General features: G+C 32.6%; 7 protein-coding genes across 12 annotated transcripts; 3 read left to right on the forward strand and 4 right to left on the reverse strand.

The window, feature by feature from the left end:
- LOC109333315 lies at positions 15,949-20,980 on the reverse strand. 3 transcript variants are annotated; one of them, XM_019568734.1, is made up of 7 exons: positions 20,681-20,980; positions 19,401-20,412; positions 19,114-19,289; positions 17,230-17,266; positions 16,941-17,008; positions 16,299-16,849; positions 15,949-16,246 (listed from the first exon to the last, which is right to left on the reverse strand). In XM_019568734.1, exons 1-6 carry the CDS (start codon positions 20,776-20,778, stop codon positions 16,381-16,383), a joined length of 1,860 nt encoding a protein of 619 aa, XP_019424279.1. In that variant the 5' UTR covers positions 20,779-20,980; the 3' UTR covers positions 15,949-16,246; positions 16,299-16,380. The 3 variants fall into 3 exon arrangements, with proteins under 3 accessions (XP_019424279.1, XP_019424278.1, XP_019424280.1); XM_019568735.1 differs by having other exon boundaries at positions 15,965-16,246; positions 19,114-19,253; positions 20,681-20,979; XM_019568733.1 differs by having other exon boundaries at positions 15,949-16,849; positions 19,114-19,301.
- Positions 21,589-26,604, reverse strand: LOC109333314. Of its 3 annotated transcripts, none has more exons than XM_019568731.1 (7): positions 26,305-26,604; positions 25,025-26,036; positions 24,738-24,913; positions 22,854-22,890; positions 22,565-22,632; positions 21,923-22,473; positions 21,589-21,870 (listed from the first exon to the last, which is right to left on the reverse strand). In XM_019568731.1, the coding sequence occupies exons 1-6, from the start codon at positions 26,400-26,402 to the stop codon at positions 22,005-22,007; spliced, it is 1,860 nt and encodes a 619-aa protein (XP_019424276.1). In that variant the 5' UTR covers positions 26,403-26,604; the 3' UTR covers positions 21,589-21,870; positions 21,923-22,004. The 3 variants fall into 3 exon arrangements, with proteins under 3 accessions (XP_019424276.1, XP_019424277.1, XP_019424274.1); XM_019568732.1 differs by having other exon boundaries at positions 24,738-24,877; positions 26,305-26,603; XM_019568729.1 differs by having other exon boundaries at positions 21,589-22,473; positions 24,738-24,925.
- LOC109332283 (calcium/calmodulin-regulated receptor-like kinase 1) lies at positions 32,940-38,216 on the forward strand. 2 transcript variants are annotated; one of them, XM_019567219.1, is made up of 9 exons: positions 32,940-33,056; positions 33,379-33,476; positions 34,122-34,489; positions 35,102-35,255; positions 36,162-36,288; positions 36,752-36,837; positions 36,930-37,001; positions 37,361-37,564; positions 37,700-38,216. In XM_019567219.1, exons 3-9 carry the CDS (start codon positions 34,173-34,175, stop codon positions 38,069-38,071), a joined length of 1,332 nt encoding a protein of 443 aa, XP_019422764.1. In that variant the 5' UTR covers positions 32,940-33,056; positions 33,379-33,476; positions 34,122-34,172; the 3' UTR covers positions 38,072-38,216. The 2 variants fall into 2 exon arrangements, with proteins under 2 accessions (XP_019422764.1, XP_019422765.1); XM_019567220.1 differs by lacking the exon at positions 33,379-33,476.
- LOC109332284 (uncharacterized protein C227.17c-like) lies at positions 39,091-40,697 on the reverse strand. Its single transcript, XM_019567222.1, is given in 4 exon segments — positions 39,091-39,371; positions 39,373-39,429; positions 40,276-40,394; positions 40,505-40,697. Coding segments are annotated over 4 exon segments (327 nt in total). The 5' UTR covers positions 40,596-40,697; the 3' UTR covers positions 39,091-39,311.
- LOC109332640 lies at positions 44,658-45,798 on the forward strand. The gene is made up of 3 exons (XM_019567651.1): positions 44,658-44,865; positions 44,974-45,179; positions 45,483-45,798. The coding sequence occupies exons 1-3, from the start codon at positions 44,767-44,769 to the stop codon at positions 45,685-45,687; spliced, it is 510 nt and encodes a 169-aa protein (XP_019423196.1). The 5' UTR covers positions 44,658-44,766; the 3' UTR covers positions 45,688-45,798.
- Positions 46,741-52,938, forward strand: LOC109332163 (kinesin-like protein KIN-14C). Its single transcript, XM_019567023.1, has 17 exons — positions 46,741-46,966; positions 47,084-47,338; positions 47,471-47,615; positions 48,033-48,142; positions 48,232-48,351; positions 48,548-48,751; positions 49,072-49,281; positions 49,386-49,460; positions 49,619-49,765; positions 49,855-49,990; positions 50,103-50,212; positions 51,019-51,180; positions 51,247-51,467; positions 51,797-51,878; positions 51,973-52,077; positions 52,175-52,279; positions 52,712-52,938. Exons 1-17 carry the CDS (start codon positions 46,922-46,924, stop codon positions 52,865-52,867), a joined length of 2,388 nt encoding a protein of 795 aa, XP_019422568.1. The 5' UTR covers positions 46,741-46,921; the 3' UTR covers positions 52,868-52,938.
- LOC109332655 lies at positions 57,017-60,613 on the reverse strand. The gene is made up of 4 exons (XM_019567669.1): positions 59,733-60,613; positions 59,274-59,405; positions 59,036-59,167; positions 57,017-57,377 (listed from the first exon to the last, which is right to left on the reverse strand). The coding sequence occupies exons 1-4, from the start codon at positions 60,540-60,542 to the stop codon at positions 57,069-57,071; spliced, it is 1,383 nt and encodes a 460-aa protein (XP_019423214.1). The 5' UTR covers positions 60,543-60,613; the 3' UTR covers positions 57,017-57,068.

The raw sequence follows: 70,997 nt of genomic DNA on the forward strand, positions 1-70,997 counted from the left end.
TATATGATAATAAATCAAACCTAACAATATTACTTTTTTTATATTGATCTTTTAGTCTCTACTATTAATATACTATTTTCTGTATTTGAATTATATTACTCTTTCTCATTTTAAATTGAGTATGATTGTAAGTTGCTTTAGTGAATTTGGTTGATTCTAAAATTGTCTTTTATGTATCCAACAATATGACTCTTTACAATGGTCCTTCTTCTAAAAGATTAATTTATAATAAGTTGCAAATCTTATCTTATATAAGAAATTCTGTAATACTATAATCCTTCATGTAAAAACAAGACATAATGAGAGAGAAAAATATATATTAAGTGTCAAAAAAACAAATATATTACCAATATTCATAATACTAAATTGACTTTGTTAAGAATATCTATATTTTGATTAATAATATATATTTTTCTATTTTCATAAAAATTTAATTTCATATATAACCGAATGCAATAATATTTCTATTGTTCCACATGATCACCATCATTATAATTTATATATATATATTACACATGTTTAATGCCAGCTCAAATACACGTAATATTTCAAAAAAGCAAAGGATGCATGGTGCCGTAACGAGGCAGCCAACCTCAACTGACACTATACATGTCACTGTCCACACCTAATCACATGATAATACTTTTATAACCTCATTCATTAACTTTCATTCATTAATTTTCCATTCAGTTTAATTCTTTAATTCACGTTAAAAAAATGTTTGTAAGGATAGCCGCAACACTCGCTAACACAAAGATGTTCTTAAAATGCTAACAACAATTGTTACAGTTGTTAATGAAGTAAAAAAAACAATCATTCGCGGTAAAAGAGAAGCCAGAGGAATGAAAAAAAAAAGTTGAATTAATGAAGTGGAGACCATAATTTAATGACATATCACTATTTAACTAAGTATCTTTGAAGATAATGTGTTACGGTTGTCTCTAGGCAAGTTTTTCTCGATAAAAGGTAATAGGATCAAGAGCAAAACATGGAAATGATGGGCAAATCACTGCTTCCCTTGGATTTTTAATTATAAAAAATTATATTTGTATTAAATAAGAGGGATTCTATACTATATCATGTATAAAGGTTTCAACATTTAAGTTTGAATTCATTTGTTGCAATAAAAGAATGACCTCAACCTAAATAATTTCAATTTTATGGGGATTAGTTCTTTATCTAAAAAAGTAAAGGAATATCTTTTATAATACCAAAAAAATTCTCTCTATTTAATTTGGTGGAACAAATTGTACGGTTATGATGAATATATTTAAGAGATTAATTTATTATTCTTTAAGATTATACTTCATTAATATTTGATGAACACCATTTTCCAACTTTATTCTTTAATATTATTTATGACAGCCATGTATTGTTTCACGGTAAAGAAAAACAAAGCATTTTTTAAACCTTTGCCTTGTTTTACAATAACTTCATTACTTTTTAAATCTTCAGTGTCAAAAGTTTTTCAACAAATTATCATCTATTTTAAATTATCTTAACTATCATGTTCTATGTCATGCAAATATTTTAGGGCAGTTTCAAAACACATTCTGATAAACTACAAAGTACCTATAAAGTACAAAGTATCTATAAAGTACAAAGTATCCATCCCATTTTTATTCTTCATCCTCGTTTTCTTCAAAATTTCAAATATTTCTCTTCTCTGTCCTATTTTTCTATCTTTTATCATGTTTTCTATTCTTCCCAGTTTTACTACTTAATAATATATAATTTGATGGTCATGGTGCATTCTGTATAGTTTTTATTGTGGTTATTGATTTTGTCAAAAAAAAAGTTTTTAGATTCTCATATCACTATTTGTCCATGCCGTTTTTTCACTTTCTTTAAAATACTGGTACAAACAAATGCAATATATCTTATTGCTCCAATTAAAACTCACCAATTAAACATATTCTATTAAAGATTCTTTATGTGGATTGATTTTCAACATGGGTATCCGGTTTTTAAATCCTCTTCCAACTTTTGTCTTATGATTAGTAATCAGATTTTTGTTTAAATAGTTAAATATATTCTATCAAAAGGTTTTTTTTAATAGTGTTTTAGTTACAAAGTTGTTTCTTCATAAGATATAGTATCAAAAATATTTTCATCCTTAACCAACATGAATGATTCAACATTATTCTTTTCTTCTCTACAATTCCATTTTTATTTGGGTTTCACACACTATTTTATAATTTATTACAACTTTCCATAAAACAAGAACAACATATATGTTTTCTCACAATGACAAACATCATTCTTATTCTTATTTGGATCCTACAACATCTACTTTTTCCTCACAATATTTACATTTCTCCTCACTTTTTTTTGTTAAGAACAACCAACAATTGTTCTTATTTAATAACAAAAAGCAGAAAATAAGAACAACACAACGAAGAACAAAGTAAAAATATTCTTATTCCATTAAAAACAACCTTACAAACAACAACCATTATGATTGCTCTTACAAATCAGTTACATATTGCATATTTAATATAAAAAACATTACACGGGACAATTAGCTTCTTATATTTTCACCTTAATGATATAAGAATTTCAACGTCTACTACAATATGACATTACAACTTTAATATTCAATAATAATAACACAATAAAAATATAATTGTTTCTCAATTTCATTATATCAAAGAAAAATTATTACTTGGTTTATCATAACTATTAATTTGTACAATCATTATAAAAATAATAATGCAGTTGACAAGTATTTCATAATGATCTTACATATATCATTTTAAACATGATAAGTTTCTTTCATTGATTATGCCCTAATTATATATATTACCTACAAAGACAATTGCGAATAATTCAATTATTTGAATATTCATTTTTAAAAATAAGATTAAACAATTAACCCAATCAAATATATTCACTTTCAAATTACAATATGTAAAAAATAAGATTAAGCAATTAACCCAATCAAATATATTCAATTTCAAATTACAATATGTAACATAACTTACTATATATTTCACATTTATAGTATGCTTATTCAAGGTTTAAATATTGAAATCAGAACACTCGTTCTTAGATTCAAATCATTCAATGAATGAATAACAATAAACTGATCAATCAATTAATTGTTGTTGAAATGACAGATTGTCGTCAGGATGATTGTTGAGTTATGTAGTTGGACATGAAATGGAAAATAAAATAAAGATGAGATGTAATAAATGGGTCACATAAATGAAAGTTATAAGATCTAGATTTGTCCATTTCATTTTGTCATTATTAAAACTAGCGTGGAGTATTTAAGTTTTATATATTTATTTTGGTGAATCAGACATGTATTAAAGATACTTTATATTATATTTATTTTGATGAATTGCATGAAGAGAAGGAATTTAGGGATTTTTAACTTTTTTTAATTAAAAATTAATTATTTTCACTGAACAATCATAACCATTGATCTTTTGTCATGTCACGTGTCACGATCTTAAAATGTACTGGCCTCTCCATTACTAGAGAGGATCCAAACTCATAGCACAAGGGGTAATAACCCAATACACTAAGTCAAAAGGCAAGAGTTAAGACGAACGAATGATATAAAACCAAGGGTTAATACACCAATTAGTAAACACACAAGTTATTTTTATCTACATAACTATTGATAGCATATTAGGTTTTTATCTACATCATTTCCTCTCTTAGTGATGTCTCACATAAGTTTTTCTCTTAGAAAGTAAGAGATTCTTTAATTCACCGTGAAAATTATTTTTATGACATTTAATTTTAAGTTTGTGAGGGAAGTGAGAAAGTAGTGAAAATTACTTCTCCCATCAATTCTTTATGGTTATGTATACAGATTAAGAAATCAATAAATGGTGTAAAAGTTGAATATATTTTGATTAAAATAACTTTATTTAATGCACATTGGAAATTAAATTAAAAAATAAAGAAATATGTGGTGTAAAAAGGAGTAATAAGTAAGAACATATTTTGAAAGTAAAGTATAAATATCTACAACATTAAGAAATATGAAATACCATGAAAAAAAAATCAAAACATCAAAAATCTTGAAACAATTGTGATGATGATGAATTGATATTTGACAATCACACAAATTCCTAAAAAATGTATTTACTAAATCATCTATGGTACTATCAATGGTATCTCTCATCCTTTGGGTAAGAACTAATCTCTTTTCGAGGTTTGTGATTGTCTCTTCCAACAAGTGTTGCTTCCAACAATCGAACCCTTGATTGGACTAAGTCATCTAGTTGTTAATACTTTTCGGGGTTCCTGAGGATTTAGTGAGGTCTTACATCACTAGACCAACACCTTGTTGATACTAAGTCATCTAGTTGCTAATACTTTACACTTTTCCTTCTTAATAAGTTATTATTTTCAGGAATTTTTGTTCTCAAAATTCAAAATAACATTAATTATTCTTTTATCAAGTATATTTTTATCCTTATTATTGTGAAGATATAACAAATAATTAATAAGAGAATAATTGAAAGGGGTACGATAACTAATAATAACAATTTTGTTCAAATAAAAAACAATGATTTTCTCAAATTTGTGTAAAACAACCTAGAAAACACTTGTAAATAAACTAACGAGTAGTATACTATATATACATGTCAAGAGATTAGCACACACTGCTTTTGGGTCTTTTGACCTTTCTGATGAAAATAATAATAAGAAATCGGAGAGAAAACTTATTTTTTAATATCAGTGTTCAATGCTACTAATACATTTACTATTCTAAGTATAATAAACTAAAATTAACATAGAATTTGAGCTTATTGCACCATCTATATCATTAACTAGAACACAATTTGGTATTCATTGTGCCCAACTAGCCATTTTCTCCCAATTCAATGTAGTGTCCCAACTCTGAAAGCAACCTTGGAAAATGTAATATTTCATGTAGTGTTACTTATAAGATATTTTCAACTAAAATGTGTATAAAAGCATTCTAAACTTTATGTTTTTTTACATAACTATTTTTATTTCCAAAATTTTTATTTGTAGGTAAAGTTGGTCTATGCATAAAGGTAGTTTTAAACTACCAATAGGCCAATACAAAAATTATTCTCATCAGACTCGCAACATTAAAAACGTAATAATACATGTTAGCCGACTTTGATAGCTCGATGAAACTGCTTTCAAAATACAAATTATTTGATAAGGAATAAAAAAATAATTAATTATACTTAATTGTGAAAAGGAGTTTTTATTGACTTTTCCCTTTAAATAAACAGTACACACCAATAAAAGTTGTTACTTTTTTTTATTTTTTAAATGTTATAAAATTACCATCTTATCATAATTTAATATTTTTCCTTAATTAATACTCTTTGAAAAGCAACAAATATAGAGATGGTAGAAACTTTTAATATCGACAAATGAAAAAATGGAGGAAGTATATTATTTTAGGAAATCTAGAAATATTAATTATTTTTCCTCTTTCACTGTGGGAAAACATTTGTGTGCATTACCTTAGACCACAATTAAAGTGGAACAATTTGAGAAAAAATGGAAATGTAGGAAATAAATTACCACATTTGATCATTTTATAAGACCTTTTTTATTTGTGAAATTCAGCATTCCATGGCTAAAACAAACAGATCGATATCCAGAAATGAATTGCAGCTAATTAGCCAAGTATAAAGGCTTCACAAAATGACGAGCATTGAATTCAATGTATAACCTCTATGAATTAGATTCTTATTGATTGCTTTGATTACAAAGGGAGCAGAACATATATATTGCGAGGCTCTTATGCAGAAAATCAAGAAGACGAAAAGAAAAGAAAAAGTTGCCAAAACTGGAAAATAACAAACTTTACAGAAAACAGATTTTAAAAGGTTTCTAAAAAAGGAAAGTTTTGTTGCTGAGTTGTGTAAATGCTGATTTGCCTTGTGCTTATTCTTGGACTTGTTCTTGTGCTGATTATATCATTGTTAATTTCAACACACCCCCTCAAACTTGGCATGTGAATATCAAGAATGCCAAGTTTAGAAACAATGTATCGAAAAGGTGAAGGGGAGAGGGATTTTGTAAAAATGTCAGCCAATTGTAGTGATGTGTGAATAGGAAGAAGGTGGATGGTGTTATTGTTTAATCTTTCACGAACAACATGACAATCTACATCGATATGTTTTGTTCTTTCGTGAAAGATTGGGTTAACAGCTATGTGTAAGGCTGAGTTATTATCACAAAAGATGGTAACTGGTTTGGGATGAGGAATTCCTAAGTCTCTAAACAGAAGCCATTGAGCTTCACATGCAGCCATGGCAAGAGCCATGTACTCTACTTCTGAAGAGGAACGAGACACAGTGTTTTGCTTCTTGCTTTTCCATAAAATGAGGGCAGATCCTAGGAAGAAGCACCAACCAGTTACTGATCGTCTTGTGTCCAAACAGGTGTCCCAATCTGAGTCTCAGTAACCTTGAATGATTGTAGTGTTTTGACTTGGGAAGAAAATGCCCTGAGCAGGGGATGCCTTGAGGTATCGAAGAATATGAGTAGCAAGTTTGTAGTGTTGATCAGTTGGAGATGCCAAGAACTGACTCAGGCATCCAACTGAGAAAGAAATGTCGGGGCGAGTGTGAGTTAAGTAAAATAATTTGCCCATTAATCTTCTGTAAGAAGTAACATCATGAAGGGGAGTGTCTAGCTGAGAATGAATGGGCGTATTGTAAACCACAGGTGTAGAAGCTGGTTTTGCTGCAAGGAATCATGTTTCTTGAAGAAGTTCCAAAGTATACTTTCTTTGATAAAGGGTGATGCCTTGTTTGGATCTTGCTACCTCCATTCCTAAAAAGAATTTCAAGTCTCCAAGGTCTTTAATGCTGCATTTGTTGTGCAAAACATATTTAGTGTGATTGATCTGATTTAGATCATTGCCTGTTAAAATTAAGTCATCAACATAAACCAAGATGGTTGTAAAGCCAGTGTTAGTATTCTTAATAAAGAGAGAATGATCAGAGAAGGACTTAGAGAAACCAGTTTGGATCAATGTGTTGGTGAGTTTGTCATGTCATTGCCTACTTGCTTGCTTCAATCCATAGATGGATTTCTGAAGTTTGCAAACGAGATGTTGATCTGGAATGTTGAGACCTGGTGGAGGCTTCATGTAGGCAATTTCTTTTAAGTCACCATGAAGAAATTTTGTGTTGATGTCCAACTGTTGCAGATGCCAGTTATTTAAGGCAGCAAGACATATGAGGACCCTTATAGTGGTTGTTTTCACAACTGGACTAAAGGTGTCTATGTAGTCCACTCCTTCGGTTTGAGTGAAGCCTTTGGCAACCAATCTTGCTTTGTATCTTTCAATAGAACCATATGCATGATGTTTAATTTTGAATATCCATATACACCCTATAGCCTTTTTGTGAGGTGGTAGAGGTGTCAGGATCCAAGTATTATTCTTGGCTAAGGCATTTAGTTCAGTGTTGATAGCATCTCTCTAACACTCAGACTTAATAGCTTCAGAGTAATTGGTAGGAGTTTGGTTGATGGTTATTGACATGGAAAATTGTTTGTGGTTGAGGGAGAGATGGTCATATGAGAGAGAGTCACTAATAGGGTATTGGCTTTTGGGGTCAATGTGGTTGGTTTGGTTTAAAAGAGAGCAATGATAGTCTCTTAGGTACACAGGAGGATTCTTGATCCTTTGGGATTGTCTAATTCCTGCAGTTTGTGTTTGTGGTGTACTCATGGCTTGGTTGGATTTAGGGTCAGTGGTAATGCTAATAGGTGAATCATTGTACTCAGGCATTGAGTATGAGAATATGTATGTCTGGCTGATGGGCAAAATTGGTGCATCATTGTTACTGATGATTCAGTACTAGGTTTATTGTGAAAGGGGAAAATGTGCTCAAAGAATGCTACATTTCTATATATGAATACCTCATTGGTCTTGATGTCCAGTAGAATAAATCCTTTTGTTCCCTGCTTGTAACCTATGAAGATGCATTGTTTGGACCTAGGAGCAAACTTAGTCCTATGAGATACTAAGGTTGAGGCATAACACATGCTACCAAAGACCCTTAAATTTCGAATATCAGGTAAAGTTTGATGCAGTTCTTCAAAGGGTGATTTGTTGGACAGAAACTTGGTGGGTTGCCTATTAATTAAATGTGTTGCATGGGCTACAACATAATTCCAAAAACAGGTTGGTATGTTGGACTGAAAAAGTAAGGCTCTAGTTACCCCAAGTATATGTTGGTGTTTTCTTTCCACAATGCCATTTTGTTGGGGTGTTTCAACACAAGATGTTTGGTGCTCTATTCCCTTGTCAAGGTAGAAATCCTTAATCAAAAACTCTCTTCCATTGTCACTTCTAATGGTCTTTATCTTATGACTAAATTGGTTTTCAGCATAGGATACAAATCCTTTAACAAGGGGAGTGGCCTCAGCTTTCTGTTTCATAAAGAAGATCCAAGTGAACCTAGTCTTATCATCTACTACTGTCAAAAAATATTTATGTCCAAAAATAGATGGGGTAGATATAGGTCCCCATATGTCTATGTGAATTAAGTTAAAAGCAGAAGTAGATTTAGTTGTGCTAATAGGGTAAGGCAACCTTTTTTGTTTAGCTAGGTAACAAATGTTACAAGGATCAATTGTCTTATTACAATGTATGAAAGGAAAAACAAATTGCATATGATTCAGTTTGCTATGAGACAAATGGCCTAGTCTAGAATGCCAAATATTACAATCATCATATGTAGTGTAAGCATTAATATTGTGAGGTGTAGTGTAATTTTTGCTGGAATCATTCAACACATACAAGCCTCCTTTAAGATCAGTTGCACCAATCATCTTCAATGAGTGTAGGTCCTGAATTTGACCATGATTAGTTGAAAATGTTAATGTGCAGCCTAGGGAGGTTGTGAGTTTTGATATTGATATAAGATTGAAATTGAAAATTGGCACATATAGGACATTAGTAATGTAAAGGGAATCAGAGAACATAATGGTTCCAGAGTAATTGGCAATCACATGATTGCCATTTGGTAAAGTAATGGAGAGAGGTTTGATCCTCGTGTAGTTATGGTAAAGTGAAAGGTTGAAATAGATATGGTATGTTGCCCATGTATCAAGGATCCATGAGTTAGACTTACCTATATTAGACAAACAAGTGAAAGCTTTACCTGAATTTGATTGATCACTGTTGGACATAGATGTTATGGTGGAGTTGATCAAATTTGTGCTATGTGTTCCTTGAGTTAATGATTCTTGAATCAGGTCTTTTCGTGCATTATGTTGGGCTAGTGTGAAGAGGGATCCTGAGTCAATCTTATCTTTCTTCAAGTTTGTTTTTAATGTGCTTTCTGGCTCATCAATGCACTGATCCACGCCTGAATAGCAGTTGACATTGTTTGATCCTGTTGAATAGCTTGGGGGGAAGCCATACTTCTTGTAACACACATCAATGGTGTGCCCAGTCATTTGACAATATGTACATATTTTCTTGCCTCTTCCTCCTACAATAGTTCCAAATCTTGTCTGTGTGTTGAATCTTCCATTCGATGATCCTCTGATGTTTCTTCCCCTGCCTCTTTGTCTGATGTCATAGTTGTTACTGGACAGGTTGATAGAAAACCTTGGCTCTTCAACTAACATTTGCCTTTCTTGTTGGATCAATATTGAGAACACTTTGTGATGGGGAAAGTGGATCCATGAGCATAATTTGTGATCTCACTGAGGAGAATTGATCATTCAATCCTCTAAGAAAGCAGATTATATTTTCATTCTCTATATATGTCTTTATGGTAGGTATTAATGCACAGTGACACTTAACTTCACAGTAACAAGGTGGTATGGGCTTATAATTATCTAGTTGCTGCCATAATCCTTTCATCTGTGTGTAGAACTTGTCAATTGATGCATTTCCTTGTTTGATGGAATGCATTTCTCCAATGAGTTCTGAAATCTTGAAGATGTCGCCTTGGTGATATCTTTCCTTTCAATTATTCCAAATCTCTTGTGCACTGTCCATCCACAAAATGCTTTGCACAATGGATGGTTCTATTGACCTACTAAGCCATGATACTACTAGATTGTTGCATCTTTTCCAAATGGCATACATTTGGTCATGTAAAGGTGGTTTGGGCAATGTTCCGTCAATAAATTCCATCTTCTTTTTGGATTCTAAGGCCATGATCATGGCCCTTTACCAAGGATGGTAGTTTTCTCCATTCAATAATGAAGATACGATAATAGCTCCTGGATTTTCGTTGGGGTTCATGTAGTATGGACTTGTAGGGTCAAGAATTGGGTTTATAAGTTGATTAGCCATAGAGGAGGTAGGAGATCTGAGAATAGAAGATTGCAGGGATGCGATTGATAGAAAAGGTACTTACAAAGAAGGGAACCAGAGAGTTTTAGATTGCAGTGATTTGCGCAGCGTGATTCTTCAGGGTATATTGCTCTTGATACCATGTGAAATTCAGCATTCCATGGCTGAAACAAACAGATCGATATCCAGAAATGAATTGCAGCTAATTAGCCAAGTATAAAGGCTTCATAAAATGAGGAGCATTGAATTCAATGTATAACCTCTATGAATTAGATTCTTATTGATTGCTTTGATTACAAAGGGAGCAGAACATATATACTGCGAGGCCCTTATGCGGAAAATCAAGAAGACGAAAAGAAAAGAAAAGGTTGTCAAAACTGGAAAATAACAAACTTAACAGAAAACAGAATTTTAAAAGGTTTCTAAAAAAGGAAAGTTTTGTTGCTGAGTTGTGTAAGTGTTGATTTGCCTTGGGCTTGTTCTTGGGCTTATTATATCATTGTTAATTTCAACATTATTAGTTTCCTTAAATTAAGAAAAACAAAAATATCATTAAATTTGTCAATAATTCTATCATAATTATCAAGCTATCATTCATCAATGTTATTAAAGACCACAATTATTACTATCACCACACTTTCATCCTTACATTCACCACATTATTGCCTAATAAGACGTTTGTACTCTAAAATTACTTTAGAGGTTATTAGACGTTTGTACTCTAAAATTACTTTAGAGGTTCATTACTTTGAGTGAGTTGAGTTAAGTTTGGAGAAATCTATCTTTAAAATGATAAATATTCTCTAAATACCTATATTTTTATTTTCTACCTATTGAGCCATTGGTTAAGAGAAATTGAACTCCTTTCATATAATAAGGGTAAAGTGCAAGCTCCTCCTTTTACAAAATTGTAGTTTTTGTTTAGCATGGAAAACATAATGATAATAATAATAATAATATAACAACCTCACATGAAGGTATTTATTTTTTATTATAATTATTGAATGGTACTAATACAAACTCTAAATAATAGTAGTATTTGAGCTTAATGTACCATATATTCTATTGGTTAAGTCTCCTCCATTCAGCCTTTTTCGACCAAGTGTTCATGTCCGTACTATGATACAAACCATCCGATTGGACCACCCATTGGGAAAGACGACCTCCCTCATTGGAATCACGTGCAACAATAGAAGACCTCAACTTCATATATCTGACTTTACATTGCTCTCCAACGCCAGCATTCCACTTATAAGAACCACTAGTTGTTACTTCAAACCTTCCTCCTGTTGAACACTTAAAATGCACTTTCCTTGGACTAGGAGGAAGATTAATTTGGACCCTTATTTCATTTGTAGAAGCAGCCTCATTGATGCTATTCATGCCTTTGTTGAATTGATTCCCAGAATCAACAGAAGCATTACATAAAACAAGTGCAAGGAAGAGAGTGACATAGAATATGGGTGACATTTTTAATTTTCACAACACACAATGCAAACTTAGATGAGGGAAGGTTTGCATTTTGTTTGTAATATATATAGGAAAAATGTATTAAACCTCTCTTAAAATTTTGGTCACTCATAAATTGATACCATGAACTTTTAAATTATCGTAATTGATGCTTAAACTATTATAATTAATGACTAACTATGAACTAAACCAATTCGGAATTCGTTTAAACTCGACTCATAATATTTAGCTCGACAAATTTGGCTCATGAGCTAAGTGAACCGAATTTGCACAGGAAATTAAACCCATTACATAAATGAGTCAAACTTGAGCTGGATAAAATTTGACTCATTAGATTCATGAGCTAGATCGATTTATATATATATATATATATATATATATAGATTTGTTTCTACCCAAGTTAAGTTACATTAGTTACAATCGTTCTCATTCATTCATTTTCTTAAATCCAACAGATCAAATGGGTAAGTACAATTAGTTATTTAAGATTTCTCTTTTTCTCTCATCATTTATTGCACTCATCAATTTAGTATGTTAGATTTAAAAAATGAACGGTTGAGATTGAGTGTAACTTAACATGAGTGTAAACATATCATTCCTCTATACATATATATATATATATATATGTGTGTGTGTGTGTGTGTGTGATGCCTCAACCTTGTTAACTCAAGTGAGATTAGTTCTCATATAAAAACTGTGAAAACAATAAATTTGGTCCTTACAACCAATCGTGGATGGTTAGGATTAAGTTAGTTATTGGTCACATGATATCATGTGCATGAACTAAATGAGCCGACTTGCGCTGGAAATTGAACTCACTATATAAACGAGTCAAACTTGAGTTGGATACAATTCAACTCATTATGTTCATGAGCTAGATCAATTTATATATATATATATATATATATATATATATATAATATATATATATATATATATATATATTGATTGAATTAGTTATGTACATGTATCTTTTAATCTTGATCATTCAAATAAGATCCATGCACATGACTATCAATCTTTGATTGAACCATTAAATCTTATTTGAACGATCAAGATTAAAAGATTCATGCACATGACAATCAGTCTTTTTGGATCATTAGATCTTATTTGAATGATCAAGATTAAAATATACATGCAAATGATTATCATGTGACTAATAACTAACTTTTAATTCTAAAACCATCTATGATTAGTTATAAGTATATATGGCAAAATGGGCATTGCCCGCAGGCACGCCCGCATAGCTAGCATTTTTTTGCGGCAAGGCATACAAATTTTGCCCATTTGCTAGTTTTGCCCGCCAAGTTCGTGGGCATTTCTGTTGGGCATGCGGGCGCCCCGCGGGCGGTCCACAAACATAATTTGAGGAAAAAGTCCGTATGTTTTTAAATAAGTTATGATATGATGTGATTTTTAATCCCTAAATTTTTTTAATCTCATGTGATTTGTTAAACTTCATATAAAATATCAAAAAATTTGTTATTTTTTTATCTTCAATTAATTTATTTAATTTCATTTATTATATGAATTTTTATTTTTTTAATTATTCAACAATGTTCACGGGTCGCCCGCAAGCCGTTAGCCCGTTTTAAAACGGGCATAGCAATGATTTTTGTTCGTTAAACCAATGCGGGCATGCCGGCACCCACTTAAATTTTTGCGGACATTTGTGGATGCCTACTAAACGGGTCAGACGGTTCATTTTGTCATCTCTAGTTATAAGGCCTAGATTTATTGTTTTCACAATTTTTATATGAAAAGTGTCACCATTAAAGTAACTCCATATATATATTATATTTATGTTTATTATATTATATATTATTTTTATATTTTTATATATTATATATTATATTTAAATTTATATATATTATTTATATATTTATAAAATAATTTGTTTATTTTTATATGTTAAGAAATATAAAATAAGATGAAAAAAATCAAAACATCAATTATTCTCCAAATTCAAAATAACATTAATTATTCTTTTATGAAGTTTAGCTTTATCCTTGTTATTGTGAGGATATAACAAATAATTAATAAGAGAATAATTCAAAGCGTTATAGTTGGGATGCTTAAAATATATTATTGAATTAGTTTCATATTGTTTAGTATTGGAATAGAGTAGAGTAACAAATATTATTTATTGTACTCAAGTCCATTCTTATAATGTGCACTTGATAAAAGCACCAAATCCAAACACCCTATGGGCACTTGATCCTATGGGTATGTTAGAGTTTGTAATCTTTATTCTGTAATAATATCTTGGTAGCCGTTCAGCGCTCCTGGGGCCGTAGACACAATTGGCCGAACCTCGTTACCAAATTCTTTTGTTCCTTCTCGTCTATTTATTCTATGCACTTTATTTGATTGTTTGTGGCCAAGGCTGCACAACGATCGCTTCTGTTGTACCAACAGTTGATATCAGAACGAATTGATAGATGACCCTTAACTCAAGCGTCATATAATAGCTGAAGAGGGTGAAGGCATGATGCTTAGGCAGGGTGCGCCAAAGGTACTGTACAAGGATAAAGTAGATGAGTTGAAGGGGAATAAAACATGGCAGAAATGTGGTAGGGTGATATAAGTTGATCTAGGACCCTAGAAGTTAATATATTGGATTAGGGTCTAGGTGGAGATAGGGACTCATGTGTTGAGCTTGGCCATGAGACATGTGCTAACAATATCACTCTAGATGTTGAGAGAATGAAATCATTTGAGATGAGAAGTGAAATATCCTGATGGTGTGTCTGAGACGTTATAGTGAAAGATATTAATTGTTAGCATATCCGTAAAAGCATAGAGGCGCAAGATAACTTTGATGTAGTGTGTAACATGGGCATTGACTTTGATGCAATGTGTAACATGGACATTGATAGAGATGTAAGGTGTGACATGGGCATTGGCTTAGATGCAAGATGGGAATTGGCTTAGATGCAAAAATGTGACACAGACATTGATTAGCATTGATGTAAGGTGTATACTGTGAGTATACTCCTTATGGTGGAATATGATAGTTCTTTTGAACTATGATTGTTGGGGTAGACAATGGTGGTAACGACTAAGGCTTTTCAAGGAAGCTCCATGGTTCAGCTAGCTGAGTATTGAAGAAAGCAGTTGTTGATGAACTTTGGTGTAGAGGTTCCATAATATCGAAAGACTTTCTAGCAATAGGTGGCTATGCGGCATGTTCCATTAGATGGCGTTATGAGAAGGTGCACTAGAAGTTCAGAGAGTTAGACTCTTGGTAATATCATCAAGGATACTCGGAAATGCTAATGTTGAAGGGGAGAAGTTCTTATATGGAGTAGTTAAAGAGAATTAAGCATTGAGCAAGGTGGAGTTATATTCGCTAAGGTGGAAATTTCCTAAAGAGTGAGATGTTCATCTATTTCAATCAAGGTGGAGATTATTGAGGATGTCTAAAATATATTATTGTATTAGTCTCACATTGTCTAGTATGGTACAGAGTAGAGTAACCAATATTATATATTGTACTTAAGTCTCTTGTTAATGTGTCAGACAAAAACACTAAATAGAAACATGTCATGAGCACTTGGGCTCATGGGTGTGGTAGAGTTTGTATTCTCTAATAATATTTTGGTAGTCACTCAATGCTCCGAGGTATGTAGGCATAATTGGTTAAACCTCGTTACCAAATTCTCTTGTTTATTCTCGTCTATTTATTTATGCACTTTATTTGATTGTGTGTAGCTAATGTTGCACAATGATCGCTTCTGCTGTAACAAAAGTATGATAAACTAATAATAACAATTTTGTTAAAAAAAATAATGATTTCCCCAGATTTGTGTGAAACAACGTAGATAACACTTGTAAATGAACCAACTGAGTCGTATACTATATACATGTCAAGAGATTAGCACACACTGCTCGGTACCATAATTATATTAAATGGGCTAATACCATAATTAATTAAAAAACTAAATTATTTGGGAGATGTTTGTTCCAGTTGTTGTCAGTAGCATTTTTACAAAGATTAATCACATACGTAGTCAATGTAATGAAACCCCATAATCCGAAAAATAAACAATACATAAGATTCTCCATGCATAAAATAGAACATGAAAACATAGACTGAAATTGTTGACATCAAGTAGACTTCAGTTATTATATTGATTTACTGATAAAATTACTGACACTATGCTAATACTGTATTATCCTCCAATGCATATGAACAAAACACACACAAAAATTACTTTGACATTTGTATTTCATGATTCATAAATTATCCACATTTTCAAGGTAGCTGCAAGAAAAGTAAACTAAAAGGAACAATTTTAAGCTATGCTTCATGCTACAATGGCCTCATCAGGCAAAACATATTTTTGCTCCACCATATAGATTATAGAGCAAGTAAAAAAATTAGTTTAAGCAAACAATAAGGAGCAAGAAAAATACATGAAACATGGTGTTTGTATAGTGCAATCATCATAACTAATACTCCTCAACTAGCAACCAATCTAATCTTCATGGTTGTGAATGAGGGGAAAATAGTGAAAGCTATAGCCAGTCTATTAAGTGTTCTGCAATTCCACAATTTGCATGAATCCAGTGCTGACTCCATGAAATAGTCTCCATGAGTCACAACTTTCCACAAAATCATCAAAGACTTAATAACCATTTATCTGCGGCCTGGAGGTAGGGCTAACAAGCCGTGAAAAAGGCACTTGCATCCGGCCAATGTTCAGACCCCTTTGATCTGAAACCCTATCATTAACTTTTGGATCTGAGACAGATCTGGAGAATGCTTGGGCAAGCTCAACTGCTGAAGCTGCTCTACCGTAGCGCACACCAGCACCACCAGGAGATGATTTTGGCTCATTGACAGGCTTACGCCATGTCTCAGGTGATTTTGGCCTCTCAATGGCCTGTGGCCTATCGGTTTCCTTAACATTTCTCCTATTATCACCATGCCAATTCCTCTGTGCATGCACCCTCTCAGCGTCTACCCTTTGCTCCTTCCTTTCTGGTTTTCTGCCAGTCCCTTGATCATGAAGAACATCATCAGTTTTTTCACCATAACGAGTCTGGACTGAACGATCAGTAGGTTTCTCGGTTCTTAAAATATTATGTCCAACCCTTCGCACAACACATAATTTATTAGCAAAATCATATTCGGATCACCATTGGAGGAAACTGGAATTGCATACCCAAAAAAACAAGCCCATACCTATGTGAATGGTCAACTACATCATAACTGTTTATTGCAGCATCATCAACCCCTCGCTCCTTCAATACCTAAGGAAAGATTAGCAACATTATCAAGCTGTAAAAATGAAATGTAAGCCATAATTTACGGCATATGAAAATGGAAACTAAGACATTCTACCCAGGAGGAGGAAAAGGTTAACTGGAGATAATGAACTATGTGAAAATATTATCCCTGCCCACAACATTGAAAAAATAATAAAGCATAGATTGTAACTATATTTATGATATAAATGAATGAAGTAACTTACAAGTTCCCGAGGACGAGCACCACCAAATAATGCATTCCTGAATCATTTGCATCAGTTGTTCCATTAGTAAAGAGGAAGGCATGAATAATTTACCCAATAATCTTGCTGAAAGTAGTCCATGCTATTTCATATTTAGGCATTAACCAAAGACTATATATGATTAAGACATTACAAACTTTAACATACCCATTCCTTCACAACACTTCAAAATTAAAGCAAAAGCAGAACCTTTCAAATTGATAGGTCAGAAACACAGTAAACACGATTCCAGAATCCGAATAGATGCTAGTTTGTTAAAGAGATCAGGATATGTAAAGCAGGCCATCAATAGCAAAATTCTCATGATACCAGCCGTATTATGAGAATTATATTTGCAAAAACCACAACTTCCACAAGTGCCACATAACTGAATGAAACCGAAAAACCAACAACAACCAAACCTTATTTCACTAGGTGGGGTAACAAAAAATTAAGATCTAGTTTAAGAATTGAGAATGACAGTGTTTATTTATTCTTTAATTCCTTGGAATTGTTATTACGAACTCTGATTAAACAAGAAATTTGGACTTCAAGGGCCCATTTCCAATAATCCAATTCCAAGAATGAAACAAGCCCTAAGCCTACTCTTCATGAACCGTTGCAAAAAAATTTAATGCACTAAATACTAAATTTGAAAATGAACCATGAAAACAAAAACATTAAATTATTACTACTTATAAGACACATCCGTATTTTATATGCATAAATGTAATTCCATGGTTTCTTTTTCAAATTATCTTTAACAAATTAAGTCAATTTGTCAAAATGTCATGAACAGTAAACTTTATAGGTAAGGAACTTAGAAGGAGGCAAAAGAAATTGGATGGGCCCATCATGAATATGTTAGTTGATGAGCATTAAACTTTAAAATGCAGGGATAAACATTTTTTCAGTTTATATATAGAAGAATGCTAACTAAAGTGCTAGGTTCCATCCTCTTGTGTGCACGATAACAACTTCCACTTATTAAAATATCAATCTCCGATTCTTTAAAGCAAATATACCCTGTTGACATTTAAGGCACTTTGCTAGGGTCAAGTAACAAATCTAGTGAAGTGTTGGGACTATAATCATGTTTCCACCTTTTATCTCACCTCCCTACTTCTCTTTATCATCTTTGCAATTTAATGAGCAGACAGTTTTTGCTCCAAGATATATAGCCTAAAAACTAACAAAACCACAGACAAAATTGTAATTCCAGCTTAATGGATACCAAGAGAAAAAGAGAAGGGAAAAACACAGATTTTTTTACATGCACATAATTCCCTTTTTGTCTATAACTGACTATAAGATGTACTTCCACATCCATTATAGGAGCATGAGTGTTTATGCCTGGGTGGTTAAGTGTAGGAACTAGGAATCACTCTCCCTCTTCCTTCTTGATCATCGTAAACAGAGAAATGGAGTTTTAGCAAAGGTGAATCTCCTTTCTCAAACAGAAGACAGAACGCTTGAAACCTCTTGCCAACATGGCACATGAGCATTCTTCACTCTGCCAAGAGGCAAAGACAACCTAAGCCCCTTTATATTATTCATCATAATTAGTTTGTATTTAGTTTTGGACTTAACCGGACATGTGAAATGACCTGAAAAACCTATATGGACATTGAGTATTGAGATCAGGTTTTGAATGATTACTAATTAGCAGCCACTCTTTGAAATCATCACCAATCAGAATAAATTTTCTATGATTTGCCTGTGGAAGTAGGCCTACAGGCTACAGCTATGGCTCACTATAGGTTGAACCAGCTGGCAATGGTTCGCAGACAATATGCGCACACCCAGCACGAAAAAGATATATAGCATAGTTAAAAACTCCCCAACTTACTGTCTCATGCAACTAACCTCTCTCTTTCAGCATTTCCTTCCAACTGTTCAAGTGGCTGTGACCGAGGCTTCAAATTCAGCTTCAGGCGCTGTCCTGCCTCCTTCCCATTTTCATTTCCATTTGAGACAGGCTTCACCAAATTGGCATGGCCTTGCACCTGATAAACAATTTCAACATGGCTAGAGTCATTAACCTGACAATGTCCCCACCATGGAGCGAATAAAAGAATTCATAAAATGAACATATGAATCAATAAAAACAGTGTCCTGAATACATGAATCTCATAGTTTGGACATCTGAATACCTGTGCATTTTCTGTAACATATGGTTCTTTTCTTTCGAGTGGTTTCACCTTAGGTAGCAACTTTTGTTTAGGTCTCTCATTTGGTTCAGAAGGCACTGGGTGCTGCAACTCAGACCCACGGAGTTTGCCACCATTTTGAGCCAGCTGAACCCCGTTGGCATGATGAGCTATACTTCTTGGTCGTACTTCTGAATACTTAGGAATCCCATACCTTTCATAATCCAGTAGCTCGCTCCTACCACCTCGCATCAAGCTATCCATACCTAAATCCCTTTCAGCATGTCTTGCAAGCATTGCATCGTAATACTCCCTCTCACCCACTGCATCCTCCCTATTGTAGGCATTATAGCCATTAACACTGGCACATGGTCCATTCTCCACTTCGGAGGATCTAACCACCTCAGGATCTGTCTGATGATGAACTGCCTTTGACTGCCATCTACCAGACGACACCTTCTCAAGTGCACTTGCATTCTCTAACTTGGAAACAGCATTAGGACGAGACCAAGAAGACTGCTCGGGTTCAACACTACTTGCCGCCTCCTTCCTCATTGCCCATACATTTGTATGACCCCCACCACCAGCATTTCCATGCTCCATATTACTACTTTTACCTCCTACACTCTGAGAATTAACCCCTACATGAACCGCCTGAGTAAGCCTCGCTGAGTATGAATTAACTGTCCCGACATGAGACACTGGAGCCAATTGCCTGCCCAATGAACTCCCTCCCACTCCATACATGGGCTTCACGTCAACGCGAGAAGGCATTGCACGGATGCTATCATCCCTGGTTGTTCTCCGCGGAGCTGAACCGCCATCCAGCGGCTTTCGCTCATCCTCATCAAAATTCCTGCCAATCAAGGGTGTGTGTGGGAAAAACGGAGTCCTCTCATCATAATGCCTAATCGCTGGCGAAGTGTGTGGTCGAGACCAATGATCTGTCCTGCCCATCGGGGCTCCCCACGATGAAGACCGGTCATAACCAGAACGATCTGCGGTCCTCACAGTTCTGTGGAAAACCAATAATAAAGATAAATTAAACAAAATTAATAAGGATTACAAATTTCCATAATCAGATAAAGACCGATCAACTAAAAATAGTGATACAAAGCATACACAAACAGAAGCCATAGATCTGATTTCTAGTATTTTACTATTTTTCATCAAATGAGGTAAAATAAAAAACACCCATTTGCGAATAATCGAAGGTAAATGAAACAAACACAAAAAAGATTAGAAATTTAAATGAAATAGATAAAAGGGGTGTTTATGCTTACACGCCTGGAGCAGAAGGGAGAGGGAGATCAGAGGGAATAGAACCGCCATGGAAGTCCTTCAGCGTCATGGTGCTGCCATTGAGTTTCTTCTTCGACATTGTATCTTACCCTTCTCTCTCTTACCAAAAAATGAAGAAAGAAAAAAAAGAATGTTATATACTAAATTTCAGAGTTTGTTAGTTTAGTTGGTGAAGGTTTAGGATTTGTTAATAAAGGAGAGAGAAAAGGGGAGACCCCACGAGTGGGAATCCTTAGAGAAGGAACCAAACAAGGAACACGGTTGGCGATGGGTTTGGGTCGAATGATTTGATTTTAATAAAGCAAAAAAAACTATAAAAATTTAACCAACCTATATTCTATAAAAAATTATATTAAATTTAAATTATATATATATATATATATTATTAATTATGTATATATATGATAAAAAATAAAAAAATTAATTATATTTTTGACTAAAAATATATTATTACTCTATACACATTTGAATAGAGACACAAATTAGCATGCAGGACAAAAGTTCAGTTCAGTTCGGTTTTTTGTGCATTTTAGTGACAGAATCAAACACAAACACGTGATTTAGTTTCGCTCAATTAGTCACAAATTTAAATAGAAATCGAACCGAAACGCTATTGACTGGTGAAGTTCAATTTCACGGTTTTTCTATTATTTTTTATAAAAAATCTTGTATTAATTGAAAGTTCAAAATGTATTATAAGATATATTATTTGTCCATAAAAGGAAAAAGAATGATTCTCCATGCATAAAATAGAACATGAAAACATAGACTGAAATTGTTGACATCAAGTAGACTTCAGTTATTATATTGATTTACTGATAAAATTACTGACACTATGCTAATACTGTATTATCCTCCAATGCATATGAACAAAACACACACAAAAATTACTTTGACATTTGTATTTCATGATTCATAAATTATCCACATTTTCAAGGTAGCTGCAAGAAAAGTAAACTAAAAGGAACAATTTTAAGCTATGCTTCATGCTACAATGGCCTCATCAGGCAAAACATATTTTTGCTCCACCATATAGATTATAGAGCAAGTAAAAAAATTAGTTTAAGCAAACAATAAGGAGCAAGAAAAATACATGAAACATGGTGTTTGTATAGTGCAATCATCATAACTAATACTCCTCAACTAGCAACCAATCTAATCTTCATGGTTGTGAATGAGGGGAAAATAGTGAAAGCTATAGCCAGTCTATTAAGTGTTCTGCAATTCCACAATTTGCATGAATCCAGTGCTGACTCCATGAAATAGTCTCCATGAGTCACAACTTTCCACAAAATCATCAAAGACTTAATAACCATTTATCTGCGGCCTGGAGGTAGGGCTAACAAGCCGTGAAAAAGGCACTTGCATCCGGCCAATGTTCAGACCCCTTTGATCTGAAACCCTATCATTAACTTTTGGATCTGAGACAGATCTGGAGAATGCTTGGGCAAGCTCAACTGCTGAAGCTGCTCTACCGTAGCGCACACCAGCACCACCAGGAGATGATTTTGGCTCATTGACAGGCTTACGCCATGTCTCAGGTGATTTTGGCCTCTCAATGGCCTGTGGCCTATCGGTTTCCTTAACATTTCTCCTATTATCACCATGCCAATTCCTCTGTGCATGCACCCTCTCAGCGTCTACCCTTTGCTCCTTCCTTTCTGGTTTTCTGCCAGTCCCTTGATCATGAAGAACATCATCAGTTTTTTCACCATAACGAGTCTGGACTGAACGATCAGTAGGTTTCTCGGTTCTTAAAATATTATGTCCAACCCTTCGCACAACACATAATTTATTAGCAAAATCATATTCGGATCACCATTGGAGGAAACTGGAATTGCATACCCAAAAAAACAAGCCCATACCTATGTGAATGGTCAACTACATCATAACTGTTTATTGCAGCATCATCAACCCCTCGCTCCTTCAATACCTAAGGAAAGATTAGCAACATTATCAAGCTGTAAAAATGAAATGTAAGCCATAATTTACGGCATATGAAAATGGAAACTAAGACATTCTACCCAGGAGGAGGAAAAGGTTAACTGGAGATAATGAACTATGTGAAAATATTATCCCTGCCCACAACATTGAAAAAATAATAAAGCATAGATTGTAACTATATTTATGATATAAATGAATGAAGTAACTTACAAGTTCCCGAGGACGAGCACCACCAAATAATGCATTCCTGAATCATTTGCATCAGTTGTTCCATTAGTAAAGAGGAAGGCATGAATAATTTACCCAATAATCTTGCTGAAAGTAGTCCATGCTATTTCATATTTAGGCATTAACCAAAGACTATATATGATTAAGACATTACAAACTTTAACATACCCATTCCTTCACAACACTTCAAAATTAAAGCAAAAGCAGAACCTTTCAAATTGATAGGTCAGAAACACAGTAAACACGATTCCAGAATCCGAATAGATGCTAGTTTGTTAAAGAGATCAGGATATGTAAAGCAGGCCATCAATAGCAAAATTCTCATGATACCAGCCGTATTATGAGAATTATATTTGCAAAAACCACAACTTCCACAAGTGCCACATAACTGAATGAAACCGAAAAACCAACAACAACCAAACCTTATTTCACTAGGTGGGGTAACAAAAAATTAAGATCTAGTTTAAGAATTGAGAATGACAGTGTTTATTTATTCTTTAATTCCTTGGAATTGTTATTACGAACTCTGATTAAACAAGAAATTTGGACTTCAAGGGCCCATTTCCAATAATCCAATTCCAAGAATGAAACAAGCCCTAAGCCTACTCTTCATGAACCGTTGCAAAAAAATTTAATGCACTAAATACTAAATTTGAAAATGAACCATGAAAACAAAAACATTAAATTATTACTACTTATAAGACACATCCGTATTTTATATGCATAAATGTAATTCCATGGTTTCTTTTTCAAATTATCTTTAACAAATTAAGTCAATTTGTCAAAATGTCATGAACAGTAAACTTTATAGGTAAGGAACTTAGAAGGAGGCAAAAGAAATTGGATGGGCCCATCATGAATATGTTAGTTGATGAGCATTAAACTTTAAAATGCAGGGATAAACATTTTTTCAGTTTATATATAGAAGAATGCTAACTAAAGTGCTAGGTTCCATCCTCTTGTGTGCACGATAACAACTTCCACTTATTAAAATATCAATCTCCGATTCTTTAAAGCAAATATACCCTGTTGACATTTAAGGCACTTTGCTAGGGTCAAGTAACAAATCTAGTGAAGTGTTGGGACTATAATCATGTTTCCACCTTTTATCTCACCTCCCTACTTCTCTTTATCATCTTTGCAATTTAATGAGCAGACAGTTTTTGCTCCAAGATATATAGCCTAAAAACTAACAAAACCACAGACAAAATTGTAATTCCAGCTTAATGGATACCAAGAGAAAAAGAGAAGGGAAAAACACAGATTTTTTTACATGCACATAATTCCCTTTTTGTCTATAACTGACTATAAGATGTACTTCCACATCCATTATAGGAGCATGAGTGTTTATGCCTGGGTGGTTAAGTGTAGGAACTAGGAATCACTCTCCCTCTTCCTTCTTGATCATCGTAAACAGAGAAATGGAGTTTTAGCAAAGGTGAATCTCCTTTCTCAAACAGAAGACAGAACGCTTGAAACCTCTTGCCAACATGGCACATGAGCATTCTTCACTCTGCCAAGAGGCAAAGACAACCTAAGCCCCTTTATATTATTCATCATAATTAGTTTGTATTTAGTTTTGGACTTAACCGGACATGTGAAATGACCTGAAAAACCTATATGGACATTGAGTATTGAGATCAGGTTTTGAATGATTACTAATTAGCAGCCACTCTTTGAAATCATCACCAATCAGAATAAATTTTCTATGATTTGCCTGTGGAAGTAGGCCTACAGGCTACAGCTATGGCTCACTATAGGTTGAACCAGCTGGCAATGGTTCGCAGACAATATGCGCACACCCAGCACGAAAAAGATATATAGCATAGTTAAAAACTCCCCAACTTACTGTCTCATGCAACTAACCTCTCTCTTTCAGCATTTCCTTCCAACTGTTCAAGTGGCTGTGACCGAGGCTTCAAATTCAGCTTCAGGCGCTGTCCTGCCTCCTTCCCATTTTCATTTCCATTTGAGACAGGCTTCACCAAATTGGCATGGCCTTGCACCTGATAAACAATTTCAACATGGCTAGAGTCATTAACCTGACAATGTCCCCACCATGGAGCGAATAAAAGAATTCATAAAATGAACATATGAATCAATAAAAACAGTGTCCTGAATACATGAATCTCATAGTTTGGACATCTGAATACCTGTGCATTTTCTGTAACATATGGTTCTTTTCTTTCGAGTGGTTTCACCTTAGGTAGCAACTTTTGTTTAGGTCTCTCATTTGGTTCAGAAGGCACTGGGTGCTGCAACTCAGACCCACGGAGTTTGCCACCATTTTGAGCCAGCTGAACCCCGTTGGCATGATGAGCTATACTTCTTGGTCGTACTTCTGAATACTTAGGAATCCCATACCTTTCATAATCCAGTAGCTCGCTCCTACCACCTCGCATCAAGCTATCCATACCTAAATCCCTTTCAGCATGTCTTGCAAGCATTGCATCGTAATACTCCCTCTCACCCACTGCATCCTCCCTATTGTAGGCATTATAGCCATTAACACTGGCACATGGTCCATTCTCCACTTCGGAGGATCTAACCACCTCAGGATCTGTCTGATGATGAACTGCCTTTGACTGCCATCTACCAGACGACACCTTCTCAAGTGCACTTGCATTCTCTAACTTGGAAACAGCATTAGGACGAGACCAAGAAGACTGCTCGGGTTCAACACTACTTGCCGCCTCCTTCCTCATTGCCCATACATTTGTATGACCCCCACCACCAGCATTTCCATGCTCCATATTACTACTTTTACCTCCTACACTCTGAGAATTAACCCCTACATGAACCGCCTGAGTAAGCCTCGCTGAGTATGAATTAACTGTCCCGACATGAGACACTGGAGCCAATTGCCTGCCCAATGAACTCCCTCCCACTCCATACATGGGCTTCACGTCAACGCGAGAAGGCATTGCACGGATGCTATCATCCCTGGTTGTTCTCCGCGGAGCTGAACCGCCATCCAGCGGCTTTCGCTCATCCTCATCAAAATTCCTGCCAATCAAGGGTGTGTGTGGGAAAAACGGAGTCCTCTCATCATAATGCCTAATCGCTGGCGAAGTGTGTGGTCGAGACCAATGATCTGTCCTGCCCATCGGGGCTCCCCACGATGAAGACCGGTCATAACCAGAACGATCTGCGGTCCTCACAGTTCTGTGGAAAACCAATAATAAAGATAAATTAAACAAAATTAATAAGGATTACAAATTTCCATAATCAGATAAAGACCGATCAACTAAAAATAGTGATACAAAGCATACACAAACAGAAGCCATAGATCTGATTTCTAGTATTTTACTATTTTTCATCAAATGAGGTAAAATAAAAAACACCCATTTGCGAATAATCGAAGGTAAATGAAACAAACACAAAAAAGATTAGAAATTTAAATGAAATAGATAAAAGGGGTGTTTATGCTTACACGCCTGGAGCAGAAGGGAGAGGGAGATCAGAGGGAATAGAACCGCCATGGAAGTCCTTCAGCGTCATGGTGCTGCCATTGAGTTTCTTCTTCGACATTGTATCTTACCCTTCTCTCTCTTACCAAAAAATGAAGAAAGAAAAAAAAGAATGTTATATACTAAATTTCAGAGTTTGTTAGTTTAGTTGGTGAAGGTTTAGGATTTGTTAATAAAGGAGAGAGAAAAGGGGAGACCCCACGAGTGGGAATCCTTAGAGAAGGAACCAAACAAGGAACACGGTTGGCGATGGGTTTGGGTCGAATGATTTGATTTTAATAAAGCAAAAAAAACTATAAAAATTTAACCAACCTATATTCTATAAAAAATTATATTAAATTTAAATTATATATATATATATATATTATTAATTATGTATATATATGATAAAAAATAAAAAAATTAATTATATTTTTGACTAAAAATATATTATTACTCTATACACATTTGAATAGAGACACAAATTAGCATGCAGGACAAAAGTTCAGTTCAGTTCGGTTTTTTGTGCATTTTAGTGACAGAATCAAACACAAACACGTGATTTAGTTTCGCTCAATTAGTCACAAATTTAAATAGAAATCGAACCGAAACGCTATTGACTGGTGAAGTTCAATTTCACGGTTTTTCTATTATTTTTTATAAAAAATCTTGTATTAATTGAAAGTTCAAAATGTATTATAAGATATATTATTTGTCCATAAAAGGAAAAAGAATTACTACTATTATTATAAAAAATTATGAATCATATATAGATGAGTAAAAAAATTGAAACTCATAATTGTTTGTTAGTAACATATATAACAATTATGTAATTTAAGAAGAAAAAACGAAGTATTATTCTATATATAATAATACAATTCACACTTAGTAACATATATATCAATTAGTGACTTATATAACAATATAATTCATGATTAGTAATATACATCAATTAGTAAAATATATAATAGTTACATATATAATCTTATAATTCGTAATGAGTAACACATATAATAATACATGTATAATAATATATAGTATATATTAGTTTTTTATTTGGTACATGTGGGAAACAAAAAAAACTCAATACCATAAAAGTTAGCACATATGTTCCAAATCATTGAGATATTGAAAAACAATTTAGTAAGTAATAACATATATATTATTAACATAATAACAATTTAGTAACATATATAACACTACAATTCACACAAAATTAATAATTTAAGTCACAAAATTTGTTAAAGAATTTAAACAATAATAAAACATAATTATTTAGTATCTGTTTATTTAATATGTGGTTCAGCTTGATCCTAATAGTTCCTAAATTTCTAAAACCATCAACCGAATCGAACATAAATAGTTCCTTAAAACATAAGCGAACTAAATCGTGAAACAGAATTGAACCACATTTTGCGGTTTGGTTCGGTTCCAATGGTTTCATGGTTTAAACTGGAATCACTTTCACGGTTTCATGCTTAGGATAGAAGTTATGAACCCGGATGGTAATGGATACCCTTAATACCTGCAACAAGTTCGGTCAGTGTTTTTAAACTTGTGGGTGATTAGATTGAATATTTTTGAAACTGTGTTGAACATGTCTGGATCTATATATATATATATATATATATATATATAATAGCATAACTAAATATTTTTTTTGTTATACTTGTAATGTTATATTCTTAATTATGATGTAATGTCATGTTTATAACGGATGTGAGATACTTGATATACTTTATTGTCTTATTTTAAATTATGTTCTTTTAGTAAAAATATTTACGTTTAAGTGTCAAATCAATATTGTGTATTTGTAGTTTGACTATTGGTTGAAGTTGTACCCAATGCAAATAATATAACAATTAAAAACTGTAGTAATAGGAAGTGACTCATAGGTCGTTCCCCAAGGATTATCTTTCAAGCAAAGATTCAAACACCTTATACTCACACACATGAAGGTTTTTGTTGTTGAATTGTATGATCATAAAGCAATATAGAAACAACAAAATAAGTAGTGTAATAAAGTGAGTAAATACATTTGGTTCGTTTGTTCACAACTCAATCCCTGGTCACGAAAGATCAATATCAGATTCTAAACGTTAACTTCTGAATTTGTTGAGAATCAATTAACTAAGCGATAATCAATTCAAAGTTTCATAACCTAAACCTCTCTAACTAAGTGAAATCAGCATAAACATGAAACAATTAACAAATTCGCATGAACTAAGCATTCATGTACTAGAGTAAATGAACTAAGCAAAGATCAACTCACCGATTTCTAAACAATGGAATTAAGCAAACCATATTCAGAAAGAAGATAGCAGAAATCAACAATAAAGAAACTGAAAATGCATTAATAATAAAATCTCAAGAGTTGTGATACATTCCCAAAGGAATTTAGTCTAAAAATTTAGCCTTCTATGGTAGTGGAAGAGCAAAACCGAATTTTGGGAAGAAAAGCAAACCCTAGCAAAGCAAAGGGAAAAAGGAAATTGTGTAATGTAAAGTATAAAAGTGATAGATTGGAATGAGAGGGAATTCAGATTCTCTTAAGTAAAAACAGAAATGAATCATAAACAATGGTTTAAAACTCCAAATGAAGTTACAAATAAAAGTTCCTAAAAATAAAAATATAATTTTCACTTCATCACATATCCTTCACTTCTATAATGGCAAAAATGTTCTTGATGCCAAATATGACCTGAAAATAATAATAGATTTAATCAGGCCAAATAATCCCAAATTAATTGATAAAATAAGGCACCAAGATATATTAATCTTGATAAAATAAGGTTATGAATATTGTATAATATATTGCTCATCAACTGTGTTTTATAATTGTTATTATCATTTTTATTCTTATTTGGATTGTCTAAAATAACACACATGATTATAGGAAATACATGCACAAATTTATAACTTTTTGTAATTTTTTTAAGTATTTCCTAAATTTTCGAATACTCGTTCGGGTACCCAAGCCCAACAGGTACCTGCATGGATGTGGGTCCCAAAATGAGTTAATGAAGTATGTCTAGGTGTGCACTACCTTGTACCATCTAAGCTCATTATCATCCTACGTTTTTTTTACTAATTTTTTTTATAAAATATGTCATTTTGAGTTTAAAAAATTGTTAAAAAAAATTAAACCCAAAACAACATCGTTTTCGATTACTTTTTTTGAAAGAAAAACTTGTCAACGCTCTGGTGTGAACATCATATGTTTGACCATGTTAGCAATTAATGACACATGTAGGTCATACCGTTAATATTAATTGATAGATATGGATGGAATGACTAACTAACATGGTTTTACATTGAAATTGTTGGTGACTAAATTGATAGTTTAAAATTAATAGAAACTAAGTTGGTAAGATCGAAAAACAAGAGGGACCGAAATGAATAATTACCGTAATATTTAACATGTCCAATGGGTGCAAAGCTCAACCTACCCTCTAGAAAAATCTTTGATGAAATGAGCTAATCACAATTTTCATATCTTGTCCACCTAATAACTGCATACACGTAAGACATGCATTCTTTATTAATATTATCAATGCTACCCTTGGTCACTATGTAAATTATTATATAATGTTGTTAATCATTGAAGTGTTTATCAACATATATTTTTATAGACAAATGTTAGCATTTGTAGCGAGTGATACTCAAATTCTCAATCTCATTATCACTTCATTACTTAAACATTTCACCTTAATCACTTGATCACCTTGATTAAGATGTAATTTTCAACTTCTTATTTATTAGCATCATACATAAGATATATTTGAAATGAAAAAATAAAAAAAGAGTATTGGTATTAAATATTACCTACAACATTGCATTTTATTAAAATATACATTAGTGGTGATTGCTGAGTTAATAAAAAAAAGTATAATTAATATCAAGACAAAAGTTGTGATATAATAGAATATTTAGTAGATAACGATTGTCAATTGTCATATAAATGTTTTTTTACTAGCATCAACAATCCACAATATCAATGAGTTATTGGTAAATTGAATAAATAATTACATAAATGCGTTAATTTAGTGATATAAAATATTCTGTTATATCTCCAGAAAGATTAAAAGATTAATTTTTTGATTCCTTAGAATGACTATTATTAGGAAGAATAATCAGAAAGAGATTAATTTTTTACCCATAGTGTGAGAGGTTATTGTGAATAGTATAAAAAATTGAAAACCAAATGGTGTTGTGAATTTATACATGATCAATAATAAATGCCAATACACGTACAAGAAAATTATAAATTATTAACATATTTTAATATTTACTAAAAACACATTTTAAGGATATTGATCTCTACTCTAAACTAAAGATGAAGATCAAATATTACAAAAGAAAAAATGGGAAAAGTTGTCCATGAGGGTCATGTTAATTAGTAGAGTTGGAGAATATGTTAAGTGGTTAGAATTGATAGCTTAAGGAGTAAAGTGGTAAGGAAGTTGAAAATTCAAATTCCACTTAACACAAAAATTCAAACATACTAACATTTACCTATATAAAAAAATAAAAGATTTATGAGGGCGTGTTAAATATAATATGTTTGTTGAAATTCTGTTAGTTACACTTTCCACATAGCCATTAAAAAGATACAACATTTTCATTAGTCTTAGCATATATTTATAATGATTTTAAATTTTCTAACTCAACTCTCTTTTAAAAACTATTGGATTAAGACATCTTTTAGAAAGTAATAGTGTTTATCATTAAAGGTGAGCAATCTTATATAAAGATTGAAAATAGTTATGATATCATTATATAAATTGTGAAATATGATCCATACAACTATGTACATATGATGAATGTTAAAAGTTAATTAGTTGTTGTTCCATCCGGTTATTTCGGTGTCCTAACTGGTCGAGATGGTCGCATACTTGACCAAGTAAAGGTTGAGTACGATCGGTGAAAGAGCTTGTCCAGAAGTCACCCTTTTCATGGCCAGATATCCTATATCGGGTCTAGGACCACCCCTATGTGACACGCTGCCAATAACGCACTATCACGCCACCTTACAACCCCACCTTATACTTCCTGCCAACACGACAAGGACATCCTGCAATACGGCCACCAAACCTTTCAGAGGCTACAAGTCAACTATGTAAAGTGTACGGCTCTGCCAAAACCATCTGACATGGGAAAAAAGCCCCCGACAGATCAGAATAGTCGGTCATGCCAACATTACTCTCTAGAGCCACGACATTCACTTCAACCACTATAAATAGGCCGCTCCCCCATCAGGAAGTATTACACTTATGATCATTATCATTCATACTTACTATCTTCATTTCTCTGTCTCATTTATTGCTCCCAAGCATTACCTCTACAGTTTGACTTGATCATCAAATAACCTTTTTAGGTACCTCCACCGACAAGTTCAAGTCAACTCCATCCAGATTCCTGAAGAGCTTCAACCCGAATACCAAAGAAACATTGCCTAGACCTCTAGTTCGACCAAACTTGTTCAAGAAAAATACAACAGTTATAATAGAAAATGTATGTGCTAATAGCATAAGGTTTTTTGCATCATATTATTCATTTTAATCATTGTTAACTCTTAAATATATGTAAATATACAAATGAATAATATATGATATTCAAATTATGTATAAATGTTTATATTGAAAATATGTGAATATTTCATTCTTTATTATAAAATAATATATAAACATATTTGTATTACATTATTTTCTTTGCATCATTTATTTATTTCCATTTTCCTATATTAAAATATTTGAATATATATATACTTTTTCGTTGTTTTCAACATGGTAACATTTCAATATTATAATATTTTTAAAATAAAGTTACCTTTTAGTTTATTGACACGTAGAATTTACTTTAAAATATGCTATAATTATCGCATCTGAGTATGAAAAAGCAACAATTTAACAGAAACGTTATAAATAACATTAATATACATCAGCTATGTCGAATAAATAATTCCACTGACTTGACACATTTTTAGTTAAATCTTCTTAGCCATATACTTAACTTAACTGTAATTTAGATTTGATATGATTTTTATCATTACTCTTTAAAACTAGAGTAAGAATAACATGAACACAAAAGTAAAATAAACATTCATCCTTTAATTTACATTTTTTCCTTTTAAAAGTAAAAACTTCTTTTATTCTTAAAATTCCCCCTTTTTATCATTAATATTTAAAACTAGAGTCAGAATATTATAAACAGAAAAGTAAAATAAATAAACTAGGAGAATTTTTTATTTATTTATAACGAGATAAAGAATTTCCATTAAAAAGAAAAAGTCAAAAACTTCCTTTGTTCTTAAAATTACATCTTTTAATTGAATTATGTAAATTTTGTTAGTAGTATTTTTGGCACTACCAAAATATATCATTGTCTTATATTAAAGAATTAATCGTTTTCGGAATTTGTAATTCTCATTTTCAACAATTATCTATCAGAAATTAAATTATTAAGTTCTTGATCATCCTAAAGATTCAGGGGGACTTTAAATCACTAACAGTTTCTTCCTAAATTTTATTGGAATTAAAAATTCCAAATTGGGATGACATGATGGAAATGAAATGCCATGTCATTTGGTCGTGGACGTGAATGGCGTGTAAATATATGCATAATACAATCACTTTTTCCAAAATCACTTGTTCCTAAACGCTTTTCTCTTTCCGCAATTGTTACTCTGGTGAAACAAACTCTCTGCATTTCCCAGATCATTATTATTGTTTTCTCGGTAAAAATTCTTTCTATTTGAATTTTCATACAACAAATAATGGCGTTGATTCTGAAGATAAAGAAATTTTTGCATTTCTTCCATTTACATTACACGATGATCATGTACATGCAATTTCATGAAAGGCTAGCATTATATTGTTTTTTTCTTATTCTTTCTTTCTTGCTTAATTTCTTTTATAATGTTTCTTGCTGATATGTAATTGCTTATTTGCCTTTGTATAATGATTCAGGTGCTCGAGTTAAGTATTTTTGGACTTTTTTTAGTTCAATGATCTTAATTTGATTTTATGTTCAGTATCTTTTTTTTGTCTCCCTTCTAGAATTTATGCAAGATGTGAGCCTTGGCACAATTATAATGTTGTCTCTTAACAAAGAGATCACAGGTTCAAATCCGACAAACCACCTATCCATTTGTAGAGTAAGATTGTGTACATCTACCATCCGCTGACCTCAATGTACTGTGCCATACTTCTAGAATTTATGCAAGGAGAGTATATCGTAATTCTTAGATTAAATGTAATTTTGAGTGCTTTTATTTTTCCTGAGAGATAAATCTATTGAAATTTTGAGATAACTTATTCATGAAATGTTTAACTAGTTAAAAAAGTTGATTTCAGTTACATTTCTTAAATCTTAATAATGCCTATAGATATTCAATAATTATATGTAGCAGTTAGTTTTTCTCTAGTATCTGATGACAGAAAGAAATTAATGTTTTTTGTTATTCAGCAAGCAATGTAGTTCTTAGTGATGGAATGAAATCATTTTTATTATCTTTTGAAACCTGCATCATTTTAATTTATATATCATGTGTGGAGCCATATTCTGCATTCTGTCTCACTGTGTCATAACTGCAAGCTAGCTTCCAACTAATTCTGTACCAAAATCTAACTGTAGACTAAGTAACAGAAACTGAACTAATTGAATTGACTAAGTTTTCTTCAACATCCAGTAGTTATTGTAACTTTGTAGTTTTTGTGATAGATATAGAAATTAAATGAATAAATGTATCTTACCATGATGGTTTCTTAGTTTTCTGATTATTTAGTACATACGATTTTAGGTACATGAGAAGACAGTGAAGTAGACAGAATTTATTCTCAATTTGCACGAGATGAGCCAAATTCTCCTAATTTTGTTAATAGGGATTGGTATAGGCTTTCTTGTCGGATTGAGTTTGGCATTTTCAATTTTATTGTGCCTCAAGTGTGGAAGGAAGCGGGAACAGGAGGAGAAGTGTTCTTCTCCGAGAGCAATGGTCGTTCCTGTTGGTGCCAGAGGGGTTGATTCCAGAACAACATCAGCAAACTCCTCTAATGTGGGTCTGGAGTCACCAAGAACTTCTGAGTGGAGTAACATGCCTTTATGGTTGGAAGGACTTAGGAGAAAGAATGTAGTTTCAGCATGTGGAATTCCCAAATATTCTTACAAGTATGTTAACTTTTGTTGAACATAAACCTTATAGTTTTTTTACCTGCTTTTGTGGAGTAGCAGTTCTTGTTAAATTTTAATGTTCAGCCACCAGAACCTCTTAACTTATTGAAGAGTGTTCTCTACTATTAAACATTATGTTTTGCTTAAGAGGGCAATGTTTGTGCAAAATAATATTTCTGAATATAGGTATTTGCACGGCAGGGCAAACAAAGTCTAATTATTGTGTGTGATAATATTAAGGTGTGTCAGCCTAAATGCTGTTACCTATGAATCAGAGAGAGAAATTTGTTTGCATATTATAGACAATGAGAACATAAATATGCACTTCTCTAATACAGAAGAGAGAGAAATCTAACAAGTGACAACAAATAAAAACGACTAGGATATATTATGGAATGATGATACAATAGCTTAGTGGTAGCGACTCAATGAAATTTATGATTATATGTTCTTGAGGCCATGGGGTCAAGTCACGGAGGCTCCCTCTTGGGTTACATTTACTATCTAACACTGATGCATCTCTTTATTTTCCTTTAATTTGCCACTGATGCCATGGACTTCAGCATGTTTTGTATCTGTGTTTTGGTAACCTTGCGACTCTTTTTCCAGAGATATACAAAAAGCAACCTCTAATTTCACAACCATCATAGGCCATGGAGCGTTCGGCTCTGTTTACAAAGCACAGATGTCCACAGGTGAGACAGCTGCGGTTAAAGTTCTTGGTACCAATTCAAGACAAGGAGAAGGGGAATTTTTAACAGAGGTAATAAATGATGATATGCTTAGGTTTTTATCTATTTGTCTGCATGTCCTTGCAAAGTGCTTGTTTATTGACTGAGGAAATGGCCTTTTGTATGGCAGTGTTGATTAAATAAACACTGCCACACAAAATCTATCAGGGGAAAATAAACATGACATTAAAAATAAATTTAGCTTGAAAGGTCCTGGTGTATTGTAATTTTTTTCCATTTAAATGAGTAGAATTTTTTTCCATTTAAATGAGTAGAATTTTTTTCCATTTAAATGAGTAGAATTTTTTTCCATTTAAATGAGTAGAATTTTTTTCCATTTAAATGAGTAGAATTTTTTTCCATTTAAATGAGTAGAATTTTTTTCCATTTAAATGAGTAGAATTTTTTTCCATTTAAATGAGTAGAATTTTTTTCCATTTAAATGAGTAGAATTTTTTTCCTAAGTTCTCAATCATTATTCTTATATATATATATATATATATATATATACATATATTGTAGAATGCCATATTAATTGATCTTTGAGGTTCAACTTGCATATTATGTTGTGTTGGACGATAATGAGTTTGTGTATCCTGTTTGCTTATTTTGTACACTAAAGAAATTTACTTTAACCTTCAATAAAATATCACTATATTGATTTGAAAGGAATTTCTCAGCACATAATTAATTCTGTCATCTTTATTTGTTCTCCTTTCAATTTGACATCTGAGTTGTGTTAATGTCAGCGGTAATGTGTACTAGACTACAAATTTTTGATTTCGCTAACGAAATGCAATGTCCTTTACCTGTTCTTGTACTTTATTTTGGGGTAGCTTTTCCTACTCCTATCTTTTATACAGGGATTCAAGTATAGTGTGATTAATTGGGAAGATCACACAGCTAAAACTCTCAATTTTTCATTTTCCTGTTAACAGGTCCTATTACTTGGAAGATTACATCATAGGAACCTTGTGGGTTTGGTGGGATATGGTGCAGAAAGAGGACAGCACATGCTACTTTACACTTATATGAGCAACGGCAGTCTTGCTTCTCATTTGCATGGTTAGAAAGAGAGCAACTTTTTATTTGTCATTCCATACTACTAGGCAAAATTTGTTTGAATATTGCTCAAATAGATATTCTGAGTGTATAATGTCTTCATTCTTTTCTATATTGACCTGAATATTTGTTTAAATTCAGAGAAGCACGTGAGGTTGCTTTGTCTTGTGTGAATGATATATCAGTGAACTTGTGTAACTCAATACTTTAGAAAATGAGCCTTATCCTCTGACTGGTGTTTATGTTACTTTCTTAGAAGTGCAATACCATGGTACACTATGTAATCTCCAAACGTTCTTGAATCAGTTTTTATTTATTCATTTTAATGTCCAAAATTAAAACCACTATGTGATGTGATAAGTCTGAGTTAATGCAACTTCGACAAACATGTAGAACAATTTTTACTTGAACTCTCCTTGTTCCTCCTTGTTCTCTATTTTACTTCTTGTATGTGTTGATGGTTTAGGCGAAAAACATGAACCATTGAGCTGGGATGTGAGACTTAGTATAGCATTAGATGTTGCAAGAGGACTGGAATATCTACATTATGGGGTAAGTAAGTGTACTCAAATCTTTTTTAGTAAACTTACACAGAGATTTGTAACCTTTGGTTTCTTCTTATTATTGAAAACAAATTATTGCAGGCTTCTCCACCTATTGTGCACCGTGACATCAAATCATCTAATATTCTGTTGGACCAGTTTATGAGAGCAAAGGTAATCTATGCATTCAGTTCAAAGGAAGATGTAGAGGGATGTTGGCAATACATGAAAACATTCATTGGTGCATTTTAAATTCTAGGAAATATCAAGAGTTTTTAGCTGTGGCAATTTGTTGTTTTATTTATGCATCACATTCACCACATTCTCCCTTTCTATTTATTTCATCAAAAGGATATTATATTACCTATACTTATTGAAGAGGCTTGGAAGCATTGTTAGAAAGAATTAAACAATATCATAGTTTCTTTGTCAAAGGATGCTTTTCTGAAATTGATACCATACTTCTGTAAAGATGATGGTGCAAGTTTCCTTTCTTTTCAATATATTTTTAACATGTATATTATACTGAACAGGTCACTGACTTTGGTCTTTCCAGACCAGAGATGACGAAACCTCGTGTAACAAATATCAGAGGAACTTTTGGATACCTAGATCCTGAGTATATGTCTACAGGAACGTTCAGTAAGAAAAGTGATGTTTATAGCTTTGGAGTAGTACTGTTTGAGCTTATTACTGGAAGGAATCCACAACAGGGTCTCATGGAATATGTAAAACTAGTAAGAACTATGTCTTAATGCCGGATTCTATGAGTGTGCTTCTGCTGTCGTGCATGAATAACTTTTGATGGATATGAATTTTTTGTGTTATAGTATTTTATGATTCACAATGTATTCCTTTCTGGTTATGATTAGGCAGCCATGGAAGGCGAGGGTACAGTTGGATGGGAGGAAATTGTGGATTCACAACTGAATGGAAATTATGATGTGCACATGCTCAATGATGTGGCTTCACTTGCACTCAAATGTGTCAATGAAGTCTCTAAAAGCCGACCTCCAATGGCGGAAATTGCTCAAGAATTATATCAGTTCCGTAAGGGACATAGTAAAATTCTTACCAGAACATCTCAAGAATTATCTCTGTTTAGTAGTAAAAATCATAGCAATAGCAGAATAACTACTACAGAATCAAAGGAAGTTTGCATTGACTTGGATCAGCTAAAAGCCTTGGACCACGCATCTAAAGAGCATTCTTCAACGGAGATGCATAGATTGCATATCCAATAGTCTTTGTAGTCTGCTAGTGAAAGGATATGTAAATACCTCTCATTCTATTTCCTGTTCACGACCCTTACATAGTTAACCATTAAACAGTTGTATGCTTTAAATTTTGTTCTAAGCATTTTTTGTGGAAACATTTTGTAAGAAAAAATAAACAAGACTTTGAGTTAGTCTTCAGGGAAATAGTTACCAAAACCTGTTTTAAAAATAACATATATATTCATTGGTACATAAATTCTTTTTGTTGCTCTTAAGAGCCAAGGAGTCTCTCACTAGAGACACTGATAGTGATAGATAGTGGAATTATCCATGTCACAGAGGTGTTCACATCTACTTTATTTTGGGTACATACTTCACGCACTTTTTCCCTAAATTCATTGTATTTGCTTTGGTTTTCTTCTCCCCTTTTGATTAGTAGTACCTATACTGTGTTGGGCATTATACACTAATAGGGGCAACTACTTACATTGACATGTCTGAATTGCACAAGTTGTTTAGGTACAGAGTTGAATAAAGCATGAACGAATTAAAATTGTCGCCAATGAAGCAATAATTTGCATCAAAACACAATCTGCAGAAGCTGGAGTTGCACTTCATGCCAAATCAAACTACTCACCACCCTTTACCAAGATCAACAAAGAATACACACTGTACACACATACAAAGATAACCCTGACTTTTGGTGTTGAGATGAAGCTGTGAGAAAGGGAAAAACAGAAAGGGGTTATGAAGGGATTCAAGTAGGAGCAAGTATATAAAAAGTTACCTTTCAAGGACTTTCAAACTGCACTGAAAATGCTGCAAGTGCATATAGAATAGAAAGATTTCATACAACAAACTATAGTTTTTTGTGCCAAACATTTAATTCCATGATCATTTATAACATGTTAATATTCTATACTTGAATTGCAAGTAAACCTTTCATTTTTCACCAATCCAACTTTCTTATAGATAAAAGGAAGAAAGGAACAAATAGTTTCAGCAATCCAACTATGAAAGGAAAGTCAGAATGTAATGAAATATCTTCAGGTAAAGCAACCATGATAACTGACGTCAGTGAAATTTCAGAAGACTAGAAACTTAATTTGCCAAGTCTTTTGGATGCAAAAGTATCGCACAAAAAATAAGACTAAATCTCTAGCTGATTAGCATTATCAATTTGATATAAACTTCCTTTGTTCACTAAAATTCTCTTCCTTTCAATTGCGGGCAAAATCAGAAAGCAAATATATAAACTTGATTTTCATCATTCGTCAGGGTTGTCTAAATGACCATAAAGTTCTTTCCAGTAATATGAAGCTTCTTCAAGGTGTTCGAAAAGTCCAGATGTGTTTCTGTTCTTTTTCTCGAGCTTCAAGAATTTCCTGCAAGCAGTGGTCATACCATTGTTACAAGTAAAAGCCAGATATTTGGCCATGCCAGATGAATTAAACCATGCCACTGTGCAAAAATGAATAAAAAGCATAATGCTAGTAGCTAAGAGCTCTTGTTCATTTCATGGTGCTGTATAGTTCATCATTACAAACGAGCAAAGTGAACATCAACTAGAAAAGCAAAGGGACAATTAACACAAGAAGGACCACTAATGATACAAAATTAACAGGAAATGGTCAATTAACCATTCTAAATGGCTATTGCTATCATGGGAATGATTGTTAGTCCTTCAACTCTAATTCTGTATTCTTATCACTCGCCAATACTTCTTGTTAATTCTGCCATGGGCAAAACTAGAAATAAGAAAATTAGTTCTCTTTGATGGCATTCGCAATTAAATTTGAAAGACAATACAGTGTTTTTCTTTGGTTTCCCGCCTTTTAGTGAAGTCAAAATGTCATACTTTTAAACCTCATGTCATGTTTTGTGGTGTTTCTAAAATAGACCAAACATAGATTATAACACATATATTAACTATCATTCTAAAATGTCTATCAAACACTACCTAAATGTGTAATCTCAACATGTGACAAAGCTTAAAATCAAATTTTAAATAAACACTCCATTTTGATATTCCCACACATCACTACCAATCACATAATTTGAATCCGTGACCTTTTGGTTGGTTAGTAAGCAATAAGCAGATAGATATATGCAGCCTTATCTGTGAGCAAAGAGACTAATTCCAGACTTAGGCTCACCCTCTACCCCATGGAAAAAGTTTTCAGCATATAATTCCAATTACTGCACAATACAAGAGAGGAAATCCAACAAATCTGGAGTTCAGAATTGCTTTTGGTCTTGAGCATTAAACAGTCAAAAAGTGCTTTGAATTTATCGGTACAATTATCAAGAACACCAAGCCTGTAATATTGCTGCATTTGATGAACAGGGGCTGCACAACACAATAATTTGATTAGTACTAATATGAACACGACCCAGTTGTGGAAACTGGGAAAAGATTCAAACTTTGTAGGAATTATTAGGGGGAGATTGATAAATTAAAGTAGCAGAACCAGAGAGCATCGAAGTATTTGGAACAGCGTAATTTGGGCTTAACAGTGGAGTTAGTTGAAGAGTCCTTCTCCGATGACATAACTATATCAGAATCGGAGGACCCAATCGATGAAAAGTTGGTGTAAACGAGGGTCGCAATGGAACTGCTTGGTGCCGTGATTATGAGTATCCCAATTTTCACTTTTTTTGGAAGTAGGAAATATCTACTCACATTCACTATATTATGGACATTAATTTGAACGAATTTTTTCTTGAAAAGTTAGTTATAAATAAATATGAACAATAAATAAAATAATGATTATATAAAAACATTGGTAGAGCTTACTTGATTCTCATCATATAAGTCTAAAATGTTTGAATTCTATAAAGAATACTTGTTTAGTAGCTACATATTTTGAAATAAATTAGTTTATTGGTACATGGATACATTTATTACAAAAATCTCATTAGAGGAGTTTTTATTTCTTATAAGTCCATTGGTTACATTTTTTAATCATTTTGTCCTTTTTACTCAAATTGAGATTTTGTTTTGTTTTGTTTCTTCATCTTCAAAATAGGTATTTGGATTTTTTTCTGGTGAATAAATATGTATTTGGATCATTTCAAAAGTACAATGTTGGATTGGAGTAACAATGACCTTTTTTGGTGGATGGAGTTAACAATGGCCTAATAGCAATACTAAAATAAACTGTGAGATATACTAACAAAATTCTTTCTGATAATATGGAGAGATTGACAAGAGTGTTTTCAAATTACATAATAACAGTATCATATAATAAGAATTAAGAAATATAGCCACTAACGAAAAAAAAAGTGATTATTTGTAGAAGCTTTCCAAAAAGAATGTAATATTTTATACCGTCACTACAATATCACTATTCATTTGTATCAATTTTCTTAATGAATCAATAATAATTAAATAGAAATGATCTGTGCATAAAACTTATATATTGTCAGTGCATATATTTTGTTTTAAGTAGAATCCTAATATTTATGTCTATATCTTTAGATAATCTTGTTTTTCACATGACAAGTTCAAGTTAAAAGTAGAATATCCATTCTTCATTGCAGGGTGTACATTCAACAAGCACTCTTTGCAAGAATTCTTGCACTTCTAACACCTAATATACATCCACTTAAAAATGAACAAATCTTATCAACCAAATGAGAAAGTTTTGAATCAGCCATCCACATAAGAAAAACTAAAACATGATTTGGGGTAGGTAATATACTCAAATATTCTTATATTATGTAACCACAAGAAAACAATCACCAAAATTAGCAATCAAGAAATTGCATTATACATTTTGACTCATAAATATGAAGATAAAGAGAATGTTCTGATGTATGCATATACTACATTTCACTCTCATGTCACCTAAAAAATGGAAAAACCTCTCCAATCTGCACCATAGGTTGCAATGAAATCAGAAATGTCTAAGATTTTTCAGTTTACCCCTAGCTTCTGCCTTAAGATACTCTACATGACATGAAGCTTTCTGAGGTCCATTCAACCCAAAGCAAGGGTCACTGGCCTCCCCTAAAGTGATAGCAAAGTAAAGATAAACAGTGCAAAGGATAGCTAGTAAAGTAAGAGCAGATAAGAGGTAACGGTGCCTCTGAAAAAGTGTTGACCAACTACCAAATTCATTCTTTGTAAACTGTTTCCTGAATGATGATGACCTTAGAGTATGAGGAGATGATAAAATGGACTCAAGAACCATGGCTTCTACAGCTATCTAAACTTGAGTCCGCACCTGAAGCTGCATATCATGTCAAACATTAGTAGAAGTGTGACGAGATTCAATGCACAATGGTTTCACATGAAATAGATTATAATGTTTCAATGTCAATTAATAGGTATGTTTAGGAGTGGAATAATAAATCAGGGTCACATTCCATGCAGAACCTATGAGGAAATAAACAATGTATGAATCATCAAGATTAAAACATCTTCATAGTAAATAAACTTAAGTTTACACTCATTTCATCGATATAGGAAAAATAATACAACAACAACCAAGCCTTTATCCTATTAGGTGGGATCAACTACATGGATCGAACTGCGCAATAATGTTCTATCATTAATCATATTCATTGACAAAGCATTGAACTCTAAATCTTTTTTTATCATTTCCCCTTTGATTTTTCTTGGTCTCTCTTCCTCTAGGAATTGAACTAGCTTCAATTTGGTCTACTTACGGACGCCATAATGCTCTCCTTAGGGGAAGCAATAAGATGGAAAAATTGCAAAAACATTCAATCCTCAAAACCAATAACTATAAATGTGTATCACCTCAATACCAGATACTATCCTGAAAATAATTTTCTACAAGCTACACAGCCATAATAGCTTTAGAAATCCAATATAATGAAGAATAAGACACCATATTGTTGAATAAATAGAAAAAACACCAACTTCGAGCTCAAACATCCACCACAACACAAAACAAGATGGTGAAAGCACCCAAGTACCCAACACAATGCCTCCACCCTCTGAAGGCATTCTGATTCTATAATATAAGCAGATTCAACACAACTTCACCAATTCCAGAATCAGAATATTAATTTAACCCCATTTATCAAATTCCAATCTAGAGAAACCCACATCTATAATCCAATTAAACAAGAACATTGCTAAATTATGCAAATGCACACAACAACACAAGTTCAGATCTGAATCTGGCATAAGATGGCAACTGAATCAAAATCACTTGGTTTGGGCACAATTAATTAATTAATTGATCCAATACATAAAAAAACGCAGTCTTTTTTCACATCCAATACATAAAACACATTCTTTTTAATAATCAAAAGGGCACATTTTTCTGGGAAGAATAAGGAAAGCAAAAAAAAACCAAGGGAAAACTGAGATCACGTTAAAAAAGATAGGAAAGAAAGAGAAGAGGAGTGTTACACTATGAAGCTGAGGGAATGTTGTTGGAGATGGAGGAGGAACCTGAGAATGAAAAGTGATGAAGTATGAAGGGGTGAATGAGAAAAGAGTTTGTGTGAATTGGCGTGTGTTTCGTGATAAACAACAACACAAATAGAAAAACAATGCAATCATGTGAATGACAAAGCATCCAATAATGTCTGTCACCCATACTTTCCTACTCCTGTTTTGGTTTCTAGCTTTTAATTTGTCAACTTCCTCCACCTCCAACTTTTTAAAGCTTATTTTATAGGCAAATGACTTTTTTTATATTTTTTTTAAGATCTATTTACGGGTTGAGTTTTTCAGGGTAAGATAGAGAAAAAGAATACTTCAATATTATCTTGCAAGTATATTTCATGATTTAGAAGTTTTTTTTATCATCATTTTCTTTCAAAATCTAATTTGCAAACGGATGAATGTATTTTATGCAAATTGAAATAGACCAATGTCAAGTGTTTAGCTTAACCAATTGAGTTATCAGCTATCAGCATAGGTTTAAGTTTGTAGTCTCATCTTTTTAAATATTGAATATTTCAAGATGATAAACATAACAATTTTAAGATTGAGCTTGTTACACTATCTAAATTAAGAATATTCTATATACTATAAGTTTTCATAAGTATGATAAATGGGTATACTATTATCTTACACAAGTAGATGAGATCATGAGAATATGTGCATATGAGGCCTTTCTTCCGTTTCATTCCTATTGCAACGAAACAATGTTGTTGACATTTTCAGAAGCATCTACATCTTTTTGGTATAACTAATGATCAAAAGAATTTATGAAAAAAAAAGAAAATAAAGTTCTCTTACACTTCTTCAGTAATTAGCATTATTGGTTCAATTTCAATCTCATAAGTTGGCCATGCTTCCATTCCAAGTTACCAACATATTTGTCCTTTCCTTGTTGCAGAAACTCTGCTTTCCGTGTACCCTTTGGAAGGAATGTTAGAAAGGGAAAAACAAAAGAAGAATAAAGTAAACATGTAATGAGAAAATCAGCTTTTACCCTGAGATCACATGCTCTCATTATCAAACGAGTGTTGGTATGATAGTGTAAGATCTTATTATATTTACATAAAAACCAAAAGATGGAGAATTCGATTAATCTGAGTGACAGTTGTTGGGAGGAGCAGACACATCCCGAAAGAATTAGGATAAGGAGATACTATTGGTAAGTAAAAAAAAAAATAGCAAACTGGCCCAATCTTTATTCTTATTCCTCATTATTAAGATATGATAGTGCTTCACTATTAAAGTCAGCACTTATGATCAAGGTTGTTAACATCTTCTACTTGAATTTGTGGAAATGGCAAAAAACTATAGTTTCCTTGTATGCATTATTGTCATTGTCTTGGATGTTATTGCTGGTATACTTGGAATTCAAGCAGAAATAGCTCAAAACAAGGTACTCCTAGAACAAAAACATATCTATCTTAGTTTAAAAAAAAATTATTAAGAACATTAATTTATCATTTCTTTAAATTTTTTTAATTTTTGGGATATATGAAAATAGGTGAAGGATTTGAAGATGTGGGTATTTGAATGTAGGGACCCAAGGTATGAAGCATTCAAGCTAGGATTGGCTGCTACCATTCTCTTGGTCTTGGCTCATGTAATTGCTAACTTAATTGGTGGGTGCATTTGCATTTGTTCTAAAGAAAATTACCAAAGAGCCCCTCCCAACAAGCAATTAGCAATGATTTTTCTCATTTTCTCTTGGTAAGTATTTGACTTTACTTCTTTTATGATTCATTATTTTTTGTGCAACGATAAGATTGTTGTTTACTAATTATGAGGTCATGTGTTCAAATTCTGAAAACAATTTTTCCATTTGTGGTTAATGTTATATACATCTATTATATCCTCAAACCCCACTAAGTGGAAGCTTTATGTATTGTGCCGCTTTTTTTTTTTTTTGGTGTGTTATGTATTTGAGTTAGATTTTATCTGCGTGTAATTTGATCTAAGTTTAACTTAATAGTATTCTAAGGGTAAATACATTTGTTATGGTGTTCTTAACAGGATCATATTAGTTGTTGCATTCTCTATGCTCATCACAGGCACAATAGCAAACTCAAGATCAAGAGAATCTTGTGGGATATCAAACCATCGATTTCTATCTATAGGAGGGATTTTATGTTTGTTTCATGCATTGTTCACTATTGCCTATTATGTTTCTACCATGGCCACAGGAAGGGAAGAAAAGAGGCAAGGGAACCCTCTATAGGCTACAATTAATTATTCATTTAGTTATCACAATAACCATAATATTAAGGATGTTTATGGAAGTTTTATTATAGAGAATGGATACTGAAATAAAATGGTAATGTTTGCCTTATTGTTTGTTTAGCCTTACGGTGTGAGTTATAGGAAGAAAAGCTCCTGTCCTTTTGCTTAATTGGGCTTTTGAGGTTGTCAAAAAGTTTGATAAGAAACTGAGCTTATTTATATGAATTTTAATATTCAAGAATCCAATACTAAAAAAGAATAAATAAATTTCTCTTATTATTAGTCAATGTAAAAATTTAATTATTAATGTGTCATCTGTATTATATAATTCATGTATATTATTTTTATTTAAAAAACAATGATAATTAACATAATAATTAAAAAAACCTTATAATTTGTATATAATATTTTCTTCCTATTTTTTAATTTTAGGATGTTAGTTATTATTAATATTAATTTGTGTGTTCCAACAATGAATTAAGGTTTATTAAAAAGTAGTAAATACTTTACACACTAATAGTTTAATATTATTTTTACATTACCAACATATCATTTTATGCTTATTTATAAATTATTATTAACTTTAAATAAAAATAATCTATATAAATCATGAATTACACCTCAATTATTTTTGAAACTTCACATTAATAATACATACATATTGCACTAAAAACAACCAAAGTATTCATGATTATTTGTATAAGTATAAGCTTTATTATTTTGGGTTTTTGCATACTTATTTTGAGTATAATTTGTTATAAACTATTTAATAACCAACTTAGCTTATAAATAAAAAACATATAAACCAACCAAAAGAAATAAAAAAGTAGTAAGTTGTATAAGATAAATTGATATATTTTTCACTCATATTTTATAATCTATACCAAACACTTATTTAGGGTAGAAAACCAATAGGTGATGCAATTTCTCGTTATATTTTAGATAAAAAATAATTTAATTATTAACAACTCATCTCAAAATGAATTAATTACTTGTGTATTATTAAACCAAAAGAAAGTAGAAACTAAATTATGTAATAATATAAACGTTAGTTTCAAATTTTATTTTGAAAAAACGAAGGCGCACACGCACACGCACACTCCTTCCTTAACCGGAACGGATTGAAATCATTGAATCACAGAGCCGCCGCCGAATCCAAATTCAAATTTCACGCTCCACACACTCCTCTCTCAATCTCATTCCTACAAAACCCTTCTTTTTCGATTCCACACATGGCTTCTCGTAACCAGAACAAACCTCCTCGCAGCCCCTCTAATGTAAGCCTCTCTCATTTTTCAATTGATTGATCCTTTTTCAACTGTCTCCAATACTTGGGAATTTCAATTTCGTAAAAGATTGAGGTATTGAAAGGGAACTTTTGTTTTTGTTTTCAGAAAAAGGGTGGTAGAACAGAAGAGTTATTTGTAGACAAGCGTGGAAGAATTGGAGCTGAAAAGATGGAACAACGAGGAGCCGTTGGTAAGGCCAGAGCGCCGCTTTCTTCGATGAAAGTTCGGTCTGATACTAATGCAGGGAGTGAAGTTGGCAGCAATGAGGGGATGGAATGTAGTGTTGTTGAGTTTACAAAAGAGGATGTAGAAGCGTTGTTGAATGAGAAGAGGAAAAAAGGGGACCCCTTTGATAATAAGGTTAGTCTAATCTAGCTGAATTTATGTATTATTTGGCTGATTCTTAATTTGATTCATGTTTATTGTTGCTTCTAGATTTTATTTGGAGTGTTTTATATTGTTGTTTCATTGTTTTCCCAACTTAATGTGCAGAAAAAACAGGAGCTGATGGCCGCTTATATTAAGCGGCTTAAGCTTTGTGTTCGATGGTTTATTAAAGTTGAAGAAGGCTATGTCCAAGAAAAAGAGAAGCTTCAGTCTGAACTAGAGTCACTTGAGAAGAAGTGCAGTTATACTGGTAAATTATCTTTACTCTGGATTTTAGAGATAAGTTGATTGGGTATGCTATTGAAAATATATTCTTAAACCAGTCTTTGGATGCTAGCTTCTCGACTGCTAGGAAGCATTTATTTGGTTTTTGAGCATCTTATTCTGTACTTGTGTTGTAACTACAATATTTATGCATTCTTGTATATTATGTCACTGTCAACAGAACTAGAGATTTATGTGAAGTAGATTACTCAAAAATAGGGACCGTCATTCTTCAGTGTTATTATCTAGCGATTTTAATGGTTTTGTGCTGTAGAAGGCATTTTTTTGTTGTTGATATATTTCCTTAAAACAACCACATTCTACTTGCATGTTGTCTTTGGTTGAGTTAAAAAATGTATGAAAAAAATAATCATTTAATCATCATATATGTGTGTTTTCTCAGAGATTGAGATGAAAAATAAGATGGAGGAGTTGAATGAGACAATATCTGATTTAAGGAGGACAATTACCTCTTTAGAAGAGAGAATTGCGAAGGAAGAATCGGATAAGCTGGTAAGGTTACCTGGTACAACATTGTGATTGAATATCTCAAGCAATATTTTTTGAATATCTCAACTCATTTCTTGTGGATTAACAACTAGGAAGCAATTAATTGTTATAAAAAAGAAAAGGAAGCCAGAAGTGTGGCTGAGAAAGTTAGGGATGAGAAATCAGCTGAGCTCGAGAAAGTTTTGGATCAGAAATCAGTTGCTGAGCAGCAGGTAATACTAGTTATATTCTGGATAAGTTTAAGTCACTTGCTACATGTTGAGTTTGCCACCAAGTTCTACAAAATTATTTCACTCTTGGGTAAATTCTACACTAGATTTAATGGTATTTCATGTTTATTGGTTATTTGATTTGATTCCTGCAGATTCCCACACAGTTTTTCCCTTTTGAAATTGTTGAATTTTGCAGGCCATTTCAAATGAGGACTTGTACAAGCGATCTCAAGAGTATAACATGAGTTTGCAGCAGTACAATAGCCGTCTTCAGTCAGATCTTGATACTTCTAATGAAGCACATAAGCGACTTGAAATAGAGAAAGCAACCATTGTTGAGAGCCTTAGCATTGTAAGAGGTCATAATAAGGCATTGCAAGATCAGTTGGTATCTCTTAAAGTAAGTTGTTTCAAATTTTAATATGATATATCATATATGTTTTCAATGCTAAGTTTGTCTTATAACATGTTTTGTCGATTGAGAGTTTTTAATGTTTCAAATCAAGTGAATTTTCTATGAATAAGTTGGAAACTTTTTGCTGGGTTGGGCATGGAATGATAGGGTCAGTTCATTTGTTGATTGTGCTGCCATCCTTCTTCATGCAAGCATTTGAATTTCGTTTTGTATAAAAGAATTCTTAACATGCCATGTGTAACCTTGTCAAGATGAAAGAATCTACACTTGGTGCTTTATGCATTTTGCTTATCTTTCTTTCTCAGGTTTCACAGGATGAGGCTATAAAGCAAAAAGAAACCTCAAAAAATGAGCTCATATGCCTTCGTGAAGAATTAAAACAAATTAGAGATGAACGTGATCGCCAACAGGGACAAATAAAGGCTTTAGTAGGAGAAGTAGCGAAGTACAAAGAATATACAGGGAAATCGTTTGCACAATTGGATACTTTCATAATTAAAGCAAATGCTCTTGAGGTTTCCTGTTGTAGTTATTCTTACATTCTTACATTTTTGTACCTTTTTATTTTTGATTTATTAACTACACAGTAGATTTATAACATATTGGGCTTTCTTTACAGGTAACATGTTCTTCTCAAAAGGAGCAAATACTTCAACTGCAACAGTTGTTGTTTGCTGAAAAGGAGAAGCTAAAGGTAACACATTTGGCTTTCATTTTACATGAAAAATTCCATACCTTTATTAAAAATTTCTGAAAATATAGGATTAAATGGTACTAGGCGATTTTTGCTTGTAGTGTTTTTAGTGCTTATTTGATAACTAGAACTGACACCATATATCTTCTTCCTGTTAGATGGCTGATTTATCAGCTTCGACAAGCAGAACAGTATTTGAAGAGCAAAGAAGACTTATATGTGAATTACAAGACCGATTGGCTGATAAGGAAATTCAATTAGTTGAAGGAGAGAAGCTAAGGAAAAAGCTACACAACACTATCCTGGTAATGCCTTTTTGCTGTTAATTTTTTTCTAGATCTTCCCTTATCAGTTCCAAGGCATAGTTCAACGATACCCAATTTTTTGTTTGCAGGAATTAAAGGGAAATATTCGTGTGTTTTGCCGTGTGCGACCTTTGCTGCCAGAGGATGGTACAGGATCAGACATGGTTGTTTCTTACCCTAATTCAACAGAATCACTTGGACTGGGCATTGAATTGGTGCAAAGCGGTATTTACACAAGCTTCTTTCCCCCCTCTTACTGCTTCTGTTGTTTTAATGAGTTTCATGTATTCTATATGCTTAGTCTAGTATGGCAATCTCATTCTTTAATGGTCCGCAGGGCAGCAGTACCCTTTTACATTTGATAAGGTGTTTGATCATGAAGCTTCTCAGCATGATGTTTTCATAGAGATATCACAGTTGGTGCAAAGTGCACTTGATGGCTACAAGGTGATTTTGACTTCGCCTTCTTTTGATCATTAAGTATGAGACACAAACAAAGGTTAACAGGGTAATATTTTAAGATAGAAGAAAACTTGTCAATGGGTTTTCTTAGTGCCATATCTAATTCTGGCAATTGAGATCTTACAAAATTTCTTTAGTGCACTTGTAAAAAAGGGCGGCCAGTGCACGAGACTCTCACCTAGTGAGGTCTAGGGGGAGTAGACGTATGTAGCCTTATCCTTGTAAGTGAAGATACTATTTCCAGGATTTGAACCCATAATCTCAAGGTGGCAAGGCAAACAACCTTACCGTTTCGCCGAGGTTCATCCTCTCTTGAGTGCACTTTGTAGCAAAATCAAAATTTGCATATTAAGTTTTGAACAACTTTTTATTTTATTTCAATCGTATGAGGTGTCGATGGTTGGTTTTGCACTTCATTGAGGGAAATTGTTGTTAATTACTTTGCTCGCCATTACATTTTCTCTGTGATCTTTATCTAAAATTCTGCATCGAGTTTTCCCTTACTTTTAATAGAAAAGCTCAACTATCACTGCTTGTAGTATTCTTCTAAAATTGTCACATTTTGGTCAAATTGACTATTAGAAAACTTTATTTGAGTGCTTCTTTATGTTTAATATCTTGGATGTTTTTGTGACTTTCAACTCATCAGAGTTGGGTTTCTTTTTTTGAGAAGTCCTTTTTCCTTCTTGAGATGCAGGAGATAGTGGAATGGCTTATTAGAGGCTTATTTTTTCTTCATATTTTCCTTCCTTCCTGTGACTTGATTGAGGTCATGGTTTGTTATATGGCAGGTTTGCATCTTTGCTTATGGGCAGACAGGTTCTGGCAAAACCTATACAATGATGGGTAGGCCTGATGCCCCGGATCTGAAAGGGTTGATACCTCGTTCTCTAGAACAGATATTCCAGACTAGTCAGTCCCTGAAAGACCAAGGGTGGAAGTACAAAATGCAGGTTAGTATATTTTATCGTAATTTTCTTGTGATTACATTTAATGAAAACTAAAATAGATATTTTTAGGCATCCATATTGGAAATATATAACGAGACCATTCGAGATTTGTTAGCTTCAAATCGGTCAAGTGGGATGGATCAAGCGCGAACAGAGAACGGTGTTCCTGGCAAGCAGTACACTATTAAACATGATGCAAATGGAAACACACTTGTTTCTGACCTGACCATTGTTGATGTGTGTAGTGTGAATGAGATTTCTTCTCTCCTGCAAAAGGCTTCACAAAGCAGGTATGCACTTAGTCTATGTGTGGATCCTGCAAATGTTTTACTTGTTGTGTGAAGTTATGTTTGAATAAGCTTTATGGATAAATATGTACATTGTACAAGAATGCATTTTCTCTTCCATATGAATTTCAGATGATATATTTATTATTCATTTCCAACTAACCAGTTGCAGAATAGATTTTACTGTAGTGGTATTTGATTCTGTTAAAAGATTTAAACACTTATTGTATACCATACAATTTGCTCCTGTTTGTTGTTCTAAAATGTTACAATCTACATATAATAGGATTAAATTTATTAACAAAACAAATTATGCCCCTCCTATTTTTCAGGTCGGTGGGAAGAACACAGATGAATGAACAATCATCAAGAAGCCATTTTGTCTTTACTTTGCGTATATGTGGGATTAATGAGGTATGTGCTTTTGTAATACTTTGGTATTGGTATGCTTGTTATTTTGTTCTGACTCTTGACAATGTTTCCTGTTGCACTTTTGTTGATTTTGTAGAACACTGAACAACAAGTGCAAGGTGTGCTAAACTTGATTGATTTGGCCGGAAGTGAAAGACTGTCAAGGAGTGGGGCAACTGGGGACCGATTAAAGGAAGCCCAGGTGTCTATTTTATTTGCATTATTATGAACTTCTGCTCTTCGCCAATAATTATACTTTTTGTGATAAACTGGTTACTACCCTTTGCTATCATATTCAGGCAATCAACAAAAGTCTCTCCTCTTTGAGTGATGTCATCTTTGCTTTGGCGAAGAAAGAGGATCATGTTCCATTTAGAAATTCGAAACTAACATACCTTCTCCAGGTATGTTGACCTATGAAATTTTGCTTATTAGTGAATTGGCCAGACTGTGCTTGTTTAGATTTATCTTTTTATTTTTTTTTCCTTTTCAACTGGTCTGCAAATTACATTGAGATCACATGCATGGTCATCAAAGGATATATTTGCTATGTAAAAGCTAGTCGTATATTGGTTAGTTAGTTAAGAAAAGTCAGGCTTAATTAGTCTAAGTTTTATTTATAAATCATTTCCGCACTAGTAGATAGAACTAACTGTAAAATAGTGCATGGTGGTATTGTCACTAAATATCAGCCTTTCTAGTTTTCAATGGCATTTATACAATATTATTGATTTGAAGATCTCAGTCTACAATTTGCATTGAATTTAATGTAGTTACAAGAACCAAACTATATAGATGTCTTTCTAATGCTTCATAATCATGTTGTATGCGTGCAGCCATGTCTTGGCGGGGACTCAAAAACATTAATGTTTGTCAACGTCTCACCTGATCAATCTTCAACCAGTGAGTCACTTTGCTCTCTCCGTTTTGCGGCCAGAGTCAATTCCTGTGAAATTGGAATTCCACGGCGGCAGACTCAGACATCCACATGATTCTTAGAGTTTCTGTTGAGCTAGAACTAAAGGAGAGGTTTGCCTAACCCACACGCATCATCAACCATGACCAAAAACAGCAGTTATTTCTGCTGCTTTAGTGGTGGAGAAAAATAGTATTCCTTAAGCTGCAGAGATGTTATAAATGCAAGCGTAAGTTTTTAGAGAATCAAGCTTGTAAATTGGTTGTGGGGGCTTAGCTTTTAGCCTACAGAGGGAATAATGGACTCATTTAGTTGTGACATTATAATTATTATTGGTTGCATTGTGGTTTGAAAATCTCATTCAAATCCTGGAAATAATTTATTCAATTGCGAGAATACGGCTGCATATATATACTTTTTCGTCAGATCCACTAGATGAGACCCTAGTGAGTTGGGCCACCCTTTTTCATATTTATAATAATAGCAAATTTATAGTGGCGTGTTGATTCTAAGTAACACTTCACCAGTTGGTGAATTGTTGCAGAGGAAGCTCTTCTGCATATCTTTTCTTTGTGAGGGTGAAACTTCTTTTTAGGCCATCATGAACAACGAAAAATCTGAAAAACCAGAAAGGACAGCATGTTCTGGGTTCATAGAACTCCTACTGTTGGCTATTTTGATCCTCTGCTGCGTGGGGTTATATTAGTTTTTGAATTGGTTAAATCTCATACAAGATTGACCAACCTTATGAGTTTTATTTGGAAACAATTAATTAATAATTGGTCATTTGAAAATAAATTGTTCATCTAAGTATATAAAATTGGTCAAACAGCAGGCTGCAGCAGTGGCACAGGATCCGTTTCCTACTGTTGGAGCAGTGAGCTTAAATTCTTTGATTTTTGTGTACGTCAGTGCAGTTATTGTAGTATTAAAAATTTGATTAACGGTCTAAAATGTGATTAACGACTTAAAATATCATATTAAAAGATGAGGAGGATCAGTTTACACATTAATTATATTTGATCTCAACCATCTATTTTTTAAATCCAATAGACCATAAGGATGTGTGAAATAAATGATAAGAGAAAAAAAATTAAATAACTTTTAAGTTTAATTAATTTGGTCTATTAGATTTAAGAAAATAGATAGTTTAGATTTAACTTGAGCGTAAAATATTAATATCCACACAATTAGGTATATTTGTGAGTTGTGACTGAAAACTAATTTTGTGGATAACTAGGAAGCGATAATAAATCAATAGATAAAATGAAATTTAAATTATTGCTAAAAAATATCACGCAAAATTCTTTTGTCATTTTCATGTATTAAAAATAATTAACATAAGAGTTGTAAATGGTGGATGATTGCTATAATAAATGTACGACCTTTTTCTCACAATTTGTATGATTCCAATGATTTTGGTAACAAAAAATACTGGTGAGCTTGTGAAAGATTTTTACTTTTGACAATAATGTCACGTCTTATTCGTCTGGATTTTTCAAAAGTTCTCATCTGAGCACTCTACATAAATTTGAGAATTAATTAACGGTCAACCTTGTCATACATATTTATTTGGAGTGTGCATCACATCTTTAAGAATTAAAGTTTTCCCAGATGTAAATTTCAGCTCAACATCACCAGTTCCAGCAACAATAGTGGTGTGGGAGTCACCCAACAACACCTTCTTATCATCAGCATTCGTGTATGTTTTGAATATAGCACGGTCGTAACAGACACGCGGGATGCGCCAGTATCTACCCACCATCCATCAGTTCCTCCAACCATAGTTACCTCAGATAATACAGCCACAAATGGTTCATCAACCATGTTGGCCTGCGGAGGACGATCCATATGATTATTTCTGTACTTGCGTGCCATATGACCTGGCTTCCCACATTTGAAGCAGATGAACAGGTTGCCAGAGTCATTCTTAGCGGGTGGCTTAGCATATTGGACCTTTTGGGGGTTCCAATTCTTGTTTCGACTAATGTTCTTAGTCTTATTCCCACTGCGGTTCTAATTCTTGAAGTTAGTGCCAGAAGGCTTCAGACCCACACATGAGAATTTCTTCTTAGTGCTATTATTCGAGACAATCAACACCACATCTTTCTGATCTTGCTTACGAGCCTCTTCTTCAATACGAAGACGAGTGATAAGAGATTCCAAAGAGATTTATTTGGTCTTATGCCTCAGAAGGTTTTTGAAGTCTTTTCAGCTAGGAGGCAGCTTGTCAATTATGACAGCAACTTGAAATTGCTCATTTAAGGGCATACCATCAGAAATGATCTAATGAGCAATTTTCTGAATCTTGTGGGACTGAGACTACTGATTTATCATCAGTCATTTGGTACTTGAGGTAGCGGCTAACAACATATTTCTTAGTCTCAGCTTCCTCAGTATCATATTTTTTCTCAAGTGCATACCAAATTAATTTGGCAGACTTGTATGGGCTGTAGTAATCATACAGATCATCAGACAACCCATTCAGAATGAAATTCTTACATAAGTAATCACTTTAATTCCAGAGAGCTATATCAATAGCCAGATTATCCCTTTCCTCTTTTTCAGCCTCATCCGACACCACTGGGATGTCGGTCTCCAGAACGTGGACAACCTTTCTCATAGTGAGGAAAAATTCCATCTTATGTTGCCAACGTTTGAAATTTGTTTCGTCAAACCGAAATGGCTTGTTCAGGTCATAGCTGTTCGGTCCAGTAGTATTATCTACGAATGTCATTGCAGCCAAAACATCTTAAATTTGTTGTTACCGTAGCTTGCAGCAATTCTAAATGGCACGAAATAATACTTACTGGCTGAGTCACGACCAGGTCGCTCTCTTTAAGACGTTTCGTGGCACTGCCCAAAATGTGCAAGCAGACTATCAACCATGCCGTCCCCATGATAAAACAACCCAGATCTCTGTTATCGAATTCTTACTGCACTATAAGAACCGATCTCGAATACACCCACCACAATATGGCTACCGGTGTCAATTCTCGAAATTACCCACAATATGCAATTCTCTTCCCACAATACTGACTACCAGTATCAGTTCTCGAAATCCCACAATATGGCTACCTGCGCCAATTCTTTACCCATAATACTGACTACCAGTGTGAGTTCTCGAAATCCCAAAATATGGCTACCTATGTCAATTCTTTACCCACAATACTGACTACCAGTGTCAGTTCTCGAAATTCCACTTTGACCGCCTGTGCCAATTCTCAAGTGTCACGGAAAGAAAGGAGGAGAAGTTTACCGGAAATGCGTCGGCAGAATATTAGGGGGAGAAAGAAAAGTTGAGAGGAAACGCCTTCAACTTGGTTCAAGTTAAAATGAAGGAAGAAAGCATCTATTTATAACGTGATATTTTTGTCATGTTCTTTTCTCCATTGTGGGACTTGGGAGCTTAATTTTTATTTTTTCAAAACTCTTCCATGTGGGACTTTGAGAGTTGTTTTTTCAAACTCTTTTAAGTGAGACTTGGGTGTTTTTTATATTTCACACCCAAAAGTTCTCACTCATGGTTTTCAACAAACCATGTTCCAACACAGACAGTTGACATTGTTGTTTTTGCTATCAATGTTAATATGTGATTCTAATGAGTTTAAATACTAACATAAAATAGTGTTGTAAAAATTGGCTAAGATCGATCGATCATACTTGTGTAACTTCAACAAGAGACAATTGATTCAAGCCACTCATCTAATAATTTTAGATGAGGTTTGATTGGGTCGATTTAAGTTTAAAACCAATAATTCAGATTGTTAGATTTAATGTTGTGAAATTCGAGCCGGATATTAAACCAGAAGATATTTTATATTAGGTTTAAATGGTTAAACTGTCCGATCGGATTGGATGATTTCATATATAATTTATTTGATTCATCTTTCTATATTTTTTGGACTGGAGTAAAAATAATATTAGAGTAGTGTTCAATTTTTTTTATTCCAAGTGAACCGTTCGATTCGCTTCCCGAGTTATTGCCGTTCAACCGGGTTTAACATGGTTGAACCGAAATTTCTCTAGTTCAAAACGGTCCAACCCCCCACTCGGTTAAGACTACAAACCAAAACCATTTTCAAGTTCGGTCACTAGTCAAACCGATCACACTGTCCGGTCCGTTCCGGTTATCACAATACTGGTTAGACCATCTGAGTCAATAAGAAATATATTAAAAAACAAAATGTTGTCACTTGAGATAAAAAGATGATGTAATTTCAATTTATTTGTAGTTGTGTTTGTTATTAGTTTGTTTGAGGTAACAAAATTGTTTTTTAACATGGAAGTTTGAACCCCATGTATCTCCCTGATATATAGTCTCTCCAAATTTGTATGGCTCCGAAGCTAGTCATTAGAACAACACTTAATGCCATTACTATGCTGACAGAAAATACTATTAATGATGGTCTTCCGTAGTTTTGAATTGCTTTCTGCACCACTAATAACCCAGCAAGTGATGCAACATAACATATTATGGTCAAGATGATGGCAGTCTCTATGTGTTCCATGCCCAACAATAGATATTGCAATGCTGACATAGTAGAAGAGAACAATACCATGAAAGAACATGTTGCTGCTGTCACCTATACAACAAAATAATTTGGTTCCTTGGTTAATACAAGTTTAGTAGACACTATAATCAGCAGTGAGATGATAGATGACAGTAATATAAAGCCCATTGTTTTAAATTGCAGTGAATGCAACTATGATCATTGCAATAGTTACGATGGAGGTAGAGGTTATAACATTATCCATAATCAACAGTTCATATAAATCCATCCAAATTAAATTCATCGATTAGAACTAACACATTTAAATGGATATAATCCAAGTGTTGATAATAAAAGATTCAAATCTATCCATTATATCCAATGGATATTCATGGGTACATCCATTTGCATAGATACCTAATCCATCCAAAAAATAAAAATAAAATATTGTTTCTCATAAATCAACATGCAGACCCAACTTTGCTAGGCAGACTCAACGTGCAAAATATAAACTAATGCTATTAATATTATACCGGTCATCAAACCGGTCAGATTACTGATATAATAGTAAGGTGGTTCACCCAGTGATTCACTAATTAAATCACATGCTCGTGAAGTTAGGTATACATATATTTTATGCTAACATTAATGTTGAAAAATAAATAAAGAAGAAAATAATTATTTTTATTTACACCACTGGTTAAAAAATGTATATTGTGGACCGTGTTTTAGATGTATAAAAAATATAGTAGTTATGTATTCGATCATTCATACTAATATTTTGGTAAAAATAAATCATTTTCATTAAAAACATAATTTTAAATGAAATCAGCCGGTATAACCGGTACGGTTCAATTGAAAACCGGTTAGTATAACGGATTTTTACCGGTATAATTGTATGACCGGTGTAAATGTTGTATCATACCGATATTAAGACCGGTTTACCGGTTGAACTGATCAACACGAATGGGTTTTGATAACAGTGATATAAATTAATATCTTTCTAACAAAATGATTCATTCAATAGTATTTCTTTCAAAAAGTTTCAATAAAGGATTGATATAATATTGTGTCATGATTGAGGACAAAAAAATGCATGATTGTATAATACATTATCTCTGACCTCACTTACACTATTACCTTTCAGAGCTTTTACATGTAAATTTAAATACTGAGATTTTTTTAAAGTGTTTTTTAATCACCTTTTAAAAGTGATTTTTAAAAATACTTTATTAAATAATAATTTTAAAAAGATTTTTTTGCTTCAAAAAGTGTTTAGTTCAAATTAAAAAAAAAATGGATCGGATATTCATCCATCCAATCCACTAAAATGAATATATGGATGAAATGAATGAATTGACTTTCCATCCATCCATTATGATACATATTCATATTACTCCAAATCCAACCAATTGTCACCCTTAAATGCGGGTTCTGGCCGTTGCAATATGAATTATTTTGTGAGTAAAAAAATATTTTTGAAATCGACGCGATTTAATGCAGACTAAATGAGGTCTGATGCGGTTACATTGTGACCCAATGTAATGCAGACTAAATGGAGTCTGATGCGAACTAAATGTGATTTGATTCGGTATCACATCACAATTGAGATGTAGAGTGGTTATAGCGATCACCACAACCACAATATTGTAGCTACGATGTGGTAACATTCGAATACTTGGATATAGTTCTTGTTATATATATATATATATATATCATGTTTAATACATATTTAGCTTAATGATGCTTACCTCAGGTGCTATTCCAACTTGAAGAAGAAATGGACTTATCAACATTCCACCTCCAATTCCAAATACACCACCTAGTGCCCCTGCTAGTAATGCCATCATTGGAAAAATAAGCTTATTTGACTGGTTTGAACCCTGCATCATAATTGGAGGGAAGTTAGCTTTGATATGATTGAATGAGGTTCTAAGCAACATTCAAGAATTAGTTAAGAACTGTTTTTTGATTATGATGTTTACATACCTGTATAAGATTTTGATCTTGATGAGTTTCTTTTCTATGTACAATCCAGGCAGTGAAAACTACAGTCAGAGGTATTTGAACTGATGAGATAATCCAGTATCCAACACCACATGGCTCTATTGGAATCATACTCTGTACAATTTGAAAAGTTGCCTTAGAAGATCTTTCATCAAATGCATGTATTATGAGATCACCAAATTAGAGGAACTAATGACTAATATTGAAAACCATGCAGAAAGTTATATGTAACAACCATAAAACAATGCTCTAGCACTAGATTTTGTGCAACAAATATCCCTCTAATCCTAACACAATGCAAGGGACTTAAGATTCAATCCCAATATCAATGTCAGAATTCACAGCACGCAAAATTGCAAAGTAAATTAAGCATTCAGTTTAATACATCTTTGACACTACCATTTAACCATAAAGATAAAAAAAAAGAGAGCACAATCGAACCTGTCTATATTTATTGCCAAGAAGAACATAAAGGAAAAAGAAAGAGAACCAAACTAAGACCAAGACACCAAATTTGAACCTAGGGAACCTCAATTTGCCACTTTCTTCAGGGCCTAGAAGAGGTTCTTCAAGAGTTTCCAACCTTTCATTTTCCTTGTTCACCTGAACTACCCCATTGCTTGCTTCACTAGACCCATTTTCAACTTCCTTAAACCCATCTTTCCTAACATTTTCAGATTCAATCTTCCAAAACTTCAAACCACTGTTGCAGGTCCTTGATGTAGACCAAGTAAGGAAAAGAGCAAACAATATAGTAATCAACCATTCTGGGAAAACAAGGTTGCAAATAACTCCAATACTCACTCCTAACAACATGCATGGTTGTGATAAAAGTGCTATGTCATAGTCAATCAATGACTTGCCACCAAATTTAGGACTAGTTACACACATATTGCACATAACATTTGCAAGTGACCCTCCTGTGACCATAAAAGCTGAGAGACTTGAAGCTGTTTTAAGGTCTAGGCCAGCCACAATGGTTAAAATTGGTATAAAAAGGCCACCACCACCAATTCCACCAGCACTAGATATAGAGGAAGCTATGAAACACAGAACTGCTGCTACAACCATAGGACCTGATATATGTAGCTGAGTTTCTTGGAATATTTGTGCTCTACTTCCCCATTGATATATTTTGTTTATAAATGGTTTTGCAGTGATGATTTCTGAAATGGGTTGTGTCTGTTTTGCATTATAAGGATTGAAGGCCATGGTGATGAGAATCAAGCATATAATAGTGTGGATCCTCATTTGCTTTTGAGAGTTTTATAATGGAACAGTGTGGAGCATAAATTTTTTTTTATAAGAAAAAGAATGTACAAGCGGAATAATGGAGCAGTGTGGAGTATAAATGTGCATAGGTGAATAGCTTTGTGGCCTTTATATAGGGATAAATAAGATCCAATTTCTCAAACTATGGAATCCATTAATTGATGTGACGCAATAGCTTAGTTGCAGTGACGTCATACCACAATTACAGTGTGATACTACAGTGATATGACCTAAATAGGCTGTAACCTAATCACATCGGACCTCATATAAACTGTATCGAGCCACATCAATGTTAAATATGTTTTTACTCACAAAATAAGTTATACCTTATCAGTTGCAATCACGTCACAATCATAATAATCACAATTGCAAGTGCAACCACAATTTAAAAATACTAAGAATAAATAACTCATAACATAGTCTCTTAGTGGGTGGAACAAAATGGTTCACTTATACAAGGAGGAAAAGAGTGGGAGAAAAGTTAAATATGAGCAATATAAAAGAGGATCCTTTCTGGGACAGATAGAGAGTATGTGTTTATTAACAAATTTTAATGGTTCAAATTTTAAATTAATTTTAAACAAAAAATTATAACTTATCAAACCTATTCTTTATCTTACATTCCAGTACTTAATTCTCATATGAAAATATTCTCTTTCTAATCAATTCTCACAAGAGAATATTCTCTTTCCTAACCATTTTCTAACACACTTAATTTCATTTGACCATATCTCACTCTTTTTAAATTATGATTTTAAAAAGAAGAAACCCATCAATTTTAAAAGGTGCAAGATGTGATACATAAAATATCATAACTAATGGTCTAAAACATATTGGCAATATTGATGATGAAGTCAAATATTTTATACTATTTTTGGTGCTACTAATGATATCTTTTCATCAATAGATAATGAATTAATCATTTTTAAAGTGTATGATTGCTTCTCTTAACAAGTGTCGCTCCCAGCTCCCAATAATAAAACTTTTTACTTTTTAGTCACATTGGAATCTAGCAGGGCATTACATCTAGTGGTATAAAATTTGATTCTCTCATCTAACCAGTTTTGCATCAAAATCAGATTGAATTGACTCAACTCAATCGATTTAAGCCTAAAAACAATGATTAAAATGATTAGACCGGTTGGACCAACTGAGTCAATCAAAAAATATTTAAAAAAAAAATTAAAACGACGTCATTTTGAGATGAAAAAAATCAAATATTTTCAACCTATTTTTAATCATATTTATCATTGAGTAATGTATGTTACAGCAAAACTTTTGTTGTTTAACTAAATTTTAAACTTATGTGCACTTTTATTGCAATTAAAACATAATAAATAAATAAATATATATATATTGTTTGATGATGTTTTTGATATTTTATAATAGTGAAATATTCGTTGTTGCTTACTTAATTAGGTATGATATTATTTTTAAATTTGGAATATAGAGTTATTAAATAATGGTAGCTAATATTATAAATTTTTTAGATTTATTAATGTAAATCAAGTCAACCGTCCAATTAGTGACTCATTGACTCAAGGCTCTGACCGAGTCATTGACCGGTCCAAGTTTAATAACACTACTTATATCACTAGGTCAATATCTCATTGATATATTCTATACTATTTGTTACCAATGAGAAACAAAAACTTTGCTAAAAATAGTCAACTTCCATTAAAAAATAATTAATGATACAAATGATTAAATTTTTTAATGAAGTTATTACTTTTTATTAAAGATAAAAATGATACAAATTAGTACATGTACTATAAGGTTTATGTTCATTGATAATATACAGTTAACTTCAATAAATGAATTTATGTATAATAAGTGATATAAATATGTTAGGAAGAGTGTGTTTTTTTTGTTATGATGATAGAAAGAGTTTTAAATAATATGTTCCTTACATTTACATGTGCCATCAAAATGTTTGAGAAATTTGAGATGCTTTAGGAAGAAAAAAATTGATAAGGAAATGATTTTAAATTGTGAATAAATGAAAGTATAATTACTTTTTTATTAATTAATAATATGATACTTTTAATAATGTTGAATAATTAGGATCTTGTAATTAAATAAAAATATATAATTTTGGCAATAATAGAGTGAATTTACACTAGAGCACGTATAGGATCCTTAAAACCAAAGGGTGCACCCAAAAGCCATTGGATACTTACATACAATGTATAATGAAGCAAACAAATGAGTCGGGTTTAAGTTATAACATGAATAATAACATATTAATGATGTAAACATTTTCCACAAACAACACATAAATATTAAACTAAAATTATATTTGTGTTCTACACTACTCATTTCATATAAAAAGAATTAGAAACGTGTTATTTCTCTCTCTATATTCCTATAAAATATAAATATAAAAATTTGGAATATAAGCATTGAACCAAAAAATAAACTGCATATATTTAAATTAAAATTTAATATATTTTTATAAAGCAATAATATATTCAAATAAAAAAATTGACAGTTTTGTAAATAATATAAATTTTAACTAAAAATAATGGAAAAAGTTTATATTGTAATTAAATTAAATCAAGTCAAAGCCTTACTTAGAATCCAGCCAAAATAATGTAACAACTTTATTTTTCATGGATTTAATTTATATTCTGTAGCGAGATAAAAAGAGAATATACATGATAAGAATTGAAGAATTTGCTATAATGTACACGTGATCCCAGTCATTTTCATATCATGAGTGAGTTTATTTTGACTTATTTTATAAAATAAACGTTTTTATTATTAAAATAAACGCTTTTAATATTTGTAGAACAATTTGGTTTAGATCTTGGAAAACAATCCATTATAGAAAAATGTTTATATATGTCAAAAGCGTTTTTTGAGAAAAATTAGAAAGAACTTGCCACCTTAATATTTTCATAAAATTGCGAATACAACTTTTATGAAATGATTATCCTCATCTTCTTTTTACCCTAGTTTGTACAAACTTTTTTCTTCGTTATGACTAGCAAGATCCAACACTACCTGATGTCAGAAACATCGAACAACTAAGAAATCTAATAATTCCGGTTTGTTTTTTTATTTTTTATCGACAATAATTTTACAATATAACTCATTCCGTTGAAGTGAATAAAACAAGGAAATATCCGGCATTTTCGATTTGTTGAAACACTAATTTTTTTTTTTGATACATGTTTAAACAACACAATTCATTAATATTTTTAATTTGTAGAATTCTTATAGTTTATATTTGTTGTATTTGAGGTTATATAAAATTATATATGTCACTTTATTTGTCTCTTATTCTAACTAGCGTGTCGACAGATTTTTCAAGTCTACCAACCCACGTTCTTATTTTATGATATTAAATATTAAATTTGTATTTTTTATTTTAGAGAATTAGAATATTTTTTATTAGATGTACTTCATGTTTATAATTTTTGTATTTATTATAATATTCAGCTTAAAATGAGATGTATTAATTATAGTTAGCTAGGATTATATGGTTTTACTTTAGAAATAAAAAATATTAAGAGCAAAATAGGAAAATAGAGTCATAGTGATTATTATTTTAAGTTTTGACTTTATATATAGCATAAAAAAGTATAAATATACATATATTTTAAGTCATTCAATATATCCTCCACTTTATGTCCCCTGTCTTGGACCGCCAGTCTTTTAAATAAATTATTAACTTAAGTTATTTCACTTAAAAATAAAAAGTAGATTGATTGTAAATTATATAATTTATTTTTAATATGGCTAAAACCTTTTTTATGTGATTCCACTATGCTACATATCGTAATAAATAACGCAACGATCATTCAACAGCACAGTTTTTGAACGACGCTGTTGAAAATGAGGCGGAAGAACATCAATAGTTCATAACAAAACAGACGCTGTCAATTTGTGTAACTTCAACTACGCATTCTTGACAATGCGCTGTTGAACATCAGTAACGTTAGTGCTGACTTGAATGATTTATTTTTAACAACACATTTGATAGAAAGCGCTGTTGATGTGAATATATTCAACAACACATGTTTAAGGAAGCGTTGTTGAAGATGACATAGTAACCGCGCTTGCTTAATTATGCGTTTTTGATATTTTACGACTTTTTAAGCGTCCGAGAAATTAATGATGGAGTAATTATGCGTCTTTTCGTTTGTTGAAATATTAATGGTTGAGTGGTTATACGTCTCTTCGTTTGTTGAAATATTAATGATTACTATCTATAAATATTGTGGTTCACTCAATGTTCTATTTCATCAGTAAGCTAAAAGCCTAAGAATATGTGTTCCTATAAGAGTATATTCATGAAGATAGGAGGAAGAAAACACAAAGTAGTAAAAAAAAGCAATACTATAAAGACAGAAAAAGAGAAAAAAAAATACCCAGATTTGTATAGAGGAGTCGATGAAAAAATTGTGTTTCTGTTTCAGAATCATGTCTAGGGGGTTTTTAACAACTTTTGATTTTGCAAAAGGAACCACATTTTAGAAGGAAAGTGGTTGTCATACAAGATTTGTGTGAGATGAAGATTTAGTTGATTGATCTCTTTCATTTGCAATTGAAAGGAAATAAAAGGAAAAGGGAATGAATTATTTAGTTCATTGAGCTCTTTCAATTTTCATTGATCTCTTTCAATTGAACCAATATAAAAGGAAAAAAAGGGATCAATGAATTATTTTTTTCATCATTTGCAACAATTCCTTAAGTTCATTGATTTCCTTCATGACAAAAGGACCCAGATTTTAAAAGGAAATCAATGAACTATTATAGAAGATTTGTGTAGAAGAAAAAATGACCCAGATCAATGAATTACTTAATTCATTGAGGTCTTTCATTTTTTCAAAACGGTCTCAGATCAATGAAGTTTTGTATAGAGCAGTCGAGTAAAAAATTATTTCCTTCATTGAAATAATTTTCATTGCGTTCTTCATCTGCCAAATCATTTAGTTCATTATATTCACATGTACCAAATCATTTAGTTCATTATAATGTATTTTGCCTCTCTGAATGAATAATAAAACATTTATTTTGGATGTTAATTTCTGTTTTTTGTTAATTATTTGGATGATAATTCTCTTTAATATTTTTGCACTGTTCCTTATTAATAAACACAATAAATAAATTATCAATATTTAATAAATACAAAAACAAATTAACAAAATGTAATGTTTAATATTTTATCCAGTTTTATATTAATAAACACAATTATATAGTAATAATCTACTTCATGACAACTTCATGTTAATGTACGTAAATTCATGTTGTATAAATATTTTCCAGTTATGTAAAATGTTAATTTAACAGCATAACTACGACACTGTTAATTTGGAAAATGAGTTCAGTTTAACAACGCATAATTACGATTGTGCTGTCAATTAGATTCTATTTAACAACGCATAATTCAGATAGCATTGTCAATTAGATTCTATTCAACAGCAATATATATCGGAAGCGTTGTTGATGTGTTAAAGAAAATAAGTAGTAAACAACTGGATACACAACAACAGTGCAATCCGATATATGCGTTATTGAAGATGTTGATACAACAATGCTATGTTAAATATGCACTGTTGAAGAGGTCAATACAACACCTCTATCGTTAATATACGCTGTTAAATGGTTACTACAGTTTAAATATCTAAAACATGAATCGTTTGTTCTACGCTCTCAAACTTACTCGAAAAGAAATCCTCACACTCTCAGCAAACCCTCATACTCTCATAAACTGAAAAAAACTTCATCAATAGCTTCCCAAAGTGACGATCATGTATCTCACACACTGGTGACGAAGCTTCACCGACTCCACGAGACAAGCAAATCGTTGCTAAAAAATGACCCCCACGAAGAATGTCATTCGATCAATAAATAAGGATGTGAAGATAGAAGTTCAATGAAACTCTAAAGGCCAACCATTAAACTCGAAGGGTGGCAACACATTGGTAAGCTACATTGGTGTTGTTGTTAGACAGAATGTGAAGCTAACCTTCAATAGATGGAGTGATGTAGGAAATGTCGTGAAAGAGCATATTTGGAATGATATAACAGTAAGTTTATTTTTTCAGTTTTTGTGTTTTCATGCAATGTACATATATGTCTTACATTTTCATCCAATGTACGTATATGCATGTGTTTGCATGCAATATATAATGTATATGTATTTTTATTTCACGCAACTTTTGATCTTGTTGACGAGCTTAAGGATTATATCCTTAAATCGGCTGGCAAGATTCTGCGACAATTCCGAACATTTCCTAACCATGTACATATGTTTTGTTAGGCAACATTGGGTTTTGGTTGCCATCAATCGGGTCAATGAAGAAATATACTACTTTGACTCATTGACACGTGGTGATATGAACAACTATGCCGCTATGAAAAAGATATTTTCTAAGTAAGTGGACTACTCATTTAAACTTATAGTTACACTTTCACTTTTCTAGTTGTTTATTAATTAAGTACATTTTCTATTGTTTAGTGTGGTGAAAGTTTACAAATTAAATAATCGTGGTAGAAACAAGTTACCAAATCCCAACAAAATCAAGTGGACTCGTATATAGGTATTGACACAAATCATCTCAAACAATTATATGTGTAATGATCAACTAATGTTATACTTAGATGTTTACTCATTTTAATTGTAGACCTCTTGCCAAATAAACGAGGTAGATTGCGGCTATTACGTGCTGAAATTCACGAAGGGGATCATTCAAGAGTGGTTAACTAATGAAATCAAGTTTGTTGGCAAATCATATACAGATGACCAAGTCAAAAAGATTAGAGAACAATGGTCAAAATTTATACTTAATTTAGTTCACAAATGATATGTATAGTAGATTAGTTTTGCACAGATTGTAGCTTATTGAATTCAATTAATGTTCAATGTAATGTAATGGTTTGGTCTATGTAATATATATTTATTTAAACAATGTAGTTAATGTTCAATATATAAATTCAGTTGTGTTCATATAGTTGTCATTTAATGTTTTTGTATGCATTCGTTTTGTTGTTATGTTTTGTTTCTGTATACAATAAGATATTTTCCATTGTGTGCGTAACTTTGTAGAATTAGGAATAATGGTCTTCGACAATGCTTTTGTATGATTGCGCTGTTCTTATACCCTTACAACAACATTTTTTTAACATGTGTTGTTGATTATGTTGAATTGAACAACGCATTCTCAAAAAAGCGATGTTGCTTTTGTTGAATTCAATAGCGCAGAACAAAAAAACATTGTTGAATGGTTATCTCTCATTCATTCTCTTTTAGATATACTACAACACATACGGTAAGAAGCACTGTCGATATGATCAAATTTATTTCCTCTGCACTTAATCGCTGAACACAATGTTTAATCGATTAATTGTTCAAATGTTATTTATTGTTATTATTAATTGTTCTATATATTTAATTAATTGTTATATATATTTAATTAATTGTCATTAATTGAATGTCATTTCATAATTACCAATTTGAACATTAAAAAACTGAATTAGTAAAAAAATTATTATATATTCCACAGCGTTTCTTAAGATTGCGTTGTGGAACAATTACCTTCATATTTGAATGGGGAGTTTTTCCACAGCGTTTCCTTTAGGTTGCGCTGTTGATTAGGTATCATTGACATCGTCTTCTTCATTATGCGTTGTTGGAGATACTATCAGACCTTAAAAAATTAAAATGTTCCCACATTCTCATACATTTATCAGCAATCCGAACACTCATTTACTCAGCAGCGAAACGCATTTGAACCTCATCATCATTCAACCTCATCATCATCCACTCATTCAACACCAAAAATCATTCATTCATTCAACACGAAAATAATTCAACACCGATTTCAAAAATCCTTCACTCGTTTAACCTCAAAAACATCATTCACGCATTCAACACCGAATTGAAAGTGAGTTTTTCTTATAGTTATTTGCCTTTTTAATTACATTATATTTAGCTTGTATTGAGTTATAAATATTTTCCTTATAAATGAGTGAAAGTGATTTCATTCATTTAGCTTGTATTGAGTTGGGGTTTCCGACTCTTTTAGCTTACATTATGAGTTAAGGTTCCGATCATAATAATGCATTTGCTCTGCAAGCTTAACTCCAAGCTTTAAGAGTTTATGTTCATTATATTTTTTTGTTAATAGAAAATAGATCAAAAATGGATGAGTGTCAATCGACTGAAGAATGAGTGAAATCATTTGTTAGATTTGTAATTGAGAATACTGAAAACACTAATACAATTGTATGTCCTTGCTTAAGATGTTGTTACTCAAACCGAATTACTTCTAATGAGTTAAAAGGTCATTAAGTGTGTCATGGTATTGATCAAAGTTATACATGTTGGACAAGACATGGTGAGACGAAGGACGTTATGGATTGTGATGATGAGATGCATATGAAAGACAACTACACAAATGCATATGAAGATGATTGTTTCGAGGAAATGGCAAACGTTGTCAAAGAAAACCTTTAGGATTGTCCTTAGATGTTTCAGTGATTGATAAGTGATGCTGAGAAAGCATTATATAATGGTGGTACTAAATTCCATGATTGGCAGCGATGTCAATGTTGTATAAGTTGAAATCTGTTAATAGATAGACTGATAGAGTTTCACCAACTTGCTTGCACTTCTGAAGGATATGTTGCTGGAAGATAATGTGCTCTTTTCTCGAACCGATGAAGCAAAACAAATGTTACGCTCCATAGGCATGGACTATACTAGGATACATGCTTGTGAAAATGATTGCATCTTATTTTTTAATGGGTATGCTTCATTAAAGTTTTGTCGTAAATTTAATGCATCATGATATAAGAAGGAAGACTTAATTCCCAAAAAGGTTGTATGGTATTTTCCCAACAAATCAAGATTCAAGTGTATGTTTAGCAATGCCAAAGATGCAAAGAAGTTGACATGACATGATGAAGAAAGGATTAAAGATGTCAAGCTTCGGTATCCTGCAGATTCTCCTCAACGGAGAAAAAATGATCACGACTATCCTAGTTCTGGTCAAGAATCAAGAAATCTACGCCTTGCATTATCAACAGATAGAATTAACCCACATAGTGTTCAAAGTTGCTCCCACAATACATGGTCAGTGATGTTGGTGATATACAACCTACCTCTTTCTCTATGCATAAAGCGCAAATATGTGATGTTATCTAGTTAATTCCTGGACCTAACTAACTAGGAAATGATATAGACATATATTTGACTTCATTAATTGAAGACTTGAAGCAAATGTGGGAGACAAGCATAAATGTATATGATGCGTATAGGGAAGAAAACTTCAACTTGATGGTTTTGTTGTTCGGCACAATCAGTGATTTCCCTGCATATGGTAATATGTCTGGATATAGTATAAAAGGACATTTTACATGTTCTGTATGTGAAGACAATACTCATTCAATGAGGTTGGAACACTATAAGAAAAATGTCTTCCATGACCATCGTAGATTTTTGCCTTCAGATCATCACTATCGACAATGGAGAAAAGCATTTGATTGAAACAATGAAGAAGGTCGTGTTCCTTTGCCGTTGACAGGTGACCAATTATTTCAAAAGCTAAAGGGTTTGGATACTAACTTTTGTAAACCTTTTGCAAAAGAAATTGTTACAAGTGGGTGGAAGAAAAGGTCAATCTTCTTTGAATTGCCTTATTGGAGTTCAATATATGTAAGACATTTCCTCAATGTTATGCATATTGAAAAAAAAATGTGTTTGAAAGTCTCCTTGGTATCTTACTCAATATCCCTGGTAAGACTAAAGATGGTTTGAATGCAAGGTTGGACTTGGTTAGTATGAGAATAAGAAATGAATTGGGGCTGATAATGAAGGGAAAACGTACATTTCTACCTCAAGCAGCTTATACTTTACCGAGGAAGGAGAAAATAGAATTTTGTAAATTTATTCATGGTGTTAATGTTCTAGAAGGGTACTCTTCCATCATTCAGAACCTCGTATCAATGAAAGACCTCAAGTTAAAAGGTCTTAAGTCTCATGATTGTCATGTACTTATGGAGCATTTCTTGCCTATTGGAATACAGTCAATTTTATCTAAAGAAGTCCGAGGAACCATAATTAGGTTATGCTTCTTCTTCAAGGCAATTTGTAGCAAAGTGATTGACCATGAGAAATTACCTGCATTGCAAAGACAAATTATTTTGACTTTGTGTGAGCTTGAAATGTATTTCTCACCTTCTTTTTTGACATAATGGTTCATTTAAGCATTCATCTTGTTCGAGAGACACAACTATGTGGACCTTCCTATATGAGATATATGTACCCCTTTGAGTGTTATATGAAGACATTAAAAATGTATGTGAAGAACCGGTCAAGACTAGAGGGTTGTATTGTCGAGTGATATGTTATTGAAGAAGCTCTTATTTTTGTACCGGATACCTTACCGATGGTGATTTCATGGGTATTCCAAAGCCTCAATA

The sequence above is a fragment of the Lupinus angustifolius genome, chromosome LG18 (genome assembly GCF_001865875.1).
Source record: "Lupinus angustifolius cultivar Tanjil chromosome LG18, LupAngTanjil_v1.0, whole genome shotgun sequence".
Classification (NCBI taxonomy): Eukaryota; Viridiplantae; Streptophyta; class Magnoliopsida; order Fabales; family Fabaceae; genus Lupinus; species Lupinus angustifolius.

Bases quoted from the DNA above. Each gene is read 5' to 3' on its own strand.
- LOC109333315 (XM_019568733.1), bottom strand. From the start codon at position 20,778: ATGTCGAAGAAGAAACTCAATGGCAGCACCATGACGCTGAAGGACTTC. The intron at 20,413-20,680 runs GTAAGCATAAAC...GGTTTTCCACAG, and splicing joins CTCCCTTCTGCTCCAGGCGT to AACTGTGAGGACCGCAGATC. The intron at 16,850-16,940 runs GTATGGGCTTGT...TGTTGTGCGAAG, and splicing joins GTAGTTGACCATTCACATAG to GGTTGGACATAATATTTTAA.
- LOC109333314 (XM_019568729.1), bottom strand. From the start codon at position 26,402: ATGTCGAAGAAGAAACTCAATGGCAGCACCATGACGCTGAAGGACTTC. The intron at 22,633-22,853 runs GTAAGTTACTTC...ATCTTTCCTTAG, and splicing joins GTGCTCGTCCTCGGGAACTT to GTATTGAAGGAGCGAGGGGT. The intron at 22,474-22,564 runs GTATGGGCTTGT...TGTTGTGCGAAG, and splicing joins GTAGTTGACCATTCACATAG to GGTTGGACATAATATTTTAA.
- LOC109332283 (XM_019567219.1), top strand. From the start codon at position 34,173: ATGAGCCAAATTCTCCTAATTTTGTTAATAGGGATTGGTATAGGCTTT. The intron at 34,490-35,101 runs GTATGTTAACTT...CTCTTTTTCCAG, and splicing joins ATTCCCAAATATTCTTACAA to AGATATACAAAAAGCAACCT. The intron at 37,002-37,360 runs GTAATCTATGCA...TATACTGAACAG, and splicing joins ACCAGTTTATGAGAGCAAAG to GTCACTGACTTTGGTCTTTC.
- LOC109332640 (XM_019567651.1), top strand. From the start codon at position 44,767: ATGGCAAAAAACTATAGTTTCCTTGTATGCATTATTGTCATTGTCTTG. The intron at 44,866-44,973 runs GTACTCCTAGAA...ATATGAAAATAG, and splicing joins CAGAAATAGCTCAAAACAAG to GTGAAGGATTTGAAGATGTG. The intron at 45,180-45,482 runs GTAAGTATTTGA...TGTTCTTAACAG, and splicing joins ATTTTTCTCATTTTCTCTTG to GATCATATTAGTTGTTGCAT.
- LOC109332163 (XM_019567023.1), top strand. From the start codon at position 46,922: ATGGCTTCTCGTAACCAGAACAAACCTCCTCGCAGCCCCTCTAAT. The intron at 48,143-48,231 runs GTAAGGTTACCT...ATTAACAACTAG, and splicing joins AGGAAGAATCGGATAAGCTG to GAAGCAATTAATTGTTATAA. The intron at 49,766-49,854 runs GTAATGCCTTTT...TTTTGTTTGCAG, and splicing joins AGCTACACAACACTATCCTG to GAATTAAAGGGAAATATTCG.
- LOC109332655 (XM_019567669.1), bottom strand. From the start codon at position 60,542: ATGAGGATCCACACTATTATATGCTTGATTCTCATCACCATGGCCTTC. The intron at 59,406-59,732 runs GTTCGATTGTGC...CAAATTGTACAG, and splicing joins TTGGCAATAAATATAGACAG to AGTATGATTCCAATAGAGCC. The intron at 57,378-59,035 runs GTAAGCATCATT...TTTGTTGTATAG, and splicing joins AAGTTGGAATAGCACCTGAG to GTGACAGCAGCAACATGTTC.